This window comes from Camelus dromedarius, unplaced genomic scaffold (genome assembly GCF_036321535.1).
Source record: "Camelus dromedarius isolate mCamDro1 unplaced genomic scaffold, mCamDro1.pat HAP1_SCAFFOLD_140, whole genome shotgun sequence".
Lineage (NCBI taxonomy): Eukaryota > Metazoa > Chordata > Mammalia > Artiodactyla > Camelidae > Camelus > Camelus dromedarius.
The window spans coordinates 1,154,979-1,227,067 of NW_026989773.1; positions in this window are offsets into that span (position 1 = coordinate 1,154,979).

Consider the following 72,089-nt stretch of genomic DNA (forward strand, 5'->3'; position numbering starts at 1 on the left):
TTCATCTAGCACCAATGGAACGGGTTGCAGGAGACACTTTTTCTCTGCTTTCTCAGTCTGTTTCCTAGTGCCGGTTTGAAGTTCCTGCAGTTTTCACTGTAAAACCGAGTTGGAGCTAGTACCTCCCCATATATATGTATGGAATGGAGTTTGCAACTGAAAAGAAACTTTGTGTTCCCAACAAGCTAGGTGAAGGACGGCTTTCACACACACTTATCTCTCAGAACTGAGCAAGTGGAGAGACGTTCGTTCATCTAGCACCAATGGAACGGGTTGCAGGAGACACTTTTTCTGTGCTTTCTCAGTCTGTTTCCTAGTGCCGGTTTGAAGTTCCTGCAGTTTTCACTGTAAAACCGAGTTGGAGCTAGTACCTCCCCATATATATGTATGGAATGGAGTTTGCAACTGAAAAAAAACTTTGTGTTCCCAACAAGCTAGGTGAAGGACGGCTTTCACACACACTTATCTCTCGGAACTGAGCAAGTGGAGAGACGTTCGTTCTTCTAGCACCAAGGGAACGGGTTTCAGGAGACAATTTTCCCTGCTTTCTCAGTCTGATTCCTAGTGCCGGTTTGAAGTTCCTGCAGTTTTCACTGTAAAACAGAGTTGGAGCTAGTACCTCCCCATATATATGTATGGAATGGAGTTTGCAACTGAAAACAAACTTTGTGTTCCCAACAAGCTAGTTGAAGGACGGCTTTCAAACACACTTATCTCTCGGAACTGAGCAAATGGAGTGACGTTCGTTCATCTAGCACCAAGGGAATGGGTTGCAGGAGACACTTTTTCTCTGCTTTCTCAGTCTGTTTCCTAGTGCCGGTTTGAAGTTCCTGCAGTTTTCACTGTAAAACGGAGTTGGAGCTAGTACCTCCCCATATATATATATGGAATGGAGTTTGCAACTGAAAAGAAACTTTGTGTTCCCAACAAGCTAGGTGAAGGACGGCTTTCACACACACTTATCTCTCGGAACTGAGCAAGTGTAGAGACGTTCGTTCATCTAGCACCAAGGGAACGTGTTGCAGGAGACACTTTTCCCTGCTTTCTCAGTCTGTTTCCTAGTGCCGGTTTGAAGTTCCTGCAGTTTTCACTGTAAAACCGAGTTGGAGCTAGTACCTCCCCATATATATGTATAGAATGGAGTTTGCAACTGAAAAGAAACTTTGTGTTCCCAACAAGCTAGGTGAAGGACGGCTTTCACACACACTTATCTCTCAGAACTGAGCAAGTGGAGAGACGTTCGTTCATCTAGCACCAATGGAACGGGTTGCAGGAGACACTTTTTCTCTGCTTTCTCAGTCTGTTTCCTAGTGCCGGTTTGAAGTTCCTGCAGTTTTCACTGTAAAACCGAGTTGGAGCTAGTACCTCCCCATATATATGTATGGAATGGAGTTTGCAACTGAAAAGAAACTTTGTGTTCCCAACAAGCTAGGTGAAGGACGGCTTTCACACACACTTATCTCTCGGAACTGAGCAAGTGGAGAGACGTTCGTTCATCTAGCACCAAGGGAACGGGTTGCAGGAGACAATTTTCCCTGCTTTCTCAGTCTGTTTCCTAGTGCCGGTTTTAAGTTCCTGCAGTTTTCACTGTAAAACCGAGTTGGAGCTAGTACCACCCCATATATATGTATGGAATGGAGTTTGCAACTGAAAACAAACTTTGTGTTCCCAACAAGCTAGGTGAAGGACGGCTTTCACACACACTTATCTCTCGGAACTGAGCAAGTGGAGAGACGTTCGTTCATCTAGCACCAAGCGAACGGGTTGCAGGAGACAATTTTCCCTGCTTTCTCAGTCTGTTTCCTATTGCCGGTTTGAAGTTCCTGCAGTTTTCACTGTAAAACCGAGTTGGAGCTAGTACCTCCCCATATATATGTATGGAATGGAGTTTGCAACTGAAAACAAACTTTGTGTTCCCAACAAGCTAGGAGAAGGACGGCTTTCAAACACACTTATCTCTCGGAACTGAGCAAATGGAGTGACGTTCGTTCATCTAGCACCAAGGGAACGGGTTGCAGGAGACACTTTTTCTCTGCTTTCTCAGTCTTTTTCCTAGTGCCGGTTTGAAGTTCCTGCAGTTTTCACTGTAAAACGGAGTTGGAGCTAGTACCTCCCCATATATATATATGGAATGGAGTTTGCAACTGAAAAGAAACTTTGTGTTCCCAACAAGCTAGGTGAAGGACGGCTTTCACACACACTTATCTCTCGGAACTGAGCAAGTGGAGAGACGTTCGTTCATCTAGCACCAAGGGAACGGGTTGCAGGAGACACTTTTCCCTGCTTTCTCAGTCTGTTTCCTAGTGCCGGTTTGAAGTTCCTGCAGTTTTCACTGTAAAACCGAGTTGGAGCTAGTACCTCCCCATATATATGTATAGAATGGAGTTTGCAACTGAAAAGAAACTTTGTGTTCCCAACAAGCTAGGTGAAGGACGGCTTTCACACACACTTATCTCTCAGAACTGAGCAAGTGGAGAGACGTTCGTTCATCTAGCACCAATGGAACGGGTTGCAGGAGACACTTTTTCTCTGCTTTCTCAGTCTGTTTCCTAGTGCCGGTTTGAAGTTCCTGCAGTTTTCACTGTAAAACCGAGTTGGAGCTAGTACCTCCCCATATATATGTATGGAATGGAGTTTGCAACTGAAAAGAAACTTTGTGTTCCCAACAAGCTAGGTGAAGGACGGCTTTCACACACACTTATCTCTCAGAACTGAGCAAGTGGAGAGACGTTCGTTCATCTAGCACCAATGGAACGGGTTGCAGGAGACACTTTTTCTGTGCTTTCTCAGTCTGTTTCCTAGTGCCGGTTTGAAGTTCCTGCAGTTTTCACTGTAAAACCGAGTTGGAGCTAGTACCTCCCCATATATATGTATGGAATGGAGTTTGCAACTGAAAAAAAACTTTGTGTTCCCAACAAGCTAGGTGAAGGACGGCTTTCACACACACTTATCTCTCGGAACTGAGCAAGTGGAGAGACGTTCGTTCTTCTAGCACCAAGGGAACGGGTTGCAGGAGACAATTTTCCCTGCTTTCTCAGTCTGATTCCTAGTGCCGGTTTGAAGTTCCTGCAGTTTTCACTGTAAAACAGAGTTGGAGCTAGTACCTCCCCATATATATGTATGGAATGGAGTTTGCAACTGAAAACAAACTTTGTGTTCCCAACAAGCTAGTTGAAGGACGGCTTTCAAACACACTTATCTCTCGGAACTGAGCAAATGGAGTGACGTTCGTTCATCTAGCACCAAGGGAATGGGTTGCAGGAGACACTGTTTCTCTGCTTTCTCAGTCTGTTTCCTAGTGCCGGTTTGAAGTTCCTGCAGTTTTCACTGTAAAACGGAGTTGGAGCTAGTACCTCCCCATATATATATATGGAATGGAGTTTGCAACTGAAAAGAAACTTTGTGTTCCCAACAAGCTAGGTGAAGGACGGCTTTCACACACACTTATCTCTCGGAACTGAGCAAGTGTAGAGACGTTCGTTCATCTAGCACCAAGGGAACGTGTTGCAGGAGACACTTTTCCCTGCTTTCTCAGTCTGTTTCCTAGTGCCGGTTTGAAGTTCCTGCAGTTTTCACTGTAAAACCGAGTTGGAGCTAGTACCTCCCCATATATATGTATAGAATGGAGTTTGCAACTGAAAAGAAACTTTGTGTTCCCAACAAGCTAGGTGAAGGACGGCTTTCACACACACTTATCTCTCAGAACTGAGCAAGTGGAGAGACGTTCGTTCATCTAGCACCAATGGAACGGGTTGCAGGAGACACTTTTTCTCTGCTTTCTCAGTCTGTTTCCTAGTGCCGGTTTGAAGTTCCTGCAGTTTTCACTGTAAAACCGAGTTGGAGCTAGTACCTCCCCATATATATGTATGGAATGGAGTTTGCAACTGAAAAGAAACTTTGTGTTCCCAACAAGCTAGGTGAAGGACGGCTTTCACACACACTTATCTCTCGGAACTGAGCAAGTGGAGAGACGTTCGTTCATCTAGCACCAAGGGAACGGGTTGCAGGAGACAATTTTCCCTGCTTTCTCAGTCTGTTTCCTAGTGCCGGTTTTAAGTTCCTGCAGTTTTCACTGTAAAACCGAGTTGGAGCTAGTACCACCCCATATATATGTATGGAATGGAGTTTGCAACTGAAAACAAACTTTGTGTTCCCAACAAGCTAGGTGAAGGACGGCTTTCACACACACTTATCTCTCGGAACTGAGCAAGTGGAGAGACGTTCGTTCATCTAGCACCAAGCGAACGGGTTGCAGGAGACAATTTTCCCTGCTTTCTCAGTCTGTTTCCTATTGCCGGTTTGAAGTTCCTGCAGTTTTCACTGTAAAACCGAGTTGGAGCTAGTACCTCCCCATATATATGTATGGAATGGAGTTTGCAACTGAAAACAAACTTTGTGTTCCCAACAAGCTAGGAGAAGGACGGCTTTCAAACACACTTATCTCTCGGAACTGAGCAAATGGAGTGACGTTCGTTCATCTAGCACCAAGGGAACGGGTTGCAGGAGACACTTTTTCTCTGCTTTCTCAGTCTTTTTCCTAGTGCCGGTTTGAAGTTCCTGCAGTTTTCACTGTAAAACGGAGTTGGAGCTAGTACCTCCCCATATATATATATGGAATGGAGTTTGCAACTGAAAAGAAACTTTGTGTTCCCAACAAGCTAGGTGAAGGACGGCTTTCACACACACTTATCTCTCGGAACTGAGCAAGTGGAGAGACGTTCGTTCATCTAGCACCAAGGGAACGGGTTGCAGGAGACACTTTTCCCTGCTTTCTCAGTCTGTTTCCTAGTGCCGGTTTGAAGTTCCTGCAGTTTTCACTGTAAAACCGAGTTGGAGCTAGTACCTCCCCATATATATGTATAGAATGGAGTTTGCAACTGAAAAGAAACTTTGTGTTCCCAACAAGCTAGGTGAAGGACGGCTTTCACACACACTTATCTCTCAGAACTGAGCAAGTGGAGAGACGTTCGTTCATCTAGCACCAATGGAACGGGTTGCAGGAGACACTTTTTCTCTGCTTTCTCAGTCTGTTTCCTAGTGCCGGTTTGAAGTTCCTGCAGTTTTCACTGTAAAACAGATTTGGAGCTAGTACCTCCCCATATATATATATGGAATGGAGTTTGCAACTGAAAAGAAACTTTGTGTTCCCAACAAGCTAGGTGAAGGACGGCTTTCAAACACAATTATCTCTCAGAACTGAGCAAGTGGAGAGAAGTTCGTTCATCTAGCACCAAGGGAACGGGTTGCAGGAGACACTTTTTCTCTGCATTCTCAGTCTGTTTCCTAGTGCCGGTTTGAAGTTCCTGCAGTTTTCACTGTAAACCCGAGTTGGAGCTAGTACCTCCACATATATATGTATGGAATGGAGTTTGCAACTGAAAAGAAACTTGGTGTTCCCAACAAGCTAGTTTAAGGACGGCTTTCACACACACTTATCCCTCGGAACTGAGCAAGTGGAGAGACGTTCGTTCATCTAGCACCAAGGGAACGGTTTGCAGGAGACACTTTTTCTCTGCTTTCTCAGTCTGTTTCCTAGTGCCGGTTTGAAGTTCCTGCAGTTTTCACTGTAAAACCGAGTTGGAGCTAGTACCTCCCCATATATATGTATGGAATGGAGTTTGCAACTGAAAAGAAACTTTGTGTTCCCAAGAAGCTAGTTGAAGGACGGCTTTCACACACATTTATCCCTCGGAACTGAGCAATTGGAGAGACGTTCGTTCATCTAGCACCAAGGGAACGGGTTGCAGGAGACACTTTTTCTCTGCTTTCTCAGTCTGTTTCCTAGTGCCGGTTTGAAGTTCCTGCAGTTTTCACTGTAAAACCGAGTTGGAGCTAGTACCTCCCCATATATATGTATAGAATGGAGTTTGCAACTGAAAAGAAACTTTGTGTTCCCAACAAGCTAGTTGAAGGACGGCTTTCACACACACTTATCCCTCGGAACTGAGCAAGTGGAGAGACGTTAGTTCATCTAGCAACAAGGGAACGGGTTGCAGGAGATACTTTTTCTCTGCTTTCTCAGTCTGTTTCCTATTGCCGGTTTGAAGTTCCTTCAGTTTTCACTGTAAAACCGAGTTGGAGCTAGAACCTCCCCATATATATGTATGGAATGGAGTTTGCAACTGAAAAGAAACTTTGTGTTCCCAACAAGCTAGGTGAAGGACGGCTTTCACACACACTTATCTCTCAGAACTAAGCAAGTGGAGAGACGTTCGTTCATCTAGCACCAATGGAACGGGTTGCAGGAGACACTTTTTCTCTGCTTTCTCAGTCTGTTTCCTAGTGCCGGTTTGAAGTTCCTGCAGTTTTCACTGTGAAACAGATTTGGAGCTTGTACCTCCCCGTATATATGTATGGAATGGAGTTTGCAACTGAAAAGAAACTTTGTGTTCCCAACAAGCTAGGTGAAGGACGGCTTTCACCCACAATTATCTCTCAGAACTGAGCAAGTGGAGAGACGTTCGTTCATCTAGCACCAAGGGAACGGGTTGCAGGAGATACTTTTTCTCTGCTTTCTCAGTCTGTTTCCTAGTGCCGGTTTGAAGTTCCTTCAGTTTTCACTGTAAAACGAGTTAGAGCTCGTACCTCCCCATATATAGGTAAGAAATGGAGTATGCAACCGAAAAGAAACTTTGTGTTCCCAACAAGCTAGATGAAGGACGGCTTTCACACACACTTATATCTCAGAACTGAGGAAGTGGAGAGATTTTCGTTCATCTAGCACCAAGGGAACGGGTTGCAGGAGACACTTATTCTCTGCTTTCTCAGTCTGTTTCCTAGTGCCGGTTTGAATTTCCCGCAGTTTTCACTGTCAAACAGTTTTGGAGCTAGTACGTCCCAATATATATGTATGGAATGGAGTTAGCAACTGAAAAGAAACTTTGTGTTCCCAACAAGGTAGGTGAAGTACGGCTTTCACACACACTTATCTCTCAGAACTGAGCAAGTAGAGAGACGTTCGTTCATCTAGCACCAATGGAATGGGTTGCAGGAGACACTTTTTCTCTGCTTTCTCAGTCTGTTTCCTAGTGCCGGTTTGAAGATCCCGCAGTTTTCACTGTCAAACCGAGTTGGAGCTAGTACCTCCCCATATATATGTATGGAATGGAGTTTGCAACTGAAAAGAAACTTTGTGTTCCCAACAAGCTAGGTGAAGGACGGCTTTCACACACACTTATCTCTCAGAACTGAGCAAGTAGAGAGACGTTCGTTCATCTAGCACCAATGGAACGGGTTGTAGGAGACACTTTTTCTCTGCATTCTCAGTCTGTTTCCTAGTGCCGGTTTGAAGTTCCTGCAGTTTTCACTGTAAAACCGAGTTGGAGCTAGTACCTCACCATATATATGTATGGAATGGAGTTTGCAACTGGAAACAAACTTTGTGTTCCCAACAAGCTAGGTGAAGGACGGCTTACAAACACACTTATCTCTCGGAACTGAGCAAATGGAGTGACGTTCGTTCATCTAGCACCAAGGGAACGGGTTGCAGGAGACACTTTTTCTCTGCTTTCTCAGTCTGTTTCCTAGTGCCGGTTTGAAGTTCCTGCAGTTTTCACTGTAAAACCGAGTTGGAGCTAGTACCTCCCCATATATATGTATGGAATGGAGTTTGCAACTGAAAAAAAACTTTGTGTTCCCAACAAGCTAGGTGAAGGACGGCTTTCACACACACTTATCTCTCAGAACTGAGCAAGTAGAGAGACTTTCGTTCATCTAGCACCAATGGAACGGGTTGCAGGAGACACCTTTTCTCTGCTTTCTCAGTCTGTTTCCTAGTGCCGGTTTGAAGTTCCTGCAGTTTTCACTGTAAAACCGTGTTGGAGCTAGTACCTCCCCATATATATATATGGAATGGAGTTTGCAACTGAAAGGAAACTTTGTGTTCCCAACAAGCTTGGTGAAGCATGGCTTTCACACACACTTATCTCTCAGAACTGAGCAAGTGGAGTGACGTTCGTTCATCTAGCACCAAGGGAACGGGTTGCAGGAGACACTTTTTCTCTGCTTTCTCAGTCTGTTTCCTAGTGCCGGTTTGAAGTTCCTGCAGTTTTCACTGTAAAACCGAGTTGGAGCTAGTACCTCCCCATAAATATGTATGGAATTTAGTTTGCAACTGAAAAGAAACTTTGTGTTCCCAACAAGCTAGGTTAAGGAGGGCTTTCACACACACTTATCTCTCAGAACTGAGCAAGTGGAGAGACGTTCGTTCATCTAGCACCAAGGGAACGGGTTGCAGGAGACACTTTTTCTCTGCTTTCTCAGTCTGTTTCCTAGTGCCGGTTTGAAGTTCCTGCAGTTTTCACTGTTAAACCGAGTTGGAGTTAGTACCTCCCCATATATATGTATGGAATGGAGTTTGCAACTGAAAGGAAACTTTGTGTTCCCAACAAGCTTGGTGAAGCACGGCTTTCACACACACTTATCTCTCAGAACTGAGCAAGTGGAGTGACGTTCGTTCATCTAGCACCAAGGGAACGGGTTGCAGGAGACACTTTTTCTCTGCTTTCTCAGTCTGTTCCCTAGTGCCGGTTTGAAGTTCCTGCAGTTTTCACTGTAAAACCGAGTTGGAGCTAGTACCTCACCATATATATGTATGGAATGGAGTTTGCAACTGGAAACAAACTTTGTGTTCCCAACAAGCTAGGTGAAGGACGGCTTACAAACACACTTATCTCTCGGAACTGAGCAAGTGGAGTGACGTTCGTTCATCTAGCACCAAGGGAACGGGTTGCAGGAGACACTTTTTCTCTGCTTTCTCAGTCTGTTTCCTAGTGCCGGTTTGAAGTTCCTGCAGTTTTCACTGTAAAACCGAGTTGGAGCTAGTACCTCCCCATATATATGTATGGAATGGAGTTTGCAACTGAAAAAAAACTTTGTGTTCCCAACAAGCTAGGTGAAGGACGGCTTTCACACACACTTATCTCTCAGAACTGAGCAAGTAGAGAGACTTTCGTTCATCTAGCACCAATGGAACGGGTTGCAGGAGACACCTTTTCTCTGCTTTCTCAGTCTGTTTCCTAGTGCCGGTTTGAAGTTCCTGCAGTTTTCACTGTAAAACCGTGTTGGAGCTAGTACCTCCCCATATATATATATGGAATGGAGTTTGCAACTGAAAGGAAACTTTGTGTTCCCAACAAGCTTGGTGAAGCATGGCTTTCACACACACTTATCTCTCAGAACTGAGCAAGTGGAGTGACGTTCGTTCATCTAGCACCAAGGGAACGGGTTGCAGGAGACACTTTTTCTCTGCTTTCTCAGTCTGTTTCCTAGTGCCGGTTTGAAGTTCCTGCAGTTTTCACTGTAAAACCGAGTTGGAGCTAGTACCTCCCCATATATATGTATGGAATGGAGTTTGCAACTGAAAAGAAACTTTGTGTTCCCAACAAGCTAGGTGAAGGACGGCTTTCACACACACTTATCTCTCAGAACTGAGCAAGTAGAGAGACGTTCGTTCATCTAGCACCAATGGAACGGGTTGCAGGAGACACCTTTTCTCTGCTTTCTCAGTCTGTTTCCTAGTGTCGGTTTGAAGTTCCTGCAATTTTCACTGTAAAACCGTGTTGGAGCTAGTACCTCCCCATATATATGTATGGAATGCAGTTTGCAACTGAAAGGAAACTTTTTGTTCCCAACAAGCTAGGTGAAGGACGGCTTTCACACACACTTATCTCTCAGAACTGAGCAAGTAGAGAGACGTTCGTTCATCTAGCACCAAGGGAACGGGTTGCAGGAGACACTTATTCTCTGCTTTCTCAGTCTGTTTCCTAGTGCCGGTTTGAAGATCCCGCAGTTTTCACTGTCAAACCGAGTTGGAGCTAGTACCTCCCCATATATATGTATGGAATGGAGTTTGCAACTGAAAAGAAACTTTGTGTTCCCAACAAGCTAGGTGAAGGACGGCTTTCACACACACTTATCTCTCAGAACTGAGCAAGTAGAGAGACGTTCGTTCATCTAGCACCAATGGAACGGGTTGTAGGAGACACTTTTTCTCTGCATTCTCAGTCTGTTTCCTAGTGCCGGTTTGAAGTTCCTGCAGTTTTCACTGTAAAACCGAGTTGGAGCTAGTACCTCACCATATATATGTATGGAATGGAGTTTGCAACTGGAAACAAACTTTGTGTTCCCAACAAGCTAGGTGAAGGACGGCTTACAAACACACTTATCTCTCGGAACTGAGCAAATGGAGTGACGTTCGTTCATCTAGCACCAAGGGAACGGGTTGCAGGAGACACTTTTTCTCTGCTTTCTCAGTCTGTTTCCTAGTGCCGGTTTGAAGTTCCTGCAGTTTTCACTGTAAAACCGAGTTGGAGCTAGTACCTCCCCATATATATGTATGGAATGGAGTTTGCAACTGAAAAAAAACTTTGTGTTCCCAACAAGCTAGGTGAAGGACGGCTTTCACACACACTTATCTCTCAGAACTGAGCAAGTAGAGAGACTTTCGTTCATCTAGCACCAATGGAACGGGTTGCAGGAGACACCTTTTCTCTGCTTTCTCAGTCTGTTTCCTAGTGCCGGTTTGAAGTTCCTGCAGTTTTCACTGTAAAACCGTGTTGGAGCTAGTACCTCCCCATATATATATATGGAATGGAGTTTGCAACTGAAAGGAAACTTTGTGTTCCCAACAAGCTTGGTGAAGCATGGCTTTCACACACACTTATCTCTCAGAACTGAGCAAGTGGAGTGACGTTCGTTCATCTAGCACCAAGGGAACGGGTTGCAGGAGACACTTTTTCTCTGCTTTCTCAGTCTGTTTCCTAGTGCCGGTTTGAAGTTCCTGCAGTTTTCACTGTAAAACCGAGTTGGAGCTAGTACCTCCCCATAAATATGTATGGAATTTAGTTTGCAACTGAAAAGAAACTTTGTGTTCCCAACAAGCTAGGTTAAGGAGGGCTTTCACACACACTTATCTCTCAGAACTGAGCAAGTGGAGAGACGTTCGTTCATCTAGCACCAAGGGAACGGGTTGCAGGAGACACTTTTTCTCTGCTTTCTCAGTCTGTTTCCTAGTGCCGGTTTGAAGTTCCTGCAGTTTTCACTGTTAAACCGAGTTGGAGTTAGTACCTCCCCATATATATGTATGGAATGGAGTTTGCAACTGAAAGGAAACTTTGTGTTCCCAACAAGATTGGTGAAGCACGGCTTTCACACACACTTATCTCTCAGAACTGAGCAAGTGGAGTGACGTTCGTTCATCTAGCACCAAGGGAACGGGTTGCAGGAGACACTTTTTCTCTGCTTTCTCAGTCTGTTCCCTAGTGCCGGTTTGAAGTTCCTGCAGTTTTCACTGTAAAACCGAGTTGGAGCTAGTACCTCACCATATATATGTATGGAATGGAGTTTGCAACTGGAAACAAACTTTGTGTTCCCAACAAGCTAGGTGAAGGACGGCTTACAAACACACTTATCTCTCGGAACTGAGCAAGTGGAGTGACGTTCGTTCATCTAGCACCAAGGGAACGGGTTGCAGGAGACACTTTTTCTCTGCTTTCTCAGTCTGTTTCCTAGTGCCGGTTTGAAGTTCCTGCAGTTTTCACTGTAAAACCGAGTTGGAGCTAGTACCTCCCCATATATATGTATGGAATGGAGTTTGCAACTGAAAAAAAACTTTGTGTTCCCAACAAGCTAGGTGAAGGACGGCTTTCACACACACTTATCTCTCAGAACTGAGCAAGTAGAGAGACTTTCGTTCATCTAGCACCAATGGAACGGGTTGCAGGAGACACCTTTTCTCTGCTTTCTCAGTCTGTTTCCTAGTGCCGGTTTGAAGTTCCTGCAGTTTTCACTGTAAAACCGTGTTGGAGCTAGTACCTCCCCATATATATATATGGAATGGAGTTTGCAACTGAAAGGAAACTTTGTGTTCCCAACAAGCTTGGTGAAGCATGGCTTTCACACACACTTATCTCTCAGAACTGAGCAAGTGGAGTGACGTTCGTTCATCTAGCACCAAGGGAACGGGTTGCAGGAGACACTTTTTCTCTGCTTTCTCAGTCTGTTTCCTAGTGCCGGTTTGAAGTTCCTGCAGTTTTCACTGTAAAACCGAGTTGGAGCTAGTACCTCCCCATAAATATGTATGGAATTTAGTTTGCAACTGAAAAGAAACTTTGTGTTCCCAACAAGCTAGGTTAAGGAGGGCTTTCACACACACTTATCTCTCAGAACTGAGCAAGTGGAGAGACGTTCGTTCATCTAGCACCAAGGGAACGGGTTGCAGGAGACACTTTTTCTCTGCTTTCTCAGTCTGTTTCCTAGTGCCGGTTTGAAGTTCCTGCAGTTTTCACTGTAAAACCGAGTTGGAGCTAGTACATCCCCATATATATGTATGGAATGGAGTTTGCAACTGAAAAGAAACTTTGTGTTCCCAACAAGCTAGTTGAAGGACGGCTTTCACACACACTTATCTCTCAGAACTGAGCAAGTAGAGAGACGTTCGTTCATCTAGCACCAATGGAACGGGTTGCAGGAGACACCTTTTCTCTGCTTTCTCAGTCTGTTTCCTAGTGTCGGTTTGAAGTTCCTGCAATTTTCACTGTAAAACCGTGTTGGAGCTTGTACCTCCCCATATATATGTATGGAATGGAGTTTGCAACTGAAAAGAAACTTTGTGTTCCCAACAAGCTAGGTGAAGGACGGCTTTCACACACACTTATCTCTCAGAACTGAGCAAGTAGAGAGACGTTCGTTCATCTACCACCAATGGAACGGGTTGCAGGAGACACTTTTTCTCTGCATTCTCAGTCTGTTTCCTAGTGCCGGTTTGAAGTTCCTGCAGTTTTCACTGTAAAACCGAGTTGGAGCTAGTACCTCCCCATATATATGTATGGAATGGAGTTTGCAACTGAAAAAAAACTTTGTGTTCCCAACAAGCTAGGTGAAGGACGGCTTTCACACACACTTATATCTCAGAACTGAGGAAGTGGAGAGATTTTCGTTCATCTAGCACCAAGGGAACGGGTTGCAGGAGACACTTATTCTCTGCTTTCTCAGTCTGTTTCCTAGTGCCGGTTTGAATTTCCCGCAGTTTTCACTGTCAAACAGTTTTGGAGCTAGTACGTCCCAATATATATGTATGGAATGGAGTTTGCAACTGAAAAGAAACTTTGTGTTCCCAACAAGGTAGGTGAAGTACGGCTTTCACACACACTTATCTCTCAGAACTGAGCAAGTAGAGAGACGTTCGTTCATCTAGCACCAATGGAATGGGTTGCAGGAGACACTTTTTCTCTGCTTTCTCAGTCTGTTTCCTAGTGCCGGTTTGAAGTTCCTGCAGTTTTCATTGTAAAACCGAGTTGGAGCTAGTACCTCCTCATACATATGTATGGAATGGAGTTTGCAACTGAAAAGAAACTTTGTGTTCCCAACAAGCTAGGTTAAGGAGGGCTTTCACACACACTTATCTCTCAGAACTGAGCAAGTGGAGAGACGTTCGTTCATCTAGCACCAAGGGAACGTGTTGCATGAGACACTTTTTCTCTGCTTTCTCAGTCTGTTTCCTAGTGCCGGTTTGAAGTTCCTGCAGTTTTCACTGTAAAACCGAGTTGGAGCTAGTACCTCCCCATATATATGTTTGGAATGGAGTTTGCAACTGAAAAGAAACTTTGTGTTCCCAACAAGCTAGGTGAAGGACGGCTTTCACCCACACTTATCTCTCAGAACTGAGCGAGTGGAGAGACTTTCATTCATGTATCACCAAGGGAACGGGTTGCAGGAGACACTTTTTCTCTGCTTTCTCAGTCTCTTTCCTAGTGCCGGTTTGAAGTTCCTGCAGTTTTCACTTTAAAACCGAGTTGGAGCTAGTACCTCCCCATATATATGTATGGATTGGAGTTTGCAACTGAAAGAAACTTTGTGTTCCCAACAAGCTAGTTGAAGGACCTCTTTCACACACACTTATCTCTCGGAACTGAGCAAGTGGAGAGACGTTCGTTCATCTAGCACCAAGGGAACGGGTTTCAGGAGATACTTTTTCTCTGCTTTCTCAGTCTGTTTCCTAGTGCCGGTTTGAAGTTCCTGCAGTTTTGACTGTAAAACCGAGTTGGATCTAGTACCTCCCCATATATATGTATGGAATGGAGTTTGCAACTGAAAAGAAACTTTGTGTTCCCAACAAGCTAGGTGAAGGACGGCTTTCACACACACTTATCTCTCGGAACTGAGCAAGTGGAGAGACGTTCGTTCATCTAGCACCAAGGGAACGGGTTGCCGGATATACTTTTTCTCTGCTTTCTCAGACTGTTTCCTAGTGCCGGTTTGAAGTTCCTTCAGTTTTCACTGTAAAACCGAGTTGGAGCTAGTACCTCCCCATATATATGTATGGAATGGAGTTTGCAACTGAAAACAAACTTTGTGTTCCCAACAAGCTAGGTGAAAGACGGCTTTCAAACACACTTATCTCTCGGAACTTAGGAAATGGAGTGACGTTCGTTCATCTAGCACCAAGGGAACGGGTTGCAGGAGATAGTTTATCTCTGCTTTCTCAGTCTGTTTCCTAGTGCCGGTTTGAAGTTCCTTCAGTTTTCACTGTAAAACGAGTTGAAGCTCGTACCTCCCCATATATAGGTAAGGAATGGAGTATGCAACCGAAAAGAAACTTTGTGTTCCCAACAAGCTAGATGAAGGACGGCTTTCACACACACTTATATCTCAGAACTGAGGAAGTGGAGAGATTTTCGTTCATCTAGCACCAAGGGAACGGGTTGCAGGAGACACTTATTCTCTGCTTTCTCAGTCTGTTTCCTAGTGCCGGTTTGAATTTCCCGCAGTTTTCACTGTCAAACCGTGTTGGAGCTAGTACGTCCCAATATATATGTATGGAATGGAGTTTGCAACTGAAAAGAAACTTTGTGTTCCCAACAAGCTAGGTTAAGGAGGGCTTTCACACACACTTATCTCTCAGAACTGAGCAAGTGGAGAGACGTTCGTTCATCTAGCACCAAGGGAACGTGATGCATGAGACACTTTTTCTCTGCTTTATCAGTCTGTTTCCTAGAGCCGGTTTGAAGTTCCTGCAGTTTTCACTGTAAAACCGAGTTGGAGCTAGTACATCCCCATATATATGTATGGAATGGAGTTTGCAACTGAAAAGAAACTTTGTGTTCCCAACAAGCTAGGTGAAGGACGGCTTTCACACACACTTATCTCTCAGAACTGAGCAAGTAGAGAGACGTTCGTTCATCTAGCACCAATGGAACGGGTTGCAGGAGACACCTTTTCTCTGCTTTCTCAGTCTGTTTCCTAGTGTCGGTTTGAAGTTCCTGCAATTTTCACTGTAAAACCGTGTTGGAGCTAGTACCTCCCCATATATATGTATGGAATGCAGTTTGCAACTGAAAGGAAACTTTTTGTTCCCAACAAGCTAGGTGAAGGACGGCTTTCACACACACTTATCTCTCAGAACTGAGCAAGTAGAGAGACGTTCGTTCATCTAGCACCAAGGGAACGGGTTGCAGGAGACACTTATTCTCTGCTTTCTCAGTCTGTTTCCTAGTGCCGGTTTGAAGATCCCGCAGTTTTCACTGTCAAACCGAGTTGGAGCTAGTACCTCCCTATATATATGTATGGAATGGAGTTTGCAACTGAAAAGAAACTTTGTGTTCCCAACAAGCTAGGTGAAGGACGGCTTTCACACACACTTATCTCTCAGAACTGAGCAAGTAGAGAGACGTTCGTTCATCTAGCACCAATGGAACGGGTTGCAGGAGACACTTTTTCTCTGCATTCTCAGTCTGTTTCCTAGTGCCGGTTTGAAGTTCCTGCAGTTTTCACTGTAAAACCGAGTTGGAGCTAGTACCTCACCATATATATGTATGGAATGGAGTTTGCAACTGGAAACAAACTTTGTGTTCCCAACAAGCTAGGTGAAGGACGGCTTACAAACACACTTATCTCTCGGAACTGAGCAAGTGGAGTGACGTTCGTTCATCTAGCACCAAGGGAACAGGTTGCAGGAGACACTTTTTCTCTGCTTTCTCAGTCTGTTTCCTAGTGCCGGTTTGAAGTTCCTGCAGTTTTCACTGTAAAACCGAGTTGGAGCTAGTACCTCCCCATATATATGTATGGAATGGAGTTTGCAACTGAAAACAAACTTTGTGTTCCCAACAAGCTAGGTGAAGGACGGCTTTCACACACACTTATCTCTCAGAACTGAGCAAGTAGAGAGACTTTCGTTCATCTAGCACCAATGGAACGGGTTGCAGGAGACACCTTTTCTCTGCTTTCTCAGTCTGTTTCCTAGTGCCGGTTTGAAGTTCCTGCAGTTTTCACTGTAAAACCGTGTTGGAGCTAGTACCTCCCCATATATATATATGGAATGGAGTTTGCAACTGAAAGGAAACTTTGTGTTCCCAACAAGCTTGGTGAAGCACGGCTTTCACACACACTTATCTCTCAGAACTGAGCAAGTGGAGTGACGTTCGTTCATCTAGCACCAAGGGAACGGGTTGCAGGAGACACTTTTTCTCTGCTTTCTCAGTCTGTTTCCTAGTGCCGGTTTGAAGTTCCTGCAGTTTTCACTGTAAAACCGAGTTGGAGCTAGTACCTCCCCATAAATATGTATGGAATTTAGTTTGCAACTGAAAAGAAACTTTGTGTTCCCAACAAGCTAGGTTAAGGAGGGCTTTCACACACACTTATCTCTCAGAACTGAGCAAGTGGAGAGACGTTCGTTCATCTAGCACCAAGGGAACGGGTTGCAGGAGACACTTTTTCTCTGCTTTCTCAGTCTGTTTCCTAGTGCCGGTTTGAAGTTCCTGCAGTTTTCACTGTTAAACCGAGTTGGAGTTAGTACCTCCCCATATATATGTATGGAATGGAGTTTGCAACTGAAAGGAAACTTTGTGTTCCCAACAAGCTTGGTGAAGCACGGCTTTCACACACACTTATCTCTCAGAACTGAGCAAGTGGAGTGACGTTCGTTCATCTAGCACCAAGGGAACGGGTTGCAGGAGACACTTTTTCTCTGCTTTCTCAGTCTGTTCCCTAGTGCCGGTTTGAAGATCCCGCAGTTTTCACTGTCAAACCGAGTTGGAGCTAGTACCTCCCCATATATATGTATGGAATGGAGTTTGCAACTGAAAAGAAACTTTGTGTTCCCAACAAGCTAGGTGAAGGACGGCTTTCACACACACTTATCCCTCAGAACTGAGCAAGTAGAGAGACGTTCGTTCATCTAGCACCAATGGAACGGGTTGCAGGAGACACCTTTTCTCTGCTTTCTCAGTCTGTTTCCTAGTGCCGGTTTGAAGTTCCTGCAGTTTTCACTGTAAAACCGAGTTGGAGCTAGTACATCCCCATATATATGTATGGAATGGAGTTTGCAACTGAAAAGAAACTTTGTGTTCCCAACAAGCTAGTTGAAGGACGGCTTTCACACACACTTATCTCTCAGAACTGAGCAAGTAGAGAGACGTTCGTTCATCTAGCACCAATGGAACGGGTTGCAGGAGACACCTTTTCTCTGCTTTCTCAGTCTGTTTCCTAGTGTCGGTTTGAAGTTCCTGCAATTTTCACTGTAAAACCGTGTTGGAGCTTGTACCTCCCCATATATATGTATGGAATGGAGTTTGCAACTGAAAAGAAACTTTGTGTTCCCAACAAGCTAGGTGAAGGACGGCTTTCACACACACTTATCTCTCAGAACTGAGCAAGTAGAGAGACGTTCGTTCATCTACCACCAATGGAACGGGTTGCAGGAGACACTTTTTCTCTGCATTCTCAGTCTGTTTCCTAGTGCCGGTTTGAAGTTCCTGCAGTTTTCACTGTAAAACCGAGTTGGAGCTAGTACCTCACCATATATATGTATGGAATGGAGTTTGCAACTGGAAACAAACTTTGTGTTCCCAACAAGCTAGGTGAAGGACGGCTTACAAACACACTTATCTCTCGGAACTGAGCAAGTGGAGTGACGTTCGTTCATCTAGCACCAAGGGAACGGGTTGCAGGAGACACTTTTTCTCTGCTTTCTCAGTCTGTTTCCTAGTGCCGGTTTGAAGTTCCTGCAGTTTTGACTGTAAAACCGAGTTGGATCTAGTACCTCCCCATATATATGTATGGAATGGAGTTTGCAACTGAAAAAAAACTTTGTGTTCCCAACAAGCTAGGTGAAGGACGGCTTTCACACACACTTATCTCTCAGAACTGAGCAAGTAGAGAGACGTTCGTTCATCTAGCACCAATGGAACGGGTTGCAGGAGACAACTTTTCTCTGCTTTCTCAGTCTGTTTCCTAGTGCCGGTTTGAAGTTCCTGCAGTTTTCAATGTAAAACCGTGTTGGAGCTAGTACCTCCCCATATATATGTATGGAATGGTGTTTGCAACTGAAAGGAAACTTTGTGTTCCCAACAAGCTTGGTGAAGCACGGCTTTCACACACACTTATCTCTCAGAACTGAGCAAGTGGAGTGACGTTCGTTCATCTAGCACCAAGGGAACGGGTTGCAGGAGACACTTTTTCTCTGCTTTCTCAGTCTGTTTCCTAGTGCCGGTTTGAAGTTCCTGCAGTTTTCACTGTAAAACCGAGTTGGAGCTAGTACCTCCCCATACATATGTATGGAATTTAGTTTGCAACTGAAAAGAAACTTTGTGTTCCCAACAAGCTAGGTTAAGGAGGGCTTTCACACACACTTATCTCTCAGAACTGAGCAAGTGGAGAGACGTTCGTTCATCTAGCACCAAGGGAACGGTTTGCAGGAGACACTTTTTCTCTGCTTTCTCAGTCTGTTTCCTAGTGCCGGTTTGAAGTTCCTGCAGTTTTCACTGTTAAACCGAGTTGGAGCTAGTACCTCCCCATATATATGTATGGAATGGAGTTTGCAACTGAAAAGAAACTTTGTGTTCCCAACAAGCTAGGTGAAGGACGGCTTTCACACACACTTATCTCTCAGAACTGAGCAAGTGGAGAGACGTTCGTTCATCTAGCACCAATGGAACGGGTTGCAGGAGACACTTTTTCTCTGCTTTCTCAGTCTGTTTCCTAGTGCCGGTTTGAAGTTCCTGCAGTTTTCACTGTAAAACCGAGTTGGAGCTAGTACCTCCCCATATATATGTATGGAATGGAGTTTGCAACTTAAAAGAAACTTTGTGTTCCCAACAAGCTATGTGAAGGACGGCTTTCACACACACTTATCTCTCAGACCTTAGCAAGTAGAGAGACGTTCGTTCATCTAGCACCAATGGAACGGGTTGCAGGAGACACCTTTTCTCTGCTATCTCAGTCTGTTTCCTAGTGTCGGTTTGAAGTTCCTGCAATTTTCACTGTAAAACCGTGTTGGAGCTAGTACCTCCCCAAATATATGTATTTAATGGAGTTTGCAACTGAAAGGAAACTTTGTGTTCCCAACAAGCTAGGTGAAGGACGGCTTTCACACACAATTATCTCTCAGAACTGAGCAAGTGGAGAGACTTTCATTCATCTAGCACCAAGGGAACGGGTTGCAGGAGACACTTTTTCTCTGCATTCTCAGTCTGTTTCCTAGTGCCGGTTTGAAGTTCCTGCAGTTTTCACTGTGTTTCCTAGTGCCGGTTTGAAGTTCCTGCAGTTTTCACTGTAAAACCGAGTTGGAGCTAGTACCTCACCATATATATGTATGGAATGGAGTTTGCAACTGGAAACAAACTTTGTGTTCCCAACAAGCTAGGTGAAGGACGGCTTACAAACACACTTATCTCTCGGAACTGAGCAAGTGGAGTGACGTTCGTTCATCTAGCACCAAGGGAACGGGTTGCAGGAGACACTTTTTCTCTGCTTTCTCAGTCTGTTTCCTAGTGCCGGTTTGAAGTTCCTGCAGTTTTCACTGTAAAACAGAGTTGGAGCTAGTACCTCCACATATATATGTATGGAATGGAGTTTGCAACTGAAAAAAAATCTTTGTGTTCCCAACAAGCTAGGTGAAGGACGGCTTTCACACACACTTATCTCTCAGAACTGAGCAAGTAGAGAGACGTTCGTTCATCTAGCACCAATGGAACGGGTTGCAGGAGACACCTTTTCTCTGCTTTCTCAGTCTGTTTCCTAGTGCCGGTTTGAAGTTCCTGCAGTTTTCACTGTAAAACCGTGTTGGAGCTAGTACCTCCCCATATATATGTATGGAATGGAGTTTGCAACTGAAAGGAAACTTTGTGTTCCCAACAAGCTTGGTGAAGCACGGCTTTCACACACACTTATCTCTCAGAACTGAGCAAGTGGAGTGACGTTCGTTCATCTAGCACCAAGGGAACGGGTTGCAGGAGACACTTTTTCTCTGCTTTCTCAGTCTGTTTCCTAGTGCCGGTTTGAAGTTCCTGCAGTTTTCACTGTAAAACCGAGTTGGAGCTAGTACCTCCACATACATATGTATGGAATTTAGTTTGCAACTGAAAAGAAACTTTGTGTTCCCAACAAGCTAGGTTAAGGAGGGCTTTCACACACACTTATCTCTCAGAACTGAGCAAGTGGAGAGACGTTCGTTCATCTAGCACCAAGGGAACGGGTTGCAGGAGACACTTTTTCTCTGCTTTCTCAGTCTGTTTCCTAGTGCCGGTTTGAAGTTCCTGCAGTTTTCACTGTTAAACCGAGTTGGAGCTAGTACCTCCCCATATATATGTATGGAATGGAGTTTGCAACTGAAAAGAAACTTTGTGTTCCCAACAAGCTAGGTGAAGGACGGCTTTCACACACACTTATCTCTCAGAACTGAGCAAGTGGAGAGACGTTCGTTCATCTAGCACCAATGGAACGGGTTGCAGGAGACACTTTTTCTCTGCTTTCTCAGTCTGTTTCCTAGTGCCGGTTTGAAGTTCCTGCAGTTTTCACTGTAAAACCGAGTTGGAGCTAGTACCTCCCCATATATATGTATGGAATGGAGTTTGCAACTGAAAAGAAACTTTGTGTTCCCAACAAGCTATGTGAAGGACGGCTTTCACACACACTTATCTCTCAGAACTGAGCAAGTAGAGAGACGTTCGTTCATCTAGCACCAATGGAACGGGTTGCAGGAGACACCTTTTCTCTGCTTTCTCAGTCTGTTTCCTAGTGTCGGTTTGAAGTTCCTGCAATTTTCACTGTAAAACCGTGTTGGAGCTAGTACCTCCCCAAATATTCCCAACAAGCTAGGTGAAGGACGGCTTTCACACACAATTATCTCTCAGAACTGAGCAAGTGGAGAGACTTTCATTCATCTAGCACCAAGGGAACGGGTTGCAGGAGACACTTATTCTCTGCTTTTTCAGTCTGTTCCCTAGTGCCGGTTTGAAGATCCCGCAGTTTTCACTGTCAAACCGAGTTGGAGCTAGTACCTCCCCATATATATGTATGGAATGGAGTTTGCAACTGAAAAGAAACTTTGTGTTCCCAACAAGCTAGGTGAAGGACGGCTTTCACACACACTTATCCCTCAGAACTGAGCAAGTAGAGAGACGTTCGTTCATCTAGCACCAATGGAACGGGTTTCAGGAGACACTTTTTCTCTGCTTTTCAGTCTGTTTCCTAGTGCCGGTTTGAAGTTCCTCCAGTTTTCACTGTAAAACCGAGTTGGAGCTAGTACCTCCCCATATATATGTATGGAATGGAGTTTGCAACTGGAAACAAACTTTGTGTTCCCAATAAGCTAGGTGAAGGACGGCTTTCAAACACACTTATCTCTCGGAACTGAGCAAGTGGAGTGACTTTCGTTCATCTAGCACCAAGGGAACGGGTTGCAGGAGACACTTTTCTCTGCTTTCTCAGTCTGTTTCCTAGTGCCGGTTTGAAGTTCCTGCAGTTTTCACTGTAAAACCGGGTTGGAGCTAGTACCTCCCCATATATATGTATGGAATGGAGTTTGCAACTGAAAAAAAACTTTGTGTTCCCAACAAGCTAGGTGAAGGACGGCTTTCACACACACTTATCTCTCAGAACTGAGCAAGTAGAGAGACTTTCGTTCATCGAGCACCAATGGAACGGGTTGCAGGAGACACCTTTTCTCTGCTTTCTCAGTCTGTTTCCTAGTGCCGGTTTGAACTTCCTGCAGTTTTCACTGTAAAACCGTGTTGGAGCTAGTACCTCCCCATATATATGTATGGAACGGAGTTTGCAACTGAAAGGAAACTTTGTGTTCCCAACAAGCTAGGTGAAGCACGGCTTTCACACACACTTATCTCTCAGAACTGAGCAAGTTGAGAGACGTTCGTTCATCTAGCACCAAGGGAACGGGTTGCAGGAGACACTTTTTCTCTGCTTTCTCAGTCTGTTTCCTAGTGCCGGTTTGAAGTTCCCGCAGTTTTCACTGTCAAACCGAGTTGGAGCTAGTACCTCCCCATATATATGTTTGGAATGGAGTTTGCAACTGAAAAGAAACTTTGTGTTCCCAACAAGCTAGGTGAAGGACGGCTTTCACCCACACTTATCTCTCAGAACTGAGCGAGTGGAGAGACTTTCATTCATCTATCACCAAGGGAACGGGTTGCAGGAGACACTTTTTCTCTGCTTTCTCAGTCTGTTTCCTAGTGCCGGTTTGAAGTTCCTGCAGTTTTCACTGTAAAACCGAGTTGGAGCTAGTACCTCCCCATATATATGTATGGAATGGAGTTTGCAACTGAAAAAAAACTTTGTGTTCCCAACAAGCTAGTTGAAGGACGGCTTTCACACACACTTATCTCTCGGAACTGAGCAAGTGGAGAGACGTTCGTTCATCTAGCACCAAGGGAACAGGTTGCAGGAGACAATTTTCCCTGCTTTCTCAGTCTGTTTCCTAGTGCCGGTTTGAAGTTCCTGCAGTTTTCACTGTAAAACCGAGTTGGAGCTAGTACCTCCCCATATATATGTATGGAATGGAGTTTGCAACTGAAAAGAAACTTTGTGTTCCCAACAAGCTAGGTGAAGGACGGCTTTCACACACACTTATCTCTCAGAACTGAGCAAGTGGAGAGACGTTCGTTCATCTAGCACCAATGGAACGGGTTGCAGGAGACACTTTTTCTGTGCTTTCTCAGTCTGTTTCCTAGTGCCGGTTTGAAGTTCCTGCAGTTTTCACTGTAAAACCGAGTTGGAGCTAGTACCTCCCCATATATATGTATGGAATGGAGTTTGCAACTGAAAAAAAACTTTGTGTTCCCAACAAGCTAGGTGAAGGACGGCTTTCACACACACTTATCTCTCGGAACTGAGCAAGTGGAGAGACGTTCGTTCATCTAGCACCAAGGGAACGGGTTGCAGGAGACAATTTTCCCTGCTTTCTCAGTCTGATTCCTAGTGCCGGTTTGAAGTTCCTGCAGTTTTCACTGTAAAACCGAGTTGGAGCTAGTACCTCCCCATATATATGTATGGAATGGAGTTTGCAACTGAAAACAAACTTTGTGTTCCCAACAAGCTAGGTGAAGGACGGCTTTCAAACACACTTATCTCTCGGAACTGAGCAAATGGAGTGACGTTCGTTCATCTAGCACCAAGGGAACGGGTTGCATTAGACACTTTTTCTCTGCTTTCTCAGTCTTTTTCCTAGTGCCGGTTTGAAGTTCCTGCAGTTTTCACTGTAAAACGGAGTTGGAGCTAGTACCTCCCCATATATATATATGGAATGGAGTTTGCAACTGAAAAGAAACTTTGTGTTCCCAACAAGCTAGGTGAAGGACGGCTTTCACACACACTTATCTCTCGGAACTGAGCAAGTGGAGAGACGTTCGTTCATCTAGCACCAAGGGAACGGGTTGCAGGAGACAATTTTCCCTGCTTTCTCAGTCTGTTTCCTAGTGCCGGTTTTAAGTTCCTGCAGTTTTCACTGTAAAACCGAGTTGGAGCTAGTACCACCCCATATATATGTATGGAATGGAGTTTGCAACTGAAAACAAACTTTGTGTTCCCAACAAGCTAGGTGAAGGACGGCTTTCACACACACTTATCTCTCGGAACTGAGCAAGTGGAGAGACGTTCGTTCATCTAGCACCAAGCGAACGGGTTGCAGGAGACAATTTTCCCTGCTTTCTCAGTCTGTTTCCTAGTGCCGGTTTGAAGTTCCTGCCGTTTTCACTGTAAAACCGAGTTGGAGCTAGTACCTCCCCATATATATGTATGGAATGGAGTTTGCAACTCAAAACAAACTTTGTGTTCCCAACAAGCTAGGTGAAGGACGGCTTTCAAACACACTTATCTCTCGGAACTGAGCAAATGGAGTGACGTTCGTTCATCTAGCACCAAGGGAACGGGTTGCAGGAGACACTTTTTCTCTGCTTTCTCAGTCTTTTTCCTAGTGCCGGTTTGAAGTTCCTGCAGTTTTCACTGTAAAACGGAGTTGGAGCTAGTACCTCCCCATATATATATATGGAATGGAGTTTGCAACTGAAAAGAAACTTTGTGTTCCCAACAAGCTAGGTGAAGGACGGCTTTCACACACACTTATCTCTCGGAACTGAGCAAGTGGAGAGACGTTCGTTCATCTAGCACCAAGGGAACGGGTTGCAGGAGACACTTTTCCCTGCTTTCTCAGTCTGTTTCCTAGTGCCGGTTTGAAGTTCCTGCAGTTTTCACTGTAAAACCGAGTTGGAGCTAGTACCTCCCCATATATATGTATAGAATGGAGTTTGCAACTGAAAAGAAACTTTGTGTTCCCAACAAGCTAGGTGAAGGACGGCTTTCACACACACTTATCTCTCAGAACTGAGCAAGTGGAGAGACGTTCGTTCATCTAGCACCAATGGAACGGGTTGCAGGAGACACTTTTTCTCTGCTTTCTCAGTCTGTTTCCTAGTGCCGGTTTGAAGTTCCTGCAGTTTTCACTGTAAAACAGATTTGGAGCTAGTACCTCCCCATATATATATATGGAATGGAGTTTGCAACTGAAAAGAAACTTTGTGTTCCCAACAAGCTAGGTGAAGGACGGCTTTCAAACACAATTATCTCTCAGAACTGATCAAGTGGAGTGACGTTCGTTCATCTAGCACCAAGGGAACGGGTTGCAGGAGACACTTTTTCTCTGCTTTCTCAGTCTGTTTCCTAGTGCCGGTTTGAAGTTCCTGCAGTTTTCACTGTAAACCCGAGTTGGAGCTAGTACCTCCACATATATATGTATGGAATGGAGTTTGCAACTGAAAAGAAACTTGGTGTTCCCAACAAGCTAGTTGAAGGACGGCTTTCACACACACTTATCCCTCGGAACTGAGCAAGTGGAGAGACGTTCGTTCATCTAGCACCAAGGGAACGGTTTGCAGGAGACACTTTTTCTCTGCTTTCTCAGTCTGTTTCCTAGTGCCGGTTTGAAGTTCCTGCAGTTTTCACTGTAAAACCGAGTTGGAGCTAGTACCTCCCCATATATATGTATGGAATGGAGTTTGCAACTGAAAAGAAACTTTGTGTTCCCAAGAAGCTAGTTGAAGGACGGCTTTCACACACATTTATCCCTCGGAACTGAGCAATTGGAGAGACGTTCGTTCATCTAGCACCAAGGGAACGGGTTGCAGGAGACACTTTTTCTCTGCTTTCTCAGTCTGTTTCCTAGTGCCGGTTTGAAGTTCCTGCAGTTTTCACTGTAAAACCGAGTTGGAGCTAGTACCTCCCCATATATATGTATGGAATGGAGTTTGCAACTGAAAAGAAACTTTGTGTTCCCAACAAGCTAGGTGAAGGACGGCTTTCACACACACTTATCTCTCAGAACTAAGCAAGTGGAGAGACGTTCGTTCATCTAGCACCAATGGAACGGGTTGCAGGAGACACTTTTTCTCTGCTTTCTCAGTCTGTTTCCTAGTGCCGGTTTGAAGTTCCTGCAGTTTTCACTGTAAAACAGATTTGGAGCTTGTACCTCCCCGTATATATGTATGGAATGGAGTTTGCAACTGAAAAGAAACTTTGTGTTCCCAACAAGCTAGGTGAAGGACGGCTTTCACCCACAATTATCTCTCAGAACTGAGCAAGTGGAGAGACGTTCGTTCATCTAGCACCAAGGGAACGGGTTGCATGAGATACTTTTTCTCTGCTTTCTCAGTCTGTTTCCTAGTGCCGCTTTGAAGTTCCTTCAGTTTTCACTGTAAAACGAGTTAGAGCTCGTACCTCCCCATATATAGGTAAGAAATGGAGTATGCAACCGAAAAGAAACTTTGTGTTCCCAACAAGCTAGATGAAGTACGGCTTTCACACACACTTATATCTCAGAACTGAGGAAGTGGAGAGATTTTCGTTCATCTAGCACCAAGGGAACGGGTTGCAGGAGACACTTATTCTCTGCTTTCTCAGTCTGTTTCCTAGTGCCGGTTTGAATTTCCCGCAGTTTTCACTGTCAAACAGTGTTGGAGCTAGTACGTCCCAATATATATGTATGGAATGGAGTTTGCAACTGAAAAGAAACTTTGTGTTCCCAACAAGGTAGGTGAAGTACGGCTTTCACACACACTTATCTCTCAGAACTGAGCAAGTAGAGAGACGTTCGTTCATCTAGCACCAATGGAATGGGTTGCAGGAGACACTTTTTCTCTGCTTTCTCAGTCTGTTTCCTAGTGCCGGTTTGAAGTTCCTGCAGTTTTCATTGTAAAACCGAGTTGGAGCTAGTACCTCCCCATACATATGTATGGAATGGAGTTTGCAACTGAAAAGAAACTTTGTGTTCCCAACAAGCTAGGTTAGGGAGGGCTTTCACACACACTTATCTCTCAGAACTGAGCAAGTGGAGAGACGTTCGTTCATCTAGCACCAAGGGAACGTGTTGCATGAGACACTTTTTCTCTGCTTTCTCAGTCTGTTTCCTAGTGCCGGTTTGAAGTTCCTGCAGTTTTCACTGTAAAACCGAGTTGGAGCTAGTACCTCCCCATATATATGTTTGGAATGGAGTTTGCAACTGAAAAGAAACTTTGTGTTCCCAACAAGCTAGGTGAAGTACGGCTTTCACCCACACTTATCTCTCAGAACTGAGCGAGTGGAGAGACTTTCATTCATCTATCACCAAGGGAACGGGATGCAGGAGACAGTTTTTCTCTGCTTTCTCAGTCTGTTTCCTAGTGCCGGTTTGAAGTTCCCGCAGTTTTCACTGTCAAACCGAGTTGGAGCTAGTACGTCCCCATATATATGTATGGAATGGAGTTTGCAACTGAAAAGAAACTTTGTGTTCCCAACAAGCTAGGTGAAGGACGGCTTTCACACACACTTATCTCTCGGAACTGAGCAAGTGTAGAGACGTTCGTTCATCTAGCACCAAGGGAACGGGTTGCAGGAGACACTTTTTCTCTGCTTTCTCAGTCTGTTTCCTAGTGCCGGTTTGAAGTTCCTGCAGTTTTCACTGTAAAACCGAGTTGGAGCTAGTACCTCCCCATATATATGTATGGATTGGAGTTTGCAACTGAAAGAAACTTTGTGTTCCCAACAAGCTAGTTGAAGGACCTCTTTCACACACACTTATCTCTCCGAACTGAGCAAGTGGAGAGACGTTCGTTCATCTAGCACCAAGGGAACGGGTTTCAGGAGATACTTTTTCTCTGCTTTCTCAGTCTGTTTCCTCGTGCCGGTTTGAAGTTCCTGCAGTTTTGACTGTAAAACCGAGTTGGATCTAGTACCTCCCCATATATATGTATGGAATGGAGTTTGCAACTGAAAAGAAACTTTGTGTTCCCAACAAGCTAGGTTAAGGACGGTTTTCACACACACTTATCTCTCGGAACTGAGCAAGTGGATAGACGTTCGTTCATCTAGCACCAAGGGAACGGGTTGCAGGATATACTTTTTCTCTGCTTTCTCAGACTGTTTCCTAGTGCCGGTTTGAAGTTCCTTCAGTTTTCACTGTAAAACCGAGTTGGAGCTAGTACCTCCCCATATATATGTATGGAATGTAGTTTGCAACTGAAAACAAACTTTGTGTTCCCAACAAGCTAGGTGAAAGACGGCTTTCAAACACACTTATCTCTCGGAACTTAGGAAATGGAGTGACGTTCGTTCATCTAGCACCAAGGGAACGGGTTGCAGGAGATAGTTTATCTCTGCTTTCTCAGTCTGTTTCCTAGTGCCGGTTTTAAAGTTCCTTCAGTTTTCACTGTAAAACGAGTTGAAGCTCGTACCTCCCCATATATAGGTAAGGAATGGAGTATGCAACCGAAAAGAAACTTTGTGTTCCCAACAAGCTAGATGAAGGACGGCTTTCACACACACTTATATCTCAGAACTGAGGAAGTGGAGAGATTTTCGTTCATCTAGCACCAAGGGAACGGGTTGCAGGAGACACTTATTCTCTGCTTTCTCAGTCTGTTTCCTAGTGCCGGTTTGAATTTCCCGCAGTTTTCACTGTCAAACCGTGTTGGAGCTAGTACGTCCCAATATATATGTATGGAATGGAGTTTGCAACTGAAAAGAAACTTTGTGTTCCCAACAAGCTAGGTGAAGGACGGCTTTCACACACACTTATCTCTCGGAACTGAGCAAGTGTAGAGACGTTCGTTCATCTAGCACCAAGGGAACGGGTTGCAGGAGACACTTTTTCTCTGCTTTCTCAGTCTGTTTCCTAGTGCCGGTTTGAAGTTCCTGCAGTTTTCACTGTAAAACCGAGTTGGAGCTAGTACCTCCCCATATATATGTATGGATTGGAGTTTGCAACTGAAAGAAACTTTGTGTTCCCAACAAGCTAGTTGAAGGACCTCTTTCACACACACTTATCTCTCCGAACTGAGCAAGTGGAGAGACGTTCGTTCATCTAGCACCAAGGGAACGGGTTTCAGGAGATACTTTTTCTCTGCTTTCTCAGTCTGTTTCCTCGTGCCGGTTTGAAGTTCCTGCAGTTTTGACTGTAAAACCGAGTTGGATCTAGTACCTCCCCATATATATGTATGGAATGGAGTTTGCAACTGAAAAGAAACTTTGTGTTCCCAACAAGCTAGGTTAAGGACGGTTTTCACACACACTTATCTCTCGGAACTGAGCAAGTGGATAGACGTTCGTTCATCTAGCACCAAGGGAACGGGTTGCAGGATATACTTTTTCTCTGCTTTCTCAGACTGTTTCCTAGTGCCGGTTTGAAGTTCCTTCAGTTTTCACTGTAAAACCGAGTTGGAGCTAGTACCTCCCCATATATATGTATGGAATGTAGTTTGCAACTGAAAACAAACTTTGTGTTCCCAACAAGCTAGGTGAAAGACGGCTTTCAAACACACTTATCTCTCGGAACTTAGGAAATGGAGTGACGTTCGTTCATCTAGCACCAAGGGAACGGGTTGCAGGAGATAGTTTATCTCTGCTTTCTCAGTCTGTTTCCTAGTGCCGGTTTTAAAGTTCCTTCAGTTTTCACTGTAAAACGAGTTGAAGCTCGTACCTCCCCATATATAGGTAAGGAATGGAGTATGCAACCGAAAAGAAACTTTGTGTTCCCAACAAGCTAGATGAAGGACGGCTTTCACACACACTTATATCTCAGAACTGAGGAAGTGGAGAGATTTTCGTTCATCTAGCACCAATGGAACGGGTTGCAGGAGACACCTTTTCTCTGCTTTCTCAGTCTGTTTCCTAGTGTCGGTTTGAAGTTCCTGCAATTTTCACTGTAAAACCGTGTTGGAGCTAGTACCTCCCCATATATATGTATGGAATGGAGTTTGCAACTGAAAAGAAACTTTGTGTTCCCAAGAAGCTAGTTGAAGGACGGCTTTCACACACATTTATCCCTCGGAACTGAGCAATTGGAGAGACGTTCGTTCATCTAGCACCAAGGGAACGGGTTGCAGGAGACACTTTTTCTCTGCTTTCTCAGTCTGTTTCCTAGTGCCGGTTTGAAGTTACTGCAGTTTTCACTGTAAAACCGAGTTGGAGCTAGTACCTCCCCATATATATGTATGGAATGGAGTTTGCAACTGAAAAGAAACTTTGTGTTCCCAACAAGCTAGTTGAAGGACGGCTTTCACACACACTTATCCCTCGGAACTGAGCAAGTGGAGAGACGTTCGTTCATCTAGCACCAAGGAAACGGGTTGCAGGAGATACTTTTTCTCTGCTTTCTCAGTCTGTTTCCTATTGCCGGTTTGAAGTTCCTTCAGTTTTCACTGTAAAACCGAGTTGGAGCTAGTACCTCCACATATATATGTATGGAATGGAGTTTGCAACTGAAAAGAAACTTTGTGTTCCCAACAAGCTAGGTGAAGGACGGCTTTCACACACACTTATCTCTCAGAACTAAGCAAGTGGAGAGACGTTCGTTCATCTAGCACCAATGGAACGGGTTGCAGGAGACACTTTTTCTCTGCTTTCTCAGTCTGTTTCCTAGTGCCGGTTTGAAGTTCCTGCAGTTTTCACTGTAAAACAGATTTGGAGCTTGTACCTCCCCGTATATATGTATGGAATGGAGTTTGCAACTGAAAAGAAACTTTGTGTTCCCAACAAGCTAGGTGAAGGACGGCTTTCACCCACAATTATCTCTCAGAACTGAGCAAGTGGAGAGACGTTCGTTCATCTAGCACCAAGGGAACGGGTTGCAGGAGATACTTTTTCTCTGCTTTCTCAGTCTGTTTCCTAGTGCCGGTTTGAAGTTCCTTCAGTTTTCACTGTAAAACGAGTTAGAGCTCGTACCTCCCCATATATAGGTAAGAAATGGAGTATGCAACCGAAAAGAAACTTTGTGTTCCCAACAAGCTAGATGAAGGACGGCTTTCACACACACTTATATCTCAGAACTGAGGAAGTGGAGAGATTTTCGGTCATCTAGCACCAAGGGAACGGGTTGCAGGAGACACTTATTCTCTGCTTTCTCAGTCTGTTTCCTAGTGCCGGTTTGAATTTCCCGCAGTTTTCACTGTCAAACAGTGTTGGAGCTAGTACGTCCCAATATATATGTATGGAATGGAGTTTGCAACTGAAAAGAAACTTTGTGTTCCCAACAAGGTAGGTGAAGTACGGCTTTCACACACACTTATCTCTCAGAACTGAGCAAGTAGAGAGACGTTCGTTCATCTAGCACCAATGGAATGGGTTGCAGGAGACACTTTTTCTCTGCTTTCTCAGTCTGTTTCCTAGTGCCGGTTTGAAGTTCCTGCAGTTTTCATTGTAAAACCGAGTTGGAGCTAGTACCTCCCCATACATATGTATGGAATGGAGTTTGCAACTGAAAAGAAACTTTGTGTTCCCAACAAGCTAGGTTAGGGAGGGCTTTCACACACACTTATCTCTCAGAACTGAGCAAGTGGAGAGACGTTCGTTCATCTAGCACCAAGGGAACGTGTTGCATGAGACACTTTTTCTCTGCTTTCTCAGTCTGTTTCCTAGTGCCGGTTTGAAGTTCCTGCAGTTTTCACTGTAAAACCGAGTTGGAGCTAGTACCTCCCCATATATATGTTTGGAATGGAGTTTGCAACTGAAAAGAAACTTTGTGTTCCCAACAAGCTAGGTGAAGGACGGCTTTCACCCACACTTATCTCTCAGAACTGAGCGAGTGGAGAGACTTTCATTCATCTATCACCAAGGGAACGGGTTGAAGGAGACACTTTTTCTCTGCTTTCTCAGTCTGTTTCCTAGTGCCGGTTTGAAGTTCCCGCAGTTTTCACTGTCAAACGGAGTTGGAGCTAGTACGTCCCCATATATATGTATGGAATGGAGTTTGCAACTGAAAAGAAACTTTGTGTTCCCAACAAGCTAGGTGAAGGACGGCTTTCACACACACTTATCTCTCGGAACTGAGCAAGTGTAGAGACGTTCGTTCATCTAGCACCAAGGGAACGGGTTGCAGGAGACACTTTTTCTCTGCTTTCTCAGTCTGTTTCCTAGTGCCGGTTTGAAGTTCCTGCAGTTTTCACTGTAAAACCGAGTTGGAGCTAGTACCTCCCCATATATATGTATGGATTGGAGTTTGCAACTGAAAGAAACTTTGTGTTCCCAACAAGCTAGTTGAAGGACCTCTTTCACACACACTTATCTCTCGGAACTGAGCAAGTGGAGAGACGTTCGTTCATCTAGCACCAAGGGAACGGGTTTCAGGAGATACTTTTTCTCTGCTTTCTCAGTCTGTTTCCTAGTGCCGGTTTGAAGTTCCTGCAGTTTTGACTGTAAAACCGAGTTGGAGCTAGTACCTCCCCATATATATGTATGGAATGGAGTTTGCAACTGAAAAGAAACTTTGTGTTCCCAACAAGCTAGGTGAAGGACGGCTTTCACACACACTTATCTCTCGGAACTGAGCAAGTGGAGAGACGTTCGTTCATCTAGCACCAAGGGAACGGGTTGCAGGATATACTTTTTCTCTGCTTTCTCAGACTGTTTCCTAGTGCCGGTTTGAAGTTCCTTCAGTTTTCACTGTAAAACCGAGTTGGAGCTAGTACCTCCCCATATATATGTATGGAATGTAGTTTGCAACTGAAAACAAACTTTGTGTTCCCAACAAGCTAGGTGAAAGACGGCTTTCAAACACACTTATCTCTCGGAACTTAGGAAATGGAGTGACGTTCGTTCATCTAGCACCAAAGGAACGGGTTGCAGGAGATAGTTTATCTCTGCATTCTCAGTCTGTTTCCTAGTGCCGGTTTGAAGTTCCTTCAGTTTTCACTGTAAAACGAGTTGAAGCTCGTACCTCCCCATATATAGGTAAGGAATGGAGTATGCAACCGAAAAGAAACTTTGTGTTCCCGACAAGCTAGATGAAGGACGGCTTTCACACACACTTATATCTCAGAACTGAGGAAGTGGAGAGATTTTCGTTCATCTAGCACCAAGGGAACGGGTTGCAGGAGACACTTATTCTCTGCTTTCTCAGTCTGTTTCCTAGTGCCGGTTTGAATTTCCCGCAGTTTTCACTGTAAAACCGAGTTGGAGCTAGTACCTCCCCATATATATGTATGGAATGGAGTTTGCAACTGAAAAGAAACTTTGTGTTCCCAACAAGCTAGGTGAAGGACGGCTTTCACACACACTTATCTCTCAGAACTGAGCAAGTAGAGAGACGTTCGTTCATCTAGCACCAATGGAACGGGTTGCAGGAGACACCTTTTCTCTGCTTTCTCAGTCTGTTTCCTAGTGTCGGTTTGAAGTTCCTGCAATTTTCACTGTAAAACCGTGTTGGAGCTAGTACCTCCCCATATATATGTATGGAATGCAGTTTGCAACTGAAAGGAAACTTTGTGTTCCCAACAAGCTAGGTGAAGGACGGCTTTCACACACACTTATCTCTCAGAACTGAGCAAGTAGAGAGACGTTCGTTCATCTAGCACCAATGGAACGGGTTGCAGGAGACACTTTTTCTCTGCATTCTCAGTCTGTTTCCTAGTGCAGGTTTGAAGTTCCTGCAGTTTTCACTGTAAAACCGAGTTGGAGCTAGTACCTCACCATATATATGTATGGAATGGAGTTTGCAACTGGAAACAAACTTTGTGTTCCCAACAAGCTAGGTGAAGGACGGCTTACAAACACACTTATCTCTCGGAACTGAGCAAGTGGAGTGACGTTCGTTCATCTAGCACCAAGGGAACGGGTTGCAGGAGACACTTTTTCTCTGCTTTCTCAGTCTGTTTCCTAGTGCCGGTTTGAAGTTCCTGCAGTTTTCACTGTAAAACCGAGTTGGAGCTAGTACCTCCCCATATATATGTATGGAATGGAGTTTGCAACTGAAAAAAAACTTTGTGTTCCCAACAAGCTATGTGAAGGACGGCTTTCACACACACTTATCTCTCAGAACTGAGCAAGTAGAGAGACGTTCGTTCATCTAGCACCAAGGGAACGGGTTGCAGGAGACTCTTTTTCTCTGCTTTCTCAGTCTGTTTCCAAGTGCCGGTTTGAAGTTCCTGCAGTTTTCACTGTTAAACCGAGTTGGAGCTAGTACCTCCCCATATATATGTATGGAATGGAGTTTGCAACTGAAAAGAAACTTTGTGTTCCCAACAAGCTAGGTGAAGGACGGCTTTCACACACACTTATCTCTCAGAACTGAGCAAGTGGAGAGACGTTCGTTCATCTAGCACCAATGGAACGGGTTGCAGGAGACACTTTTTCTCTGCTTTCTCAGTCTGTTTCCTAGTGCCGGTTTGAAGTTCCTGCAGTTTTCACTGTAAAACCGAGTTGGAGCTAGTACCTCCCCATATATATGTATGGAATGGAGTTTGCAACTGAAAAGAAACTTTGTGTTCCCAACAAGCTATGTGAAGGACGGCTTTCACACACACTTATCTCTCAGAACTGAGCAAGTAGAGAGACGTTCGTTCATCTAGCACCAATGGAACGGGTTGCAGGAGACACCTTTTCTCTGCTTTCTCAGTCTGTTTCCTAGTGTCGGTTTGAAGTTCCTGCAATTTTCACTGTAAAACCGTGTTGGAGCTAGTACCTCCCCAAATATATGTATTTAATGGAGTTTGCAACTGAAAGGAAACTTTGTGTTCCCAACAAGCTAGGTGAAGGACGGCTTTCACACACAATTATCTCTCAGAACTGAGCAAGTGGAGAGACTTTCATTCATCTAGCACCAAGGGAACGGGTTGCAGGAGACACTTATTCTCTGCTTTCTCAGTCTGTTCCCTAGTGCCGGTTTGAAGATCCGCAGTTTTCACTGTCAAACCGAGTTGGAGCTAGTACCTCCCCATATATATGTATGGAATGGAGTTTGCAACTGAAAAGAAACTTTGTGTTCCCAACAAGCTAGGTGAAGGACGGCTTTCACACACACTTATCCCTCAGAACTGAGCAAGTAGAGAGACGTTCGTTCATCTAGCACCAATGGAACGGGTTTCAGGAGACACTTTTTCTCTGCTTTCTCAGTCTGTTTCCTAGTGCCGGTTTGAAGTTCCTGCAGTTTTCACTGTAAAACCGAGTTGGAGCTAGTACCTCCCCATATATATGTATGGAATGGAGTTTGCAACTGAAAAGAAACTTTGTGTTCCCAACAAGCTAGGTGAAGGACGGCTTTCACACACACTTATCTCTCAGAACTGAGCAAGTGGAGAGACGTTCGTTCATCTAGCACCAATGGAACGGGTTGCAGGAGACACTATTTCTCTGCTTTCTCAGTCTGTTTCCTAGTGCCGGTTTGAAGTTCCTGCAGTTTTCACTGTAAAACCGAGTTGGAGCTAGTACCTCCCCATATATATGTATGGAATGGAGTTTGCAACTGAAAAGAAACTTTGTGTTCCCAACAAGCTATGTGAAGGACGGCTTTCACACACACTTATCTCTCAGAACTGAGCAAGTAGAGAGACGTTCGTTCATCTAGCACCAATGGAACGGGTTGCAGGAGACACCTTTTCTCTGCTTTCTCAGTCTGTTTCCTAGTGTCGGTTTGAAGTTCCTGCAATTTTCACTGTAAAACCGTGTTGGAGCTAGTACCTCCCCAAATATATGTATTTAATGGAGTTTGCAACTGAAAAGAAACTTTGTGTTCCCAACAAGCTAGTTGAAGGACGGCTTTCACACACACTTATCTCTCAGAACTGAGCAAGTGGAGAGACGTTCGTTCATCTAGCACCAATGGAACGGGTTGCAGGAGACACTTTTTCTCTGCTTTCTCAGTCTGTTTCCTAGTGCCGGTTTGAAGTTCCTGCAGTTTTCACTGTAAAACCGAGTTGGAGCTAGTACCTCCCCATATATATGTATGGAATGGAGTTTGCAACTGAAAAGAAACTTTGTGTTCCCAACAAGCTATGTGAAGGACGGCTTTCACACACACTTATCTCTCAGAACTGAGCAAGTAGAGAGACGTTCGTTCATCTAGCACCAATGGAACGGGTTGCAGGAGACACCTTTTCTCTGCTTTCTCAGTCTGTTTCCTAGTGTCGGTTTGAAGTTCCTGCAATTTTCACTGTAAAACCGTGTTGGAGCTAGTACCTCCCCAAATATATGTATTTAATGGAGTTTGCAACTGAAAGGAAACTTTGTGTTCCCAACAAGCTAGGTGAAGGACGGCTTTCACACACAATTATCTCTCAGAACTGAGCAAGTGGAGAGACTTTCATTCATCTAGCACCAAGGGAACGGGTTGCAGGAGACACTTATTCTCTGCTTTCTCAGTCTGTTCCCTAGTGCCGGTTTGAAGATCCGCAGTTTTCACTGTCAAACCGAGTTGGAGCTAGTACCTCCCCATATATATGTATGGAATGGAGTTTGCAACTGAAAAGAAACTTTGTGTTCCCAACAAGCTAGGTGAAGGACGGCTTTCACACACACTTATCCCTCAGAACTGAGCAAGTAGAGAGACGTTCGTTCATCTAGCACCAATGGAACGGGTTTCAGGAGACACTTTTTCTCTGCTTTCTCAGTCTGTTTCCTAGTGCCGGTTTGAAGTTCCTGCAGTTTTCACTGTAAAACCGAGTTGGAGCTAGTACCTCCCCATATATATGTATGGAATGGAGTTTGCAACTGGAAACAAACTTTGTGTTCCCAACAAGCTAGGTGAAGGACGGCTTTCAAACACACTTATCTCTCGGAACTGAGCAAGTGGAGTGACTTTCGTTCATCTAGCACCAAGGGAACGGGTTGCAGGGACACTTTTTCTCTGCTTTCTCAGTCTGTTTCCTAGTGCCGGTTTGAAGTTCCCGCAGTTTTCACTGTCAAACCGAGTTGGAGCTAGTACCTCCCCATATATATGTTTGGAATGGAGTTTGCAACTGAAAAGAAACTTTGTGTTCCCAACAAGCTAGGTGAAGGACGGCTTTCACCCACACTTATCTCTCAGAACTGAGCGAGTGGAGAGACTTTCATTCATCTATCACCAAGGGAACGGGTTGCAGGAGACACTTTTTCTCTGCTTTCTCAGTCTGTTTCCTAGTGCCGGTTTGAACTTCCTGCAGTTTTCACTGTAAAACCGAGTTGGAGCTAGTACCTCCCCATATATATGTATGGAATGGGGTTTGCAACTGAAAAAAAACTTTGTGTTCCCAACAAGCTAGTTGAAGGACGGCTTTCACACACACTTATCTCTCGGAACTGAGCAAGTGGAGAGACGTTCGTTCATCTAGCACCAAGGGAACGGGTTGCAGGAGACAATTTTCCCTGCTTTCTCAGTCTGTTTCCTAGTGCCGGTTTGAAGTTCCTGCAGTTTTCACTGTAAAACCGATTTGGAGCTAGTACCTCCCAATATATATGTATGGAATGGAGTTTGCAACTGAAAACAAACTTTGTGTTCCCAACAAGCTAGGTGAAGGACGGCTTTCAAACACACTTATCTCTCGGAACTGAGCAAATGGAGTGACGTTCGTTCATCTAGCACCAAGGGAACGGGTTGCAGGAGACACTTTTTCTCTGCTTTCTCAGTCTTTTTCCTAGTGCCGGTTTGAAGTTCCTGCAGTTTTCACTGTAAAACGGAGATGGAGCTAGTACCTCCCCATATATATATATGGAATGGAGTTTGCCACTGAAAAGAAACTTTGTGTTCCCAACAAGCTAGGTGAAGGACGGCTTTCACACACACTTATCTCTCGGAACTGAGCAAGTGGAGAGAAGTTCGTTCATCTAGCACCAAGGGAACGGGTTGCAGGAGACACTTTTCCCTGCTTTCTCAGTCTGTTTCCTAGTGCCGGTTTGAAGTTCCTGCAGTTTTCACTGTAAAACCGAGTTGGAGCTAGTACCTCCCCATATATATGTATAGAATGGAGTTTGCAACTGAAAAGAAACTTTGTGTTCCCAACAAGCTAGGTGAAGGACGGCTTTCACACACACTTATCTCTCAGAACTGAGCAAGTGGAGAGACGTTCGTTCATCTAGCACCAATGGAACGGGTTGCAGGAGACACTTTTTCTCTGCTTTCTCAGTCTGTTTCCTAGTGCCGGTTTGAAGTTCCTGCAGTTTTCAGTGTAAAACCGAGTTGGAGCTAGTACCTCCCCATACATATGTATGGAATGGAGTTTGCAACTGAAAAGAAACTTTGTGTTTCCAACAAGCTAGGTTAAGGAGGGCTTTCACACACACTTATCTCTCAGAACTGAGCAAGTGGAGAGACGTTCGTTCATCTAGCACCAATGGAACGGGTTGCAGGAGACACTTTTTCTCTGCTTTCTCAGTCTGTTTCCTAGTGCCGGTTTGAAGTTCCTGCAGTTTTCACTGTAAAACAGAGTTGGAGCTAGTACCTCCCCATATATATGTATGGAATGGAGTTTGCAACTGAAAAGAAACTTTGTGTTCCCAACAAGCTAGGTGAAGGACGGCTTTCACACACACTTATCTCTCAGAACTGAGCAAGTGGAGAGACGTTCGTTCATCTAGCACCAATGGAACGGGTTGCAGGAGACACTTTTTCTCTGCTTTCTCAGTCTGTTTCCTAGTGCCGGTTTGAAGTTCCTGCAGTTTTCACTGTAAAACCGAGTTGGAGCTAGTACCTCCCCATATATATGTATGGAATGGAGTTTGCAACTGAAAAAAAACTTTGTGTTCCCAACAAGCTAGGTGAAGGACGGCTTTCACACACACTTATCTCTCGGAACTGAGCAAGTGGAGAGACGTTCGTTCATCTAGCACCAAGGGAACGGGTTGCAGGAGACAATTTTCCCTGCTTTCTCAGTCTGTTTCCTAGTGCCGGTTTGAAGTTCCTGCAGTTTTCACTGTAAAACCGAGTTGGAGATAGTACCTCCCCATATATATGTATGGAATGGAGTTTGCAACTGAAAACAAACTTTGTGTTCCCAACAAGCTAGGTGAAGGACGGCTTTCAAACACACTTATCTCTCGGAACTGAGCAAATGGAGTGACGTTCGTTCATCTAGCACCAAGGGAACGGGTTGCAGGAGACACTTTTTCTCTGCTTTCTCAGTCTTTTTCCTAGTGCCGGTTTGAAGTTCCTGCAGTTTTCACTGTAAAACGGAGTTGGAGCTAGTACCTCCCCATATATATATATGGAATGGAGTTTGCAACTGAAAAGAAACTTTGTGTTCCCAACAAGCTAGGTGAAGGACGGCTTTCACACACACTTATCTCTCGGAACTGAGCAAGTGGAGAGACGTTCTTTCATCTAGCACCAAGGGAACGTGTTGCAGGAGACACTTTTCCCTGCTTTCTCAGTCTGTTTCCTAGTGCCGGTTTGAAGTTCCTGCAGTTTTCACTGTAAAACCGAGTTGGAGCTAGTACCTCCCCATATATATGTATAGAATGGAGTTTGCAACTGAAAAGAAACTTTGTGTTCCCAACAAGCTAGGTGAAGGACGGCTTTCACACACACTTATCTCTCAGAACTGAGCAAGTGGAGAGACGTTCGTTCATCTAGCACCAATGGAACGGGTTGCAGGAGACACTTTTTCTCTGCTTTCTCAGTCTGTTTCCTAGTGCCGGTTTGAAGTTCCTGCAGTTTTCACTGTAAAACCGTGTTGGAGCTTGTACCTCCCCATATATATGTATGGAATGGAGTTTGCAACTGAAAAGAAACTTTGTGTTCCCAACAAGCTAGGTGAAGGACGGCTTTCACACACACTTATCTCTCAGAACTGAGCAAGTAGAGAGACGTTCGTTCATCTAGCACCAATGGAACGGGTTGCAGGAGACACCTTTTCTCTGCTTTCTCAGTCTGTTTCCTAGTGCCGGTTTGAAGTTCCTGCAGTTTTCACTGTAAAACCGTGTTGGAGCTAGTACCTCCCCATATATATGTATGGAATGGAGTTTGCAACTGAAAGGAAACTTTGTGTTCCCAACAAGCTAGGTGAAGCACGGCTTTCACACACACTTATCTCTCGGAACTGAGCAAGTGGAGAGACGTTCGTTCATCTAACACCAAGGGAACGGGTTGCAGGAGACACTTTTTCTCTGCTTTCTCAGTCTGTTTCCTAGTGCCGGTTTGAAGTCCCTGCAGTTTTCACTGTAAAACCGAGTTGGAGCTAGTACCTCCCCATATATATGTATGGAATGGAGTTTGCAACTGAAAAAAAACTTTGTGTTCCCAACAAGCTAGGTGAAAGACGGCTTTCACACACACTTATCTCTCGGAACTGAGCAAGTGAAGAGACGTTCGTTCATCTAGCACCAAGGGAACGGGTTGCAGGAGACAATTTTCCCTGCTTTCTCAGTCTGTTTCCTAGTGCCGGTTTTAAGTTCCTGCAGTTTTCACTGTAAAACCGAGTTGGAGCTAGTACCACCCCATATATATGTATGGAATGGAGTTTGCAACTGAAAACAAACTTTGTGTTCCCAACAAGCTAGGTGAAGGACGGCTTTCACACACACTTATCTCTCGGAACTGAGCAAGTGGAGAGACGTTCGTTCATCTAGCACCAATGGAACGGGTTGCAGGAGACACTTTTCCCTGCTTTCTCAGTCTGTTTCCTAGTGCCGGTTTGAAGTTCCTGCAGTTTTCACTGTAAAACCGAGTTGGAGCTAGTACCTCCCCATATATAAGTATAGAATGGAGTTTGCAACTGAAAAGAAACTTTGTGTTCCCAACAAGCTAGGTGAAGGACGGCTTTCACACACACTTATCTCTCAGAACTGAGCAAGTGGAGAGACGTTCGTTCATCTAGCACCAATGGAACGGGTTGCAGGAGACACATTTTCTCTGCTTTCTCAGTCTGTTTCCTAGTGCCGGTTTGAAGTTCCTGCAGTTTTCACTGTAAAACAGATTTGGGGCTAGTACCTCCCCATATATATATATGGAATGGAGTTTGCAACTGAAAAGAAACTTTGTGTTCCCAACAAGCTAGGTGAAGGACGGCTTTCAAACACAATTATCTCTCAGAACTGAGCAAGTGGAGAGAAGTTCGTTCATCTAGCACCAAGGGAACGGGTTGCAGGAGACACTTTTTCTCTGCTTTCTCAGTCTGTTTCCTAGTGCCGGGTTGAAGTTCCTGCAGTTTTCACTGTAAACCCGAGTTGGAGCTAGTACCTCCACATATATATGTATGGAATGGAGTTTGCAACTGAAAAGAAACTTTGTGTTCCCAACAAGCTAGTTGAAGGACGGCTTTCACACACACTTATCTCTCGGAACTGAGCAAGTGGAGAGACGTTCGTTCATCTAGCACCAAGGGAACGGGTTGCAGGAGACACTTTTTCTCTGCTTTCTCAGTCTGTTTCCTAGTGCCGGTTTGAAGTTCCTGCAGTTTTCACTGTAAAACCGAGTTGGAGCTAGTACCTCCCCATATATATGTATGGAATGGGGTTTGCAACTGAAAAGAAACTTTGTGTTCCCAAGAAGCTTGTTGAAGGACGGCTTTCACACACATTTATCCCTCGGAACTGAGCAATTGGAGAGACGTTCGTTCATCTAGCACCAAGGGAACGGGTTGCAGGAGACACTTTTTCTCTGCTTCCTCAGTCTGTTTCCTAGTGCCGGTTTGAAGTTCCTGCAGTTTTCACTGTAAAACCGAGTTGGAGGTAGTACCTCCCCATATATATGTATGGAATGGAGTTTGCAACTGAAAAGAAACTTTGTGTTCCCAACAAGCTAGTTGAAGGACGGCTTTCACACACACTTATCCCTCGGAACTGAGCAAGTGGAGAGACGTTCGTTCATCTAGCACCAAGGGAACGGGTTGCAGGAGATACTTTTTCTCTGCTTTCTCAGTCTGTTTCCTATTGCCGGTTTGAAGTTCCTTCAGTTTTCACTGTAAAACCGAGTTGGAGCTAGTACCTCCCCATATATATGTATGGAATGGAGTTTGCAACTGAAAAGAAACTTTGTGTTCCCAACAAGCTATGTGAAGGACGTCTTTCACACACAATTATCTCTCAGAACTGAGCAAGTGGAGTGACGTTCGTTCATCTAGCACCAAGGGAACGGGTTGCAGGAGACACTTTTCCCTGCTTTCTCAGTCTGTTTCCTAGTGCCGGTTTGAAGTTCCTGCAGTTTTCACTGTAAAACCGAGTTGGAGCTAGTACCTCCCCATATATATGTATGGAATGGAGTTTGCAACTGAAAACAAACTTTGTGTTCCCAACAAGCTAGGTGAAGGACGGCTTTCAAACACACTTATCTCTCGGAACTGAGCAAGTGGAGTGACGTTCGTTCTATCTAGCACCAAGGGAACGGGTTGCAGGAGACACTTTTTCTCTGCTTTCTCAGTCTTTTTCCTAGTGCCGGTTTGAAGTTCCTTCAGTTTTCACTGTAAAACCGAGTTGGAGCTAGTACCTCCCCATATATATGTATGGAATGGAGTTTGCAACTGAAAAAAAACTTTGTGTTCCCAACAAGCTAGGTGAAGGACGGCTTTCACACACACTTATCTCTCGGAACTGAGCAAGTGGAGAGACGTTCGTTCATCTAGCACCAAGGGAACGGGTTGAAGGAGAAACTTTTCCCTGCTTTCTCAGTATGTTTCCTAGTGCCGGTTTGAAGTTCCTGCAGTTTTCACTGTAAAACCGAGTTGGAGCTAGTACCTCCCCATATATATGTATGGAATGGAGTTTGCAACTGAAAAGAAACTTTGTGTTCCCAACAAGCTAGGTGAAGGACGGCTTTCACACACACTTATCTCTCAGAACTGAGCAAGTGGAGAGACGTTCGTTCATCTAGCACCAATGGAACGGGTTGCAGGAGACACTTTTTCTCTGCTTTCTCAGTCTGTTTCCTAGTGCCGGTTTGAAGTTCCTGCAGTTTTCACTGTAAAACAGATTTGGAGCTAGTACCTCCCCATATATATGTATGGAATGGAGTTTGCAACTGAAAAGAAACTTTGTGTTCCCAACAAGATAGGTGAAGGACGGCTTTCACACACAATTATCTCTCAGAACTGAGCAAGTGGAGAGACGTTCGTTCATCTAGCACCAAGGGAACGGGTTGCAGGAGACACTTTTTCTCTGCTTTCTCAGTCTGTTTCCTAGTGCCGGTTTGAAGTTCCTGCAGTTTTCACTGTAAAACCGAGTTGGAGCTACTACCTCCCCATATATATGTATGGAATGGAGTTTGCAGCTGAAAAGAAACTTTGTGTTCCCTACAAGCTAGTTGAAGGAAGGCTTTCACACACACTTATATCTCGGAACTGAGCAAGTGGAGAGACGTTCGTTCATCTAGCACCAAGGGAACGGGTTGCAGGAGATACTTTTTCTCTGCTTTCTCAGTCTGTTTCCTAGTGCCAGTTTGAAGTTCCTTCAGTTTTCACTGTAAAACCGAGTTGGAGCTAGTACCTCCCCATATATATGTATGGAATGGAGTTAGCAACTGAAAACAACTTTGTGTTCCCAACAAGCTAGGTGAAGGACTGCTTTCAAACACACTTATCTCTCGGAACTGAGCAAGTGGAGAGACGTTCGTTCATCTAGCACCAAGGGAACGGGTTGCAGGAGATACTTTTTCTCTGCTTTCTCAGTCTGTTTCCTAGTGCCAGTTTGAAGTTCCTTCAGTTTTCACTGTAAAACCGAGTTGGAGCTAGTACCTCCCCATATATATGTATGGAATGGAGTTAGCAACTGAAAACAACTTTGTGTTCCCAACAAGCTAGGTGAAGGACTGCTTTCAAACACACTTATCTCTCGGAACTGAGCAAGTGGAGTGACTTTCGTTCATCTAGCACCAAGGGAACGGGTTTCAGGGGACACTTTTTCTCTGCTTTCTCAGTCTGTTTCCTAGTGCCGGTTTGAAGTTCCTGCAGTTTTCACTGTAAAACCGAGTTGGAGCTAGTACCTCCCCATATATATGTATGGAATGGGGTTTGCAACTGAAAAGAAACTTTGTGTTCCCAAGAAGCTTGTTGAAGGACGGCTTTCACACACATTTATCCCTCGGAACTGAGCAATTGGAGAGACGTTCGTTCATCTAGCACCAAGGGAACGGGTTGCAGGAGACACTTTTTCTCTGCTTCCTCAGTCTGTTTCCTAGTGCCGGTTTGAAGTTCCTGCAGTTTTCACTGTAAAACCGAGTTGGAGGTAGTACCTCCCCATATATATGTATGGAATGGAGTTTGCAACTGAAAAGAAACTTTGTGTTCCCAACAAGCTAGTTGAAGGACGGCTTTCACACACACTTATCCCTCGGAACTGAGCAAGTGGAGAGACGTTCGTTCATCTAGCACCAAGGGAACGGGTTGCAGGAGATACTTTTTCTCTGCTTTCTCAGTCTGTTTCCTATTGCCGGTTTGAAGTTCCTTCAGTTTTCACTGTAAAACCGAGTTGGAGCTAGTACCTCCCCATATATATGTATGGAATGGAGTTTGCAACTGAAAAGAAACTTTGTGTTCCCAACAAGCTATGTGAAGGACGTCTTTCACACACAATTATCTCTCAGAACTGAGCAAGTGGAGTGACGTTCGTTCATCTAGCACCAAGGGAACGGGTTGCAGGAGACACTTTTCCCTGCTTTCTCAGTCTGTTTCCTAGTGCCGGTTTGAAGTTCCTGCAGTTTTCACTGTAAAACCGAGTTGGAGCTAGTACCTCCCCATATATATGTATGGAATGGAGTTTGCAACTGAAAACAAACTTTGTGTTCCCAACAAGCTAGGTGAAGGACGGCTTTCAAACACACTTATCTCTCGGAACTGAGCAAGTGGAGTGACGTTCGTTCTATCTAGCACCAAGGGAACGGGTTGCAGGAGACACTTTTTCTCTGCTTTCTCAGTCTTTTTCCTAGTGCCGGTTTGAAGTTCCTTCAGTTTTCACTGTAAAACCGAGTTGGAGCTAGTACCTCCCCATATATATGTATGGAATGGAGTTTGCAACTGAAAAAAAACTTTGTGTTCCCAACAAGCTAGGTGAAGGACGGCTTTCACACACACTTATCTCTCGGAACTGAGCAAGTGGAGAGACGTTCGTTCATCTAGCACCAAGGGAACGGGTTGAAGGAGAAACTTTTCCCTGCTTTCTCAGTATGTTTCCTAGTGCCGGTTTGAAGTTCCTGCAGTTTTCACTGTAAAACCGAGTTGGAGCTAGTACCTCCCCATATATATGTATGGAATGGAGTTTGCAACTGAAAAGAAACTTTGTGTTCCCAACAAGCTAGGTGAAGGACGGCTTTCACACACACTTATCTCTCAGAACTGAGCAAGTGGAGAGACGTTCGTTCATCTAGCACCAATGGAACGGGTTGCAGGAGACACTTTTTCTCTGCTTTCTCAGTCTGTTTCCTAGTGCCGGTTTGAAGTTCCTGCAGTTTTCACTGTAAAACAGATTTGGAGCTAGTACCTCCCCATATATATGTATGGAATGGAGTTTGCAACTGAAAAGAAACTTTGTGTTCCCAACAAGATAGGTGAAGGACGGCTTTCACACACAATTATCTCTCAGAACTGAGCAAGTGGAGAGACGTTCGTTCATCTAGCACCAAGGGAACGGGTTGCAGGAGACACTTTTTCTCTGCTTTCTCAGTCTGTTTCCTAGTGCCGGTTTGAAGTTCCTGCAGTTTTCACTGTAAAACCGAGTTGGAGCTACTACCTCCCCATATATATGTATGGAATGGAGTTTGCAGCTGAAAAGAAACTTTGTGTTCCCTACAAGCTAGTTGAAGGAAGGCTTTCACACACACTTATATCTCGGAACTGAGCAAGTGGAGAGACGTTCGTTCATCTAGCACCAAGGGAACGGGTTGCAGGAGATACTTTTTCTCTGCTTTCTCAGTCTGTTTCCTAGTGCCAGTTTGAAGTTCCTTCAGTTTTCACTGTAAAACCGAGTTGGAGCTAGTACCTCCCCATATATATGTATGGAATGGAGTTAGCAACTGAAAACAACTTTGTGTTCCCAACAAGCTAGGTGAAGGACTGCTTTCAAACACACTTATCTCTCGGAACTGAGCAAGTGGAGTGACTTTCGTTCATCTAGCACCAAGGGAACGGGTTTCAGGGGACACTTTTTCTCTGCTTTCTCAGTCTGTTTCCTAGTGCCGGTTTGAAGTTCCTGCAGTTTTCACTGTAAAACCGAGTTGGAGCTAGTACCTCCCCATATATATGTATGGAATGGAGTTTGCAACTGAAAAGAAACTTTGTCTTCCCTACAAGCTAGGTGAAGGACGGCTTTCACACACACTTATCTCTCAGAACTGAGCAAGTGGAGAGACGTTCGTTCATCTAGCACCAAAGGAACGGGTTGCAGGAGACACTTTTCCCTGCTTTCTCAGTATGTTTCCTAGTGCCGGTTTGAAGTTCCTGCAGTTTTCACTGTAAAACCGAGTTGGAGCTAGTACCTCCCCATATATATGTATGGAATGGAGTTTGCAACTGAAAAGAAACTTTGTGTTCCCAACAAGATAGGTGAAGGACGGCTTTCACACACAATTATCTCTCAGAACTGAGCAAGTGGAGAGACGTTCGTTCATCTAGCACCAAGGGAACGGGTTGCAGGAGACACTTTTTCTCTGCTTTCTCAGTCTGTTTCCTAGTGCCGGTTTGAAGTTCCTGCAGTTTTCACTGTAAAACCGAGTTGGAGCTACTACCTCCCCATATATATGTATGGAATGGAGTTTGCAGCTGAAAAGAAACTTTGTGTTCCCTACAAGCTAGTTGAAGGAAGGCTTTCACACACACTTATCTCTCGGAACTGAGCAAGTGGAGAGACGTTCGTTCATCTAGCACCAAGGGAACGGGTTGCAGGAGATACTTTTTCTCTGCTTTCTCAGTCTGTTTCCTAGTGCCAGTTTGAAGTTCCTTCAGTTTTCACTGTAAAACCGAGTTGGAGCTAGTACCTCCCCATATATATGTATGGAAGGGAGTTAGCAACTGAAAACAACTTTGTGTTCCCAACAAGCTAGGTGAAGGACTGCTTTCAAACACACTTATCTCTCGGAACTGAGCAAGTGGAGTGACTTTCGTTCATCTAGCACCAAGGGAACGGTTTTCAGGGGACACTTTTTCTCTGCTTTCTCAGTCTGTTTCCTAGTGCCGGTTTGAAGTTCCTGCAGTTTTCACTGTAAAACCGAGTTGGAGCTAGTACCTCCCCATATATATGTATGGAATAGAGTTTGCAACTGAAAAGAAACTTTGTCTTCCCTACAAGCTAGGTGAAGGACGGCTTTCACACACACTTATCTCTCAGAACTGAGCAAGTGGAGAGACGTTCGTTCATCTAGCACCAAGGGAACGGGTTGCAGGAGACACTTTTTCTCTGCTTTCTCAGTCTGTTTCCTAGTGCCGGTTTGAAGTTCCTGCAGTTTTCACTGTAAAACCGAGTTGGAGCTAGTACCTCCCCATATATATGTATGGAATGGAGTTTGTAACTGAAAAGAAACTTTGTGTTCCCAACAAGCTAGGTGAAGGGCGGCTTTCACACACACTTATCTCTCAGAACTGAGCAAGTGGAGAGACTTTCATTCATCTAGCACCAAGGGAACGGGTTGCAGGAGACACTTATTCTCTGCTTTCTCAGTCTGTTTCCTAGTGCCGGTTTGAAGATCCCGCAGTTTTCACTGTCAAACCGAGTTGGAGCTAGTACGTCCCCATTTATATGTATGGAATGGAGTTTGCAACTGAAAAGAAACTTTGTGTTTCCAAAAAGCTAGGTGAAGGACGGCTTTCACACACACTTATCTCTCAGAACTGAGCAAGTAGAGAGACGTTCGTTCATCTAGCACCAAGGGAACTGGTTGCAGGGGACACTTTTTCTCTGCTTTCTCAGTCTCTTTCCTAGTGCCGGTTTGAAGTTCCTGCAGTTTTCACTGTAAAGCCGATTTGGAGATAGTACCTCCCCATATATATGTATGGAATGGAGTTTGCAACTGAAAAGAAACTTTGTGTTCCCAACAAGCTAGGTGAAGGACGGCTTTCACACACACTTATCTCTCAGAACTGAGCAAGTGTAGAGACGTTCGTTCATCTAGCACCAAGGGAACGGGTTGCAGGGGTCACTTTTTCTCTGCTTTCTCAGTCTGTTTCCTAGTGCCGGTTTGAAGTTCCCGCAGTTGTCACTGTAAAACCGAGTTGGAGCTAGTACCTCCCCATATATATGTATGGAATGGAGTTTGCAACTGAAAAGAAACTTTGTGTTCCCAACAAGCTAGGTGAAGGACGGCTTTCACACACACTTATCTCTCAGAACTGAGCGAGTGGAGAGACTTTCATTCATCTATCACCAAGGGAACGGGTTGCTGGAGACACTTATTCTCTGCTTTCTCAGTCTGTTTCCTAGTGCCGGTTTGAAGTTCCCGCAGTTTTCACTGTCAAACCGAGTTGGAGGTAGTACGTCCCCATAAATATGTATGGAATGTAGTTTGCAACTGAAAAGAAACTTTGTGTTCCCAATAAGCTAGGTGAAGGACGGCTTTCACACACAATTATCTCTCAGAACTGAGCAAGTAGAGAGACGTTCGTTCATGTAGCACCAAGGGAACGGGTTGCAGGAGATACTTTTTCTCTGCTTTCTCAGTCTGTTTCCTAGTGCCGGTTTGAAGTTCCTTCAGTTTTCACTGTAAAACCGAGTTGGAGCTAGTACTTCCCCATATATATGTATGGAATGTAGTTTGCAACTGAGAACAAACTTTGTGTTCCCAACAACCTAGGTGAAGGACCGCTTTCAAACACATTTATCTCTCGGAACTGAGCAAGTGGAGTGACGTTCGTTCATATAGCACCAAGGGAACGGGTTGCAGGAGACACTTTTTCTCTGCTTTCTCAGTCTGTTTCCTAGTGCCGGTTTGAAGTTCCTGCAGTTTTCACTGTAAAACCGAGTTGGAGCTAGTACCTCCCCATATATATGTATGGAATGGAGTTTGCAACTGAAAAGAAACTTTGTGTTCCCAACAAGCTAGGTGAAGGACGGCTTTCACACACACTTATCTCTCGGAACTGAGCAAGTGGAGAGACGTTCGTTCATCTAGCACCAAGGGAACGGGTTGCAGGAGACACTTTTTCTCTGCTTTCTCAGTCTGTTTCCTAGTGCCGGTTTGAAGTTCCTGCAGTTTTCACTGTAAAACCGAGTTGGAGCTAGTACCTCCCCATATATATGTATGGAATGGAGTTTGCAACTGAAAAGAAACTTTGTGTTCACAACAAGCTAGTTGAAGGACGGCTTACACACACACTTATCTCTCGGAACTGAGCAAGTGGAGAGACGTTCGTTCATGTAGCACCAAGGGAACGGGTTGCAGGAGATACTTTTTCTCTGCTTTCTCAGTCTGTTTCCTAGTGCCGGTTTGAATTTCCTTCAGTTTTCACTGTAAAAATGAGATGAAGCTAGTACCTCCCCATATATATGTATGGAATGGTGTTTGCAACTGAAAAGAAACTTTGTGTTCCCAACAAGCTAGGTGAAGGACGGCTTTCAAACACACTTATCTCTCGGAACTGAGCAAGTGGAGTGACGTTCGTTCATCTAGCACCATGGGAACGGGTTGCAGGAGACACTTTTTCTCTGATTTCTCAGTCTGTTTCCTAGTGCCGGTTTGAAGTTCCTGCAGTTTTCACTGTAAACCCAAGTTGGAGCTAGTACCTCCCCATATATATGTATGGAATGGAGTTTGCAACTGAAAAAAAACTTTGTGTTCCCAACAAGCTAGTTGAAGGATGGCTTTCACACACACTTATCTCTCAGAACTGAGCAAGTGGAGAGACGTTCGTTCATCTAGCACCAAGGGAACGGGTTGCAGGAGACACTTTTTCTCTGCTTTCTCAGTCTGTTTCCTAGTGCCGGTTTGAAGTTTCTGCAGTTTTCACTGTAAACCCGAGTTGGAGCTAGTACCTCCCCATATATATGTATGGAATGGAGTTTGCAACTGAAAAGAAACTTTGTGTTCCCAACAAGCTAGGTGAAGGACGGCTTTCACACACACTTATCTCTCGGAACTGAGCAAGTGGAGAGACGTTCGTTCATCTAGCACCAAGGGAACGGGTTGCAGGAGACACTTTTTCTCTGCTTTCTCAGTCTGTTTCCTAGTGCCGGTTTGAAGTTCCTGCAGTTTTCACTGTAAAACCGTGTTGGAGCTAGTACCTCCCCATATATATGTATGGAATGGAGTTTGCAACTGAAAAGAAACTTTGTGTTCACAACAAGCTAGTTGAAGGACGGCTTTCACACACACTTATCTCTCGGAATTGAGCAAGGGGAGAGACGTTCGTTCATCTAGCACCAAGGGAACGGGTTGCAGGAGATACTTTTTCTCTGCTTTCTCAGTCTGTTTCCTAGTGCCGGTTTGAAGTTCCTTCAGTTTTCACTGTAAAACTGAGATGAAGCTAGTACCTCCCCATATATATGTATGGAATGGAGTTTGCAACTGAAAAGAAACTTTGTGTTCCCAACAAGCTAGGTGAAGGACGGCTTTCAAACACACTTATCTCTCGGAACTGAGCAATTGGAGAGACGTTCGTTCATCTAGCACCATGGGAACGGGTTGCAGGAGACACTTTTTCTCTGCTTTCTCAGTCTATTTCCTAGTGCCGGTTTGAAGTTCCTGCAGTTTTCACTGTAAAACCGATTTGGAGCTACTACCTCCCCATATATATATATGGAATGGAGTTTGCAACTGAAAAGAAACTGTGTGTTCCCAACAAGCTAGGTGAAGGACGGCTTTCACACACACTTATCTCTCAGAACTGAGCAAGTGGAGAGACGTTCGTTCATCTAGCACCAAGGGAACGGGTTGCAGGAGACACTTTTTCTCTGCTTTCTCAGTCTGTTTCCTAGTGCCGGTTTGAAGTTCCTGCAGTTTTCACTGTAAAACCGAGTTGGAGCTAGTACCTCCCCATATATATGTATGGAATGGAGTTTGCAACTGAAAAGAAACTTTGTGTTCCCAACAAGCTAGTTGAAGGACGGCTTTCACACACACTTATCTCTCGGAACTGAGCAAGTGGAGAGACGTTCGTTCATGTAGCACCAAGGGAACGGGTTGCAGGAGATACTTTTTCTCTGCTTTCTCTGTCTGTTTCCTAGTGCCGGTTTGAAGTTCCTTCAGTTTTCACTGTAAAACCGAGTTGGAGCTAGTACTTCCCCATATATATGTATGGAATGTAGTTTGCAACTGAGAACAAACTTTGTGTTCCCAACAACCTAGGTGAAGGACGGCTTTCAAACACACTTATCTCTCGGAACTGAGCAAGTGGAGTGACGTTCGTTCATATAGCTCGAAGGGAACGGGTTGCAGGTGACACTTTTTCTCTGCTTTCTCAGTCTGTTTCCTAGTGCCGGTTTGAAGTTCCTGCAGTTTTCACTGTAAAACCGAGTTGGAGCTAGTACCTCCCCATATATATGTATGGAATGGAGTTTGCAACTGAAAAGAAACTTTGTGTTCCCAACAAGCTAGGTGAAGGACGGCTTTCACACACACTTATCTCTCGGAACTGAGCAAGTGGAGAGACGTTCGTTCATCTAGCACCAAGGGAACGGGTTGCAGGAGACACTTTTTCTCTGCTTTATCAGTCTGTTTCCTAGTGCCGGTTTGAAGTTCTTGCAGTTTTCACTGTAAAACCGAGTCGGAGCTAGTACCTCCCCATATATATGTATGGAATGGAGTTTGCAACTGAAAAGAAACTTTGTGTTCACAACAAGCTAGTTGAAGGACGGCTTACACACACACTTATCTCTCGGAACTGAGCAAGTGGAGAGACGTTCGTTCATGTAGCACCAAGGGAACGGGTTGCAGGAGATACTTTTTCTCTGCTTTCTCAGTCTGTTTCCTAGTGCCGGTTTGAAGTTCCTTCAGTTTTCACTGTAAAACTGAGATGAAGCTAGTACCTCCCCATATATATGTATGGAATGGAGTTTGCAACTGAAAAGAAACTTTGTGTTCCCAACAAGCTAGGTGAAGGATGGCTTTCACACACACTTATCTCTCAGAACTGAGCAAGTGGAGAGACGTTCGTTCATCTAGCACCAAGGGAACGGGTTGCAGGAGACACTTTTTCTCTGCTTTCTCAGTCTGTTTCCTAGTGCCGGTTTGAAGTTCCTGCAGTTTTCACTGTAAACCCGAGTTGGAGCTAGTACCTCCCCATATATATGTATGGAATGGAGTTTGCAACTGAAAAGAAACTTTGTGTTCCCAACAAGCTAGGTGAAGGACGGCTTTCACACACACTTATCTCTCGGAACTGAGCAAGTGGAGAGACGTTCGTTCATCTAGCACCAAGGGAACGGGTTGCAGGAGACACTTTTTCTCTGCTTTCTCAGTCTGTTTCCTAGTGCCGGTTTGAAGTTCCTGCAGTTTTCACTGTAAAATCGAGTTGGAGCTAGTACCTCCCCATATATATGTATGGAATGGAGTTTGCAACTGAAAAGAAACTTTGTGTTCACAACAAGCTAGGTGAAGAACGGCTTTCACACACACTTATCTCTCGGAACTGAGCAAGTGGAGAGAAGTTCGTTCATCTAGCACCAAGGGAACGGGTTGCAGGAGATACTTTTTCTCTGCTTTCTCAGTCTGTTTCCTAGTGCCGGTTTGAAGTTCCTTCAGTTTTCACTGTAAAACTGAGATGAAGCTAGTACCTCCCCATATATATGTATGGAATGGAGTTTGCAACTGAAAAGAAACTTTGTGTTCCCAACAAGCTAGGTGAAGGACGGCTTTCAAACACACTTATCTCTCGGAACTGAGCAAGTGGAGTGACTTTCGTTCATCTAGCACCATGGGAACGGGTTGCAGGAGACACTTTTTCTCTGCTTTCTCAGTCTGTTTCCTAGTGCCGGTTTGAAGTTCCTGCAGTTTTCACTGTAAACCCAAGTTGGAGCTAGTACCTCCCCATATATATGTATGGAATGGAGTTTGCAACTGAAAAAAAACTTTGTGTTCCCAACAAGCTAGTTGAAGGATGGCTTTCACACACACTTATCTCTCAGAACTGAGCAAGTGGAGAGACGTTCGTTCATCTAGCACCAAGGGAACGGGTTGCAGGAGACAATTTTTCTCTGCTTTCTCAGTCTGTTTCCTAGTGCCGGTTTGAAGTTCCTGCAGTTTTCACTGTAAAACCGAGTTGGAGCTAGTACCTCCCCATATATATGTATGGAATGGAGTTTGCAACTGAAAAAAAACTTTGTGTTCCCAACAAGCTAGGTGAAGGATGGCTTTCACACACACTTATCTCTCAGAACTGAGCAAGTGGAGAGACGTTCGTTCATCTAGCACCAAGGGAACGGGTTGCAGGAGACACTTTTTCTCTGCTTTCTCAGTCTGTTTCCTAGTGCCGGTTTGAAGTTCCTGCAGTTTTCACTGTAAAACCGAGTTGGAGCTAGTACCTCCCCATATATATGTATGGAATGGAGTTTGCAACTGAAAAGAAACTTTGTGTTCCCAACAAGCTAGGTGAAGGACGGCTTTCACACACACTTATCTCTCAGAACTGAGCAAGTGGAGAGAAGTTCGTTCATCTAGCACCAATGGAACGGGTTGCAGGAGACACTTTTCTCTGCTTTCTCAGTCTGTTTCCTAGTGCCGGTTTGAAGTTCCCGCAGTTTTCACTGTCAAACCGAGTTGGAGCTAGTACCTCCCCATATATATGTATGGAATGGAGTTTGCAACTGAAAAGAAACTTTGTGTTCCCAACAAGCTAGGTCAAGGACGGCTTTCACACACACTTATCTCTCGGAACTGAGCAAGTGGAGAGACGTTCGTTCATCTAGCACCAAGGGAACGGGTTGCAGGAGATACTTTTTCTCTGCTTTCTCTGTCTGTTTCCTAGTGCCGGTTTGAAGCTCCTGCAGTTTTCACTGTAAAACCGAGTTGGAGCTAGTACCTCCCCATATATATGTATGGAATGGAGTTTGCAACTGAAAAGAAACTTTGTGTTCACAACAAGCTAGTTGAAGGACGGCTTACACACACACTTATCTCTCGGAACTGAGCAAGTGGAGAGACGTTCGTTCATCTAGCACAAAGGGAACGTGTTGCAGGAGATACTTTTTCTCTGCTTTCTCAGTCTGTTTCCTAGTGCCGGTTTGAAGTTCCTTCAGTTTTCACTGTAAAACTGAGTTGGAGCTAGTACCTCCCCATATATATGTATGGAATGGAGTTTGCAACTGAAAAGAAACTTTGTGTTCCCAACAAGCTAGGTGAAGGACGGCTTTCAAACACACTTATCTCTCGGAACTGAGCAAGTGGAGTGACGTTCGTTCATCTAGCACCAAGGGAACGGGTTGCTGGAGACACTTTTTCTCTGCTTTCTCAGTCTGTTTCCTAGTGCCTGTATGAAGTTCCTGCAGTTTTCACTGTAAAACAGAGTTGGAGCTAGTACCTCCCCATTTATATGTATGGAATGGAGTTTGCAACTGAAAAGAAACTTTATTTACCCAACAAGCTAGGTGAAGGACGGCTTTCACACACACTTATCTCTCGGAACTGAGCAAGTGGAGAGACGTTCGTTCATCTAGCACCAAGGGAACCGGTTGCAGGAGACACTTTTTGTCTGCTTTCTCAGTCTGTTTCCTAGTTCCGGTTTGAAGTTCCTGCAGTTTTCACTGTAAAACCGAGTTGGAGCTAGTACCTCCCCATATATATGTATGGAATGGAGTTTGCAACTGAAAAGAAACTTTGTGTTCCCAACAAGCTAGATGAAGGACGGCTTTCACACACACTTATCTCTCAGAACTGAGCAAGTGGAGAGACTTTCATTCATCTAGCACCAAGGGAACGGGTTGCAGGAGACACTTATTCTCTGCTTTCTCAGTCTGTTTCCTAGTGCCGGTTTGAAGATCCCGCAGTTTTCACTGTCAAACCGAGTTGGAGCTAGTACGTCCCCATATATATGTATGGAATGGAGTTTGCAACTGAAAAGAAACTTTGTGTTTCCAAAAAGCTAGGTGAAGGACGGCTTTCACACACACTTATCTCTCAGAACTGAGCAAGTAGAGAGACGTTCGTTCATCTAGCACCATGGGAACGGGTTGCAGGGGACACTTTTTCTCTGCTTTCTCAGTCTGTTTCCTAGTGCCGGTTTGAAGTTCCTGCAGTTTTCACTGTAAAACCGATTTGGAGCTAGTACCTCCCCATATATATGTATGGAATGGAGTTTGCAACTGAAAAGAAACTTTGTGTTCCCAACAAGCTAGGTGAAGGACGGCTTTCACACACACATATCTCTCAGAACTGAGCAAGTGGAGAGACGTTCGTTCATCTAGCACCAAGGGAACGGTTTGCAGGAGACACTTTTTCTCTGCTTTCTCAGTCTGTTTCCTAGTGCCGGTTTGAAGTTCCCGCAGTTGTCACTGTAAAACCGAGTTGGAGCTAGTACCTCCCCATATATATGTATGGAATGGAGTTTGCAACTGAAAAGAAACTTTGTGTTCCCAACAAGCTAGGTGAAGGACGGCTTTCACACACACTTATCTCTCGGAACTGAGCAAGTGGAGAGACGTTCGTTCATCTAGCACCAAGGGAACGGGTTGCAGGAGACACTTTTTCTCTGCTTTCTCAGTCTGTTTCCTAGTTCCGGTTTGAAGTTCCTGCAGTTTTCACTGTAAAACCGAGTTGGAGCTAGTACCTCCCCATATATATGTATGGAATGGAGTTTGCAACTGAAAAGAAACTTTGTGTTCCCAACAAGCTAGATGAAGGACGGCTTTCACACACACTTAACTCTCAGAACTGAGCAAGTGGAGAGACTTTCATTCATCTAGCACCAAGGGAACGGGTTGCAGGAGACACTTATTCTCTGCTTTCTCAGTCTGTTTCCTAGTGCCGGTTTGAAGATCCCGCAGTTTTCACTGTCAAACCGAGTTGGAGCTAGTACGTCCCCATATATATGTATGGAATGGAGTTTGCAACTGAAAAGAAACTTTGTGTTTCCAAAAAGCTAGGTGAAGGACGGCTTTCACACACACTTATCTCTCAGAACTGAGCAAGTAGAGAGACGTTCGTTCATCTAGCACCATGGGAACGGGTTGCAGGGGACACTTTTTCTCTGCTTTCTCAGTCTGTTTCCTAGTGCCGGTTTGAAGTTCCCGCAGTTGTCACTGTAAAACCGAGTTGGAGCTAGTACCTCCCCATATATATGTATGGAATGGAGTTTGCAACTGAAAAGAAACTTTGTGTTCCCAACAAGCTAGGTGAAGGACGGCTTTCACACACACTTATCTCTCGGAACTGAGCAAGTGGAGAGACGTTCGTTCATCTAGCACCAAGGGAACGGGTTGCAGGAGACACTTTTTCTCTGCTTTCTCAGTCTGTTTCCTAGTGCCGGTTTTAAGTTCCTGCAGTTTTCACTGTTAACCCGAGTTGGAGCTAGTACCTCCCCATATATATGTATGGAATGGAGTTTGCAACTGAAAAGAAACTTTGTGTTCCCAACAAGCTAGTTGAAGAATGGCTTTCACACACACTTATCTCTCAGAACTGAGCAAGTGGAGAGACGTTCGTTCATCTAGCACCAAGGGAACGGGTTGCAGGAGACACTTTTTCTCTGCTTTCTCAGTCTGTTTCCTAGTGCCGGTTTGAAGTTCCCGCAGTTGTCACTGTAAAACCGAGTTGGAGCTAGTACCTCCCCATATATATGTATGGAATGGAGTTTGCAACTGAAAAGAAACTTTGTGTTCCCAACAAGCTAGGTGAAGGACGGCTTTCACACACACTTATCTCTCGGAACTGAGCAAGTGGAGAGACGTTCGTTCATCTAGCACCAAGGGAACGGGTTGCAGGAGACACTTTTTCTCTGCTTTCTCAGTCTGTTTCCTAGTGCCGGTTTGAAGTTCCTGCAGTTTTCACTGTAAACCCGAGTTGGAGCTAGTACCTCCCCATATATATGTATGGAATGGAGTTTGCAACTGAAAAAAAACTTTGTGTTCCCAACAAGCTAGTTGAAGAATGGCTTTCACACACACTTATCTCTCAGAACTGAGCAAGTGGAGAGACGTTCGTTCATCTAGCACCAAGGGAACGGGTTGCAGGAGACACTTTTTCTCTGCTTTCTCAGTCTGTTTCCTAGTGCCGGTTTGAAGATCCCGCAGTTTTCACTGTCAAACCGAGTTGGAGCTAGTACGTCCCCATATATATGTATGGAATGGAGTTTGCAACTGAAAAGAAACTTTGTGTTTCCAAAAAGCTAGGTGAAGGACGGCTTTCACACACACTTATCTCTCAGAACTGAGCAAGTAGAGAGACGTTCGTTCATCTAGCACCATGGGAACGGGTTGCAGGGGACACTTTTTCTCTGCTTTCTCAGTCTGTTTCCTAGTGCCGGTTTGAAGTTCCCGCAGTTGTCACTGTAAAACCGAGTTGGAGCTAGTACCTCCCCATATATATGTATGGAATGGAGTTTGCAACTGAAAAGAAACTTTGTGTTCCCAACAAGCTAGGTGAAGGACGGCTTTCACACACACTTATCTCTCGGAACTGAGCAAGTGGAGAGACGTTCGTTCATCTAGCACCAAGGGAACGGGTTGCAGGAGACACTTTTTCTCTGCTTTCTCAGTCTGTTTCCTAGTGCCGGTTTGAAGTTCCTGCAGTTTTCACTGTAAACCCGAGTTGGAGCTAGTACCTCCCCATATATATGTATGGAATGGAGTTTGCAACTGAAAAAAAACTTTGTGTTCCCAACAAGCTAGTTGAAGAATGGCTTTCACACACACTTATCTCTCAGAACTGAGCAAGTGGAGAGACGTTCGTTCATCTAGCACCAAGGGAACGGGTTGCAGGAGACACTTTTTCTCTGCTTTCTCAGTCTGTTTCCTAGTGCCGGTTTGAAGTTCCCGCAGTTGTCACTGTAAAACCGAGTTGGAGCTAGTACCTCCCCATATATATGTATGGAATGGAGTTTGCAACTGAAAAGAAACTTTGTGTTCCCAACAAGCTAGGTGAAGGACGGCTTTCACACACACTTATCTCTCGGAACTGAGCAAGTGGAGAGACGTTCGTTCATCTAGCACCAAGGGAACGGGTTGCAGGAGACACTTTTTCTCTGCTTTCTCAGTCTGTTTCCTAGTGCCGGTTTGAAGTTCCTGCAGTTTTCACTGTAAACCCGATTGGAGCTAGTACCTCCCCATATATATGTATGGAATGGAGTTTGCAACTGAAAAGAAACTTTGTGTTTCCAACAAGCTAGGTGAAGGACGGCTTTCACACACACTTATCTCTCAGAACTGAGCAAGTAGAGAGACGTTCGTTCATCTAGCACCATGGGAACGGGTTGCAGGGGACACTTTTTCTCTGCTTTCTCAGTCTGTTTCCTAGTGCCGGTTTGAAGTTCCTGCAGTTTTCACTGTAAAACCGATTTGGAGCTAGTACCTCCCCATATATATGTATGGAATGGAGTTTGCAACTGAAAAGAAACTTTGTGTTCCCAACAAGCTAGGTGAAGGACGGCTTTCACACACACTTATCTCTCAGAACTGAGCAAGTGGAGAGACGTTCGTTCATCTAGCACCAAGGGAAAGGTTTGCAGGAGACACTTTTTCTCTGCTTTCTCAGTCTGTTTCCTAGTGCCGGTTTGAAGTTCCCGCAGTTGTCACTGTAAAACCTAGTTGGAGCTAGTACCTCCCCATATATATGTATGGAATGGAGTTTGCAACTGAAAAGAAACTTTGTGTTCCCAACAAGCTAGGTGAAGGACGGCTTTCACACACACTTATCTCTCAGAACTGAGCAAGTAGAGAGACGTTCGTTCATCTAGCACCATGGGAACGGGTTGCAGGGGACACTATTTCTCTGCTTTCTCAGTCTGTTTCCTAGTGCCGGTTTGAAGTTCCTGCAGTTTTCACTGTAAAACCGATTTGGAGTTAGTACCTCCCCATATATATGTATGGAATGGAGTTTGCAACTGAAAAGAAACTTTGTGTTCCCAACAAGCTAGGTGAAGTACGGCTTTCACACACACTTATCTCTCAGAACTGAGCAAGTGGAGAGAAGTTCGTTCATCTAGCACCAAGGGAACGGGTTGCAGGAGACACTTTTTCTCTGCTTTCTCAGTCTGTTTCCTAGTGCCGGTTTGAAGTTCCCGCAGTTGTCACTGTAAAACCGAGTTGGAGCTAGTACCTCCCCATATATATGTATGGAATGGAGTTTGCAACTGAAAAGAAACTTTGTGTTCCCAACAAGCTAGGTGAAGGACGGCTTTCACACACACTTATCTCTCGGAACTGAGCAAGTGGAGAGAAGTTCGTTCATCTAGCACCAATGGAACGGGTTGCAGGAGACACTTTTTCTCTGCTTTCTCAGTCTGTTTCCTAGTGCCGGTTTGAAGTTCTTGCAGTTTTCACTGTAAACCAGAGTTGGAGCTTGTACCTCCCCATATATATGTATGGAATGGAGTTTGCAACTGAAAAAAAACTTTGTGTTCCCAACAAGCTAGTTGAAGGATGTCTTTCACACACACTTATCTCTCAGAAGTGAGCAAGTGGAGAGACGTTCGTTCATCTAGCACCAAGGGAACGGGTTGCAGGAGACACTTTTCTCTGCTTTCTTAGTCTGTTTCATAGTGCCGGTTTGAAGTTCCTGCAGTTTTCACTGTAAACCCGAGTTGGAGCTAGTACCTCCCCATATATATGTATGGAATGGAGTTTGCAACTGAAAAAATACTTTGTGTTCCCAACAAGCTAGGTGAAGGATGGCTTTCACACACACTTATCTCTCAGAACTGAGCAAGTGGAGAGACGTTCGTTCATCTAGCACCAAGGGAACGGGTTGCAGGAGACACTTTTCTCTGCTTTCTTAGTCTGTTTCATAGTGCCGGTTTGAAGTTCCTGCAGTTTTCACTGTAAACCCGAGTTGGAGCTAGTACCTCCCCATATATATGTATGGAATGGAGTTTGCAACTGAAAAGAAACTTTGTGTTTCCAACAAGCTAGGTGAAGGACGGCTTTCACACACACTTATCTCTCAGAACTGAGCAAGTAGAGAGACGTTCGTTCATCTAGCACCATGGGAACGGGTTGCAGGGGACACTTTTTCTCTGCTTTCTCAGTCTGTTTCCTAGTGCCGGTTTGAAGTTCCTGCAGTTTTCACTGTAAAACCGATTTGGAGCTAGTACCTCCCCATATATATGTATGGAATGGAGTTTGCAACTGAAAAGAAACTTTGTGTTCCCAACAAGCTAGGTGAAGGACGGCTTTCACACACACTTATCTCTCAGAACTGAGCAAGTGGAGAGACGTTCGTTCATCTAGCACCAAGGGAAAGGTTTGCAGGAGACACTTTTTCTCTGCTTTCTCAGTCTGTTTCCTAGTGCCGGTTTGAAGTTCCCGCAGTTGTCACTGTAAAACCTAGTTGGAGCTAGTACCTCCCCATATATATGTATGGAATGGAGTTTGCAACTGAAAAGAAACTTTGTGTTCCCAACAAGCTAGGTGAAGGACGGCTTTCACACACACTTATCTCTCAGAACTGAGCAAGTAGAGAGACGTTCGTTCATCTAGCACCATGGGAACGGGTTGCAGGGGACACTATTTCTCTGCTTTCTCAGTCTGTTTCCTAGTGCCGGTTTGAAGTTCCTGCAGTTTTCACTGTAAAACCGATTTGGAGTTAGTACCTCCCCATATATATGTATGGAATGGAGTTTGCAACTGAAAAGAAACTTTGTGTTCCCAACAAGCTAGGTGAAGTACGGCTTTCACACACACTTATCTCTCAGAACTGAGCAAGTGGAGAGAAGTTCGTTCATCTAGCACCAAGGGAACGGGTTGCAGGAGACACTTTTTCTCTGCTTTCTCAGTCTGTTTCCTAGTGCCGGTTTGAAGTTCCCGCAGTTGTCACTGTAAAACCGAGTTGGAGCTAGTACCTCCCCATATATATGTATGGAATGGAGTTTGCAACTGAAAAGAAACTTTGTGTTCCCAACAAGCTAGGTGAAGGACGGCTTTCACACACACTTATCTCTCGGAACTGAGCAAGTGGAGAGACGTTCGTTCATCTAGCACCAATGGAACGGGTTGCAGGAGACACTTTTTCTCTGCTTTCTCAGTCTGTTTCCTAGTGCCGGTTTGAAGTTCTTGCAGTTTTCACTGTAAACCAGAGTTGGAGCTTGTACCTCCCCATATATATGTATGGAATGGAGTTTGCAACTGAAAAAAAACTTTGTGTTCCCAACAAGCTAGTTGAAGGATGTCTTTCACACACACTTATCTCTCAGAAGTGAGCAAGTGGAGAGACGTTCGTTCATCTAGCACCAAGGGAACGGGTTGCAGGAGACACTTTTCTCTGCTTTCTTAGTCTGTTTCATAGTGCCGGTTTGAAGTTCCTGCAGTTTTCACTGTAAACCCGAGTTGGAGCTAGTACCTCCCCATATATATGTATGGAATGGAGTTTGCAACTGAAAAAATACTTTGTGTTCCCAACAAGCTAGGTGAAGGATGGCTTTCACACACACTTATCTCTCAGAACTGAGCAAGTGGAGAGACGTTCGTTCATCTAGCACCAAGGGAACGGGTTGTAGGAGACACTTTTTCTCTGCTTTCTCAGTCTGTTTCCTAGTGCCGGTTTGAAGTTCCTGCAGTTTTCACTGTAAAACCGAGTTGGAGCTTGTATCTCCCCATATATATGTATGGAATGGAGTTTGCGACTGAAAAGAAACTTTGTGTTCCCAACAAGCTAGGTGAAGGACGGCTTTCACACACACTTATCTCTCAGAACTGAGCAAGTGGAGAGACGTTCGTTCATCTAGCACCAATGGAACGGGTTGCAGGAGACACTTTTTCTCTGCTTTCTCAGTCTGTTTCCTAGTGCCGGTTTGAAGTTCCTGCAGTTTTCACTGTAAAACCGAGTTGGAGCTAGTACCTCCCCATATATATGTATGGAATGGAGTTTGCAACTGAAAAGAAACTTTGTGTTCCCAACAAGCTAGGTGAAGGACGGCTTTCACACACACATATCTCTCAGAACTGAGCAAGTGGAGAGACGTTCGTTCATCTAGCACCAAGGGAACGGGTTGCAGGAGACACTTTTTCTCTGCTTTCTCAGTCTGTTTCCTAGTGCCGGTTTGAAGTTCCTGCAGTTTTCACTGTAAAACCGAGTTGGAGCTTGTACCTCCCCATATATATATATGGAATGGAGTTTGCAACTGAAAAGAAACTTTGTTTTCCCAACAAGCTAGTTGAAGGACGGCTTTCACACACACTTATCTCTCAGAACTGAGCAAGTGGAGAGACGTTCGTTCATCTAGCACCAAGGGAACGGGTTGCAGGAGACACTTTTTCTCTGCTTTCTCAGTCTGTTTCCTAGTGCCGGTAAGAAGTTCCTGCAGTTTTCACTGTAAAACCGAGTTGGAGCTTGTACCTCCCCATATATATGCATGGAATGGAGTTTGCCACTGAAAAGAAACTTTGTGTTCCCAACAAGCTAGGTGAAGGACGGCTTTCACACACACTTATCTCTCGGAAATGAGCAAGTGGAGAGACGTTCGTTCATCTAGCACCAAGGGAACGGGTTGCAGGATATACATTTTCTCAGCTTTCTCAGTCTGTTTCCTAGAGCCGGTTTGAAGTTCCTGCAGTTTTCACTGTAAAACCGAGTTGGAGCTAGTACCTCCCCATATATATATATGGAATGGAGTTTGCAACTGAAAACAAACTTTGTGTTCCCAACAAGCTAGGTGAAGGACGGTTTCAAACACACTTATCTCTCGGAACTGAGCAAGTGAAGTGACGTTCGTTCATCTAGCACCAAGGGAACGGGTTGCAGGGACAGTTTATCTCTGCTTTCTCAGTCTATTTCCTAGTGCCGGTTTGAAGTTCCTTCAGTTTTCAATGTAAAACGAGTTGGAGCTAGTACCTCCCCATATATAGGTAAGGAATGGAGTATGCAACCGAAAAGAAACTTTGTGTTCCCAACAAGCTAGATGAAGGAAGGCTTTCACACACACTTATCTCTCAGAACTGAGCAAGTGGAGAGACGTTCGTTCATCTAGCACCAAGGGAACGGGTTGCAGGAGACACTTATACTCTGCTTTCTCAGTCTGTTTCCTAGTGCCGGTTTGAAGTTCCCGCAGTTTTCACTGTCAAAGCGTGTTGGAGCTAGTACGTCCCCATATATATGTATGGAATGGAGTTTGCAACTGAAAAGAATCTTTGTGTTCCCAACAAGCTAAGTGAAGTACGGCTTTCACACTCACTTATCTCTCAGAACTGAGCAAGTAGAGAGACGTTCGTTCATCTAGCACCAATGGAATGGGTTGCAGGGACACTTTTTCTCTGCTTTCTCATTCTGTTTCCTACTGCCGGTTTGAAGTTCCTGCAGTTTTAACTGTAAACCGAGTTGGAGCTAGTACCTCACCATACATATGTATGGAATGGAGTTTGCAACTGAAAAGAAACATTGTGTTCCCAAAAAGCTAGGTGAAGGACGGCTTTCACACACACTTATCTCTCAGAACTGAGCAAGTGGAGAGACGTTCGTTCATCTAGCACCAAGGGAACGGGTTGCAGGAGACACTTTTTCTCTGCTTTCTCAGTCTGTTTCCTAGTGCCGGTTTGAAGTTCCTGCAGTTTTCACTGTAAAACGGAGTTGGAGCTTCTACCTCCCCATATATATGTATGGAATGGAGTTTGCAACTGAAAAGAAACTTTGTGTTCCCAACAAGCTGGTTGAAGGACGACTTTCACACACAGTTATCTCTCAGAACTGAGCAAGTGGAGAGACGTTCGTTCATCTAGCACAAAGGGAACGGGTTGCAGGAGACACTTTTTCTCTGCTTTCTCAGTCTGTTTCCTAGTGCCGGTTTGAAGTTCCTGCAGTTTTCACTGTAAAACCGAGTTGGAGCTAGTACCTCCCCATATATATGTATGGAATGGAGTTTGCAACTGAAAAGAAACTTTGTGTTCCCAACAAGCTAGGTGAAGGACGACTTTCACACACAGTTATCTCTCAGAACTGAGCAAGTGGAGAGACGTTCGTTCATCTAGCACCAAGGGAAAGGGTTGCAGGAGACACTTTTTCTCTGCTTTCTCAGTCTGTTTCCTATTGCCGGTTTGAAGTTCCTGTAGTTTTCACTGTAATACAGTGTTGGAGCTAGTACCTCCCCATATATATGTATGGAATGGAGTTTGCAACTGAAAAGAAACTTTGTGTTCCCAACAAGCTAGGTGAAGTACGGCTTTCACACACAATTATCTCTCAGAACTGAGCAAGTAGAGAGACGTTCGTTCATCTAGCACCAATGGAACGGGTTGTAGGAGACACCTTTCCTCTGCTTTCTCAGTCTGTTTCCTAGTGCCGGTTTGAAGTTCCTGCAGTTTTCACTGTAAAACCGTGTTGGAGCTAGTACCTCCCCATATATATGTATGGAATGGAGTTTGCAACTGAAAGGAAACTTTGTGTTCCCAACAAGCTAGGTGAAGGACGGCTTTCACACACACTTATCTCTCAGAACTGAGCAAGTGGAGAGACTTTCATTCATCTAGCACCAAGGGAACGTGTTGCATGAGGCACTTATTCTCTGCTTTCTCAGTCTGTTTCCTAGTGCCGGTTTGAAGATACCGCAGTTTTCACTGTCAAACCGAGTTGGAGCTAGTACGTCCCCATATATATGTATGGAATGGAGTTTGCAACTGAAAAGAAACTTTGTGTTCCCAACAAGCTAGGTGAAGGACGGCTTTCACACACACTTATCTCTCAGAACTGAGCAAGTAGAGAGACGTTCGTTCATCTAGCAACAATGGAACGGGTTGCAGGAGACACTTTTTCTCTGCTTTCTCAGTCTGTTTCCTAGTGCCGGTTAGAAGTTCCTGCAGTTTTCACTGTAAAACCGAGTTGGAGCTAGTACCTCCCCATATATATGTATGGAATGGAGTTTGCAACTGAAAAGAAACTTTGTGTTCCCAACAAGCTAGGTGAAGGACGGCTTTCACACACTCTTATCTCTCAGAACTGAGCAAGTGGAGAGACGTTCGTTCATCTAGCACCAAGGGAACGGGTTGCAGGAGACACTTTTTCTCTGCTTTCTCAGTCTGTTTCCTAGTGCCGGTTTGAAGTTCCCGCAGTTTTCACTGTAAAACCGAGTTGGAGCTAGTACCTCCCCATATATATGTTTGGAATGGTGTTTGCAACTGAAAAGAAACTTTGTGTTCCCAACAAGCTAGGTGAAGGACGGCTTTCACCCACACTTATCTCTCAGAACTGAGCATGTGGAGAGACGTTCGTTCATCTATCACCAAGGGAACGGGTTGCAGGAGACACTTTTTCTCTGCTTTCTCAGACTGTTTCCTAGTGCCGGTTTGATGTTCCCGAAGTTTTCACTGTAAAACCGAGTTGGAGCTAGTACCTCCCCATATATATGTTTGGAATGGTGTTTGCAACTGAAAAGAAACTTTGTGTTCCCAACAAGCTAGGTGAAGGACGGCTTTCACCCACACATATCTCTCAGAACTGAGCATGTGTAGAGACGTTCGTTCATCTAGCACCAAGTGAACGGGTTGCAGGAGACACTTTTTCTCTGCTTTCTCAGTCTGTTTCCTAGTGCCGGTTTGAAGTTCCTTCAGTTTTCACTGTAAAACCGAGTTGGAGCTAGTACCTCCCCATATATATGTATGGAATGGAGTTTGCAACTGAAAACAAACTTTGTGTTCCCAACAAGCTAGGTGAAGGACGGCTTTCAAACACACTTATCTCTCGGAACTGAGCAAGTGGAGTGACGTTCGTTCATTTTGCACCAAGGGAACGGGTTGCAGGAGACACTTTTTCTCTGCTTTCTCAGTCTGTTTCCTAGTGCCTGTTTGAAGTTCCTGCAGTTTTCACTGTAAAACCGAGTTGGAGCTAGTACCTCCCCATATATATGTATGGAATGTTGTTTGCAACTGAAAAGAAACTTTGTGTTCCCAACAAGCTAGGTGAAGGACGGCTTTCACACACACTTATCTCTCAGAACTGAGCAAGTGGAGAGACTTTCGTTCATCTAGCACCAATGGAACGGGTTGCAGGAGACACTTTTCCTCTGCTTTCTCAGTCTGTTTCCTAGTGCCGGTTTGAAGTTCCTGCAGTTTTCACTGTAATACCGAGTTGGAGCTAGTACCTCCCCATATATATGTATGGAATGGAGTTTGCAACTGAAAAGAAACTTTGTGTTCCCAACAAGCTAGGTGAAGGACGGCTTTCACACACACTTATCTCTCGGAACTGAGCAAGTGGAGAGACGTTCGTTCATCTAGCACCAAGGGAACGGGTTGCAGGAGATACTTTTTCTCTGCTTTCTCAGTCTGTTTCCTAGTGCCGGTTTGAAGTTCCTTCAGTTTTCACTGTAAAACTGAGATGAAGCTTGTACCTCCCCATATATATGTAAGGAATGGAGTTTGCAACTGAAAAGAAACTTTGTGTTCCCAACAAGCTAGGTGAAGGACGGCTTTCAAACACACTTATCTCTCGGAACTGAGCAAGTGGAGTGACGTTCGTTCATCTAGCACCATGGGAACGGGTTGCAGGAGACACTTTTTCTCTGCTTTCTCAGTCTGTTTCCTAGTGCCGGTTTGAAGTTCCTGCAGTTTTCACAGTAAACCCAAGTTGGAGCTAGTACCTCCCCATATATATGTATGGAATGGAGTTTGCAACTGAAAAAAAACTTTGTGTTCCCAACAAGCTAGTTGAAGGATGGCTTTCACACACACTTATCTCTCAGAACTGAGCAAGTGGTGAGACGTTCGTTCATCTAGCACCAAGGGAACGGGTTGCAGGAGACACTTTTTCTCTGCTTTCTCAGTCTGTTTCCTAGTGCCGGTTTGAAGTTCCTGCAGTTTTCACTGTAAAACCGAGTTGGAGCTAGTACCTCCCCATATATATGTATGGAATGGAGTTTGCAACTGAAAAAAAACTTTGTGTTCCCAACAAGCTAGGTGAAGGATGGCTTTCACACACACTTATCTCTCAGAACTGAGCAAGTGGAGAGACGTTCGTTCATCTAGCACCAAGGGAACGGGTTGCAGGAGACACTTTTTCTCTGCTTTCTCAGTCTGTTTCCTAGTGCCGGTTTGAAGTTCCTTCAGTTTGCACTGTAAAACCGAGTTGGAGCTAGTACCTCCCCATATATATGTATGGAATGGAGTTTGCAACTGAAAAGAAACTTTGTGTTCCCAACAAGCTAGGTGAAGGACGGCTTTCACACACACTTATCTCTCAGAACTGAGCAAGTGGAGAGAAGTTCGTTCATCTAGCACCAATGGAACGGGTTGCAGGAGACACTTTTCTCTGCTTTCTCAGTCTGTTTCCTAGTGCCGGTTTGAAGTTCCCGCAGTTTTCACTGTCAAACCGAGTTGGAGCTAGTACCTCCCCATATATATGTATGGAATGGAGTTTGCAACTGAAAAGAAACTTTGTGTTCCCAACAAGCTAGTTGAAGGACGGCTTTCACACACTCTTATCTCTCAGAACTGAGCAAGTGGAGAGACGTTCGTTCATCTAGCACCAAGGGAACGGGTTGCAGGAGACACTTTTTCTCTGCTTTCTCAGTCTGTTTCCTAGTGCCGGTTTGAAGTTCCCGCAGTTTTCACTGTAAAACCGAGTTGGAGCTAGTACCTCCCCATATATATGTTTGGAATGGTGTTTGCAACTGAAAAGAAACTTTGTGTTCCCAACAAGCTAGGTGAAGGACGGCTTTCACCCACACTTATCTCTCAGAACTGAGCATGTGGAGAGACGTTCGTTCATCTATCACCAAGGGAACGGGTTGCAGGAGACACTTTTTCTCTGCTTTCTCAGACTGTTTCCTAGTGCCGGTTTGAAGTTCCCGAAGTTTTCACTGTAAAACCGAGTTGGAGCTAGTACCTCCCCATATATATGTTTGGAATGGTGTTTGCAACTGAAAAGAAACTTTGTGTTCCCATCAAGCTAGGTGAAGGACGGCTTTCACCCACACTTATCTCTCAGAACTGAGCATGTGGAGAGACGTTCGTTCATCTAGCACCAAGTGAACGGGTTGCAGGAGACACTTTTTCTCTGCTTTCTCAGTCTGTTTCCTAGTGCCGGTTTGAAGTTCCTTCAGTTTTCACTGTAAAACCGAGTTGGAGCTAGTACCTCCCCATATATATGTATGGAATGGAGTTTGCAACTGAAAACAAACTTTGTGTTCCCAACAAGCTAGGTGAAGGACGGCTTTCAAACACACTTATCTCTCGGAACTGAGCAAGTGGAGTGACGTTCGTTCATCTAGCACCAAGGGAACGGGTTGCAGGAGACACTTTTTCTCTGCTTTCTCAGTCTGTTTCCTAGTGCCTGTTTGAAGTTCCTGCAGTTTTCACTGTAAAACCGAGTTGGAGCTAGTACCTCCCCATATATATGTATGGAATGTTGTTTGCAACTGAAAAGAAACTTTGTGTTCCCAACAAGCTAGGTGAAGGACGGCTTTCACACACACTTATCTCTCAGAACTGAGCAAGTGGAGAGACTTTCGTTCATCTAGCACCAATGGAACGGGTTGCAGGAGACACTTTTCCTCTGCTTTCTCAGTCTGTTTCCTAGTGCCGGTTTGAAGTTCCTGCAGTTTTCACTGTAATACCGAGTTGGAGCTAGTACCTCCCCATATATATGTATGGAATGGAGTTTGCAACTGAAAAGAAACTTTGTGTTCCCAACAAGCTAGGTGAAGGACGGCTTTCACACACACTTATCTCTCGGAACTGAGCAAGTGGAGAGACGTTCGTTCATCTAGCACCAAGGGAACGGGTTGCAGGAAATACTTTTTCTCTGCTTTCTCAGTCTGTTTCCTAGTGCCGGTTTGAAGTTCCTTCAGTTTTCACTGTAAAACTGAGATGAAGCTAGTACCTCCCCATATATATGTATGGAATGGAGTTTGCAACTGAAAAGAAACTTTGTGTTCCCAACAAGCTAGGTGAAGGACGGCTTTCAAACACACTTATCTCTCGGAACTGAGCAAGTGGAGTGACGTTCGTTCATCTAGCACCATGGGAACGGGTTGCAGGAGACACTTTTTCTCTGCTTTCTCAGTCTGTTTCCTAGTGCCGGTTTGAAGTTCCTGCAGTTTTCACTGTAAACCCAAGTTGGAGCTAGTACCTCCCCATATATATGTATGGAATGGAGTTTGCAACTGAAAAAAAACTTTGTGTTCCCAACAAGCTAGTTGAAGGATGGCTTTCACACACACTTATCTCTCAGAACTGAGCAAGTGGAGAGACGTTCGTTCATCTAGCACCAAGGGAACGGGTTGCAGGAGACACTTTTTCTCTGCTTTCTCAGTCTGTTTCCTAGTGCCGGTTTGAATTTCCTGCAGTTTTCACTGTAAAACCGAGTTGGAGCTAGTACCTCCCCATATATATGTATGGAATGGAGTTTGCAACTGAAAAAAAACTTTGTGTTCCCAACAAGCTAGGTGAAGGATGGCTTTCACACACACTTATCTCTCAGAACTGAGCAAGTGGAGAGACGTTCGTTCATCTAGCACCAAGGGAACGGGTTGCAGGAGACACTTTTTCTCTGCTTTCTCAGTCTGTTTCCTAGTGCCGGTTTGAAGTTCCTTCAGTTTGCACTGTAAAACCGAGTTGGAGCTAGTACCTCCCCATATATATGTATGGAATGGAGTTTGCAACTGAAAAGAAACTTTGTGTTCCCAACAAGCTAGGTCAAGGACGGCTTTCACACACACTTATCTCTCAGAACTGAGCAAGTGGAGAGAAGTTCGTTCATCTAGCACCAATGGAACGGGTTGCAGGAGACACTTTTTCTCTGCTTTCTCAGTCTGTTTCCTAGTGCCGGTTTGAAGTTCCTGCAGTTTTCACTGTAAAACCGAGTTGGAGCTAGTACCTCCCCATATATATGTATGGAATGGAGTTTGCAACTGAAAAAAAACTTTGTGTTCCCAACAAGCTAGGTGAAGGATGGCTTTCACACACACTTATCTCTCAGAACTGAGCAAGTGGAGAGACGTTCGTTCATCTAGCACCAAGGGAACGGGTTGCAGGAGACACTTTTTCTCTGCTTTCTCAGTCTGTTTCCTAGTGCCGGTTTGAAGTTCCTTCAGTTTGCACTGTAAAACCGAGTTGGAGCTAGTACCTCCCCATATATATGTATGGAATGGAGTTTGCAACTGAAAAGAAACTTTGTGTTCCCAACAAGCTAGGTGAAGGACGGCTTTCACACACACTTATCTCTCAGAACTGAGCAAGTGGAGAGAAGTTCGTTCATCTAGCACCAATGGAACGGGTTGCAGGAGACACTTTTCTCTGCTTTCTCAGTCTGTTTCCTAGTGCCGGTTTGAAGTTCCCGCAGTTTTCACTGTCAAACCGAGTTGGAGCTAGTACCTCCCCATATATATGTATGGAATGGAGTTTGCAACTGAAAAGAAACTTTGTGTTCCCAACAAGCTAGGTGAAGGACGGCTTTCACACACACTTATCTCTCGGAACTGAGCAAGTGGAGAGACGTTCGTTCATCTAGCACCAAGGGAACTGGTTGCAGGAGATACTTTTTCTCTGCTTTCTCTGTCTGTTTCCTAGTGCCGGTTTGAAGCTCCTGCAGTTTTCACTGTAAAACCGAGTTGGAGCTAGTACCTCCCCATATATATGTATGGAATGGAGTTTGCAACTGAAAAGGAACTTTGTGTTCACAACAAGCTAGTTGAAGGACGGCTTTCACACACACTTATCTCTCGGAACTGAGCAAGTAGAGAGACGTTCGTTCATCTAGCACAAAGGGAACGGGTTGCAGGAGATACTTTTTCTCTGCTTTCTCAGTCTGTTTCCTAGTGCCGGTTTGAAGTTCCTTCAGTTTTCACTGTAAAACTGAGTTGGAGCTAGTACCACCCCATATATATGTATGGAATGGAGTTTGCAACTGAAAAGAAACTTTGTGTTCCCAACAAGCTAGGTGAAGGACGGCTTTCAAACACACTTATCTCTCGGAACTGAGCAAGTGGAGTGACGTTCGTTCATCTAGCACCAAGGGAACGGGTTGCTGGAGACACTTTTTCTCTGCTTTCTCAGTCTGTTTCCTAGTGCCGGTATGAAGTTCCTGCAGTTTTCACTGTAAAACCGAGTTGGAGCTAGTACCTCCCCATTTATATGTATGGAATGGAGTTTGCAACTGAAAAGAAACTTTGTTTTCCCAACAAGCTAGGTGAAGGACGGCTTTCACACACACTTATCTCTCGGAACTGAGCAAGTGGAGAGACGTTCGTTCATCTAGCACCAAGGGAACCGGTTGCAGGAGACACTTTTTGTCTGCTTTCTCAGTCTGTTTCCTAGTTCCGGTTTGAAGTTCCTGCAGTTTTCACTGTAAAACCGAGTTGGAGCTAGTACCTCCCCATATATATGTATGGAATGGAGTTTGCAACTGAAAAGAAACTTTGTGTTCCCAACAAGCTAGGTGAAGGACGGCTTTCACACACACTTATCTCTCAGAACTGAGCAAGTGGAGAGACTTTCATTCATCTAGCACCAAGGGAACGGGTTGCAGGAGACACTTATTCTCTGCTTTCTCAGTCTGTTTCCTAGTGCCGGTTTGAAGTTCCCGCAGTTTTCACTGTCAAACCGAGTTGGAGCTAGTACCTCCCCATATATATGTATGGAATGGAGTTTGCAACTGAAAAGAAACTTTGTGTTCCCAACAAGCTAGGTGAAGGACGGCTTTCACACACACTTATCTCTCAGAACTGAGCAAGTGGAGAGAAGTTCGTTCATCTAGCACCAATGGAACGGGTTGCAGGAGACACTTTTCTCTGCTTTCTCAGTCTGTTTCCTAGTGCCGGTTTGAAGTTCCCGCAGTTTTCACTGTCAAACCGAGTTGGAGCTAGTACCTCCCCATATATATGTATGGAATGGAGTTTGCAACTGAAAAGAAACTTTGTGTTCCCAACAAGCTAGGTGAAGGACGGCTTTCACACACACTTATCTCTCGGAACTGAGCAAGTGGAGAGACGTTCGTTCATCTAGCACCAAGGGAACTGGTTGCAGGAGATACTTTTTCTCTGCTTTCTCTGTCTGTTTCCTAGTGCCGGTTTGAAGCTCCTGCAGTTTTCACTGTAAAACCGAGTTGGAGCTAGTACCTCCCCATATATATGTATGGAATGGAGTTTGCAACTGAAAAGGAACTTTGTGTTCACAACAAGCTAGTTGAAGGACGGCTTTCACACACACTTATCTCTCGGAACTGAGCAAGTAGAGAGACGTTCGTTCATCTAGCACAAAGGGAACGGGTTGCAGGAGATACTTTTTCTCTGCTTTCTCAGTCTGTTTCCTAGTGCCGGTTTGAAGTTCCTTCAGTTTTCACTGTAAAACTGAGTTGGAGCTAGTACCACCCCATATATATGTATGGAATGGAGTTTGCAACTGAAAAGAAACTTTGTGTTCCCAACAAGCTAGGTGAAGGACGGCTTTCAAACACACTTATCTCTCGGAACTGAGCAAGTGGAGTGACGTTCGTTCATCTAGCACCAAGGGAACGGGTTGCTGGAGACACTTTTTCTCTGCTTTCTCAGTCTGTTTCCTAGTGCCGGTATGAAGTTCCTGCAGTTTTCACTGTAAAACCGAGTTGGAGCTAGTACCTCCCCATTTATATGTATGGAATGGAGTTTGCAACTGAAAAGAAACTTTGTTTTCCCAAC